The 69,322-nt window shown below is 55.4% G+C and overlaps 2 protein-coding genes across 13 annotated transcripts; both read right to left on the reverse strand.

The window, feature by feature from the left end:
- Positions 1–17,548: 17,548 nt before the first annotated feature.
- SEMA3B (semaphorin 3B) lies at positions 17,549–31,642 on the reverse strand. Of its 12 annotated transcripts, none has more exons than XM_082346747.1 (20): positions 31,569–31,640; positions 30,391–30,476; positions 28,952–29,110; positions 27,250–27,436; positions 26,387–26,544; positions 26,181–26,243; positions 25,654–25,773; positions 25,481–25,574; positions 25,158–25,277; positions 24,078–24,223; positions 23,871–23,982; positions 23,698–23,767; positions 23,474–23,618; positions 22,898–23,117; positions 22,546–22,637; positions 22,428–22,469; positions 22,033–22,190; positions 21,881–21,936; positions 21,649–21,788; positions 17,549–21,288 (listed from the first exon to the last, which is right to left on the reverse strand). In XM_082346747.1, exons 4-20 carry the CDS (start codon positions 27,356–27,358, stop codon positions 20,887–20,889), a joined length of 2,247 nt encoding a protein of 748 aa, XP_082202873.1. In that variant the 5' UTR covers positions 27,359–27,436; positions 28,952–29,110; positions 30,391–30,476; positions 31,569–31,640; the 3' UTR covers positions 17,549–20,886. The 12 variants fall into 12 exon arrangements, 11 of the variants coding, with proteins under 11 accessions (XP_082202873.1, XP_082202871.1, XP_082202868.1 ...); XM_082346745.1 differs by having other exon boundaries at positions 28,952–29,852; XM_082346742.1 differs by adding an exon at positions 27,700–27,786 and having other exon boundaries at positions 28,952–30,476.
- A 5,000-nt stretch (positions 31,643–36,642) lies between these two features.
- GNAI2 (G protein subunit alpha i2) lies at positions 36,643–57,141 on the reverse strand. Its single transcript, XM_082346768.1, has 9 exons — positions 56,883–57,141; positions 42,703–42,745; positions 41,925–42,066; positions 41,592–41,752; positions 39,721–39,849; positions 39,180–39,309; positions 38,942–39,095; positions 38,356–38,570; positions 36,643–37,668 (listed from the first exon to the last, which is right to left on the reverse strand). The coding sequence occupies exons 1-8, from the start codon at positions 56,998–57,000 to the stop codon at positions 38,380–38,382; spliced, it is 1,068 nt and encodes a 355-aa protein (XP_082202894.1). The 5' UTR covers positions 57,001–57,141; the 3' UTR covers positions 36,643–37,668; positions 38,356–38,379.
- Between the last annotated feature and the right edge of the window lie 12,181 nt (positions 57,142–69,322).

A 69,322-nucleotide genomic window follows, 5' to 3' on the forward strand; every position in this document is an offset into this window, starting at 1 on the left:
AAAAAAATAACACCTGCGCTCAAGAAATGTCCTAGGATACGTAATTGAAAAGACTTCAGAACAGGCCGGATTTGTCAGAAGACAATTTCAAGAGGTACATTTCACTCACACTGTTGGGAAAGAAGGAAAAAAAACACATGAAAAGATGCTGAAGATCACCAATTACTTGAGAATTGCAAATCAAAAGAGCAAAGAGGTATCATCTGACACCAGTCACAATGTCCATCATGAAAATGTCTCCAAACAATTAATTCCAGAGAGGGCATGGAGAAATCAAACCCTCCTCCACTGCTGGGGGGAATGTAACTGGTACAGCCACTGGGAAGTACACTTGGGAGGTTCCTTGAAAAACGAAACATAGAACTACCATCTGATCCCCAATCACACTTCTGGGCAAACACCCAGAGAAAACCATAGTTCAGAAACCTACACGCACCCCAACGTGCATGACAGCACTATATACGATAACCAAGACACCAAAGCAAGCAAAATGTCCCCCGACAGATGACTGGATACAGAAGAAGTGGTACATATCTATGATGGAAGACTACTCAGCCATACAAAAGAAGGAAATACTGCCATTTGCAGCAACATGGAAGGACCTCGAGACGATCTAACTAAGTGAAGTAAAGTCGGAAGGAGGCTGACATATATCATGGGATATGACTTATATGTGGAATCTAAAAATTGATACAAATGAACTGATTCACCAAACAGTGACAGACTCACAGAGATCGACAAATATCATAGGATATCACTTAAGTGTGGCTTAAGAAAAAAAGCACGATACAAATGAACTTATTTGCAGAACACAAACAGAAGCACAGATGTGAAAGCCAACTTGTGGGATTTCCCTGGTGATCCAGTAGTTAAGAATCCGCCTTCCAATGCAGGGGACGTTGTTTTCATCCCTAGACAGGGATCTAAGTTTCCACATCCGAGGGGCCACTAAGCCCCCGAGCCGCAACTAAGACCCAACGCAGCCATAAAATAAATAATTAATTAATTAAAAATAAAAAAAGAAAGCCAACTTATGCTTGCTGGGGATGAGTCAGGAAGAAACATGCAGGTGAGGGATAAATTTGGAGTTTGGGATTTAAGTATACACCCTACTTTTTATCAAAAAGATGATCTATGCGTTTGATTTCTACCCAGAGTTGAAATGTTGAGAGATGATTTTAAAAAAATAATAAAGTGTCTTCCATTGTTAAAAAAAATAATCTACAGAGACCTACTAATATATAGCACAAGGAACTCTACTCAATATTCTGTAATTATTCACTTATATGGCAAAAGAATCTGAAAAAGAATGGATACTTATATATATATATATATATATATATATAACTGAATCACTTAACTGTACAACTGAAACTAACACAACATTATACATCAACTATACTCCAGTACAAAATTTTTTAAAATTAAGGAAAAAAAAAGGAATAAGCTGATTTTTTCTTGCAACACAGCCTGGCCCCAAAATGCTTTGGATGACCATCAGAAGTGGTCAGAGAATGAATCCCTTATCTTTAACACCATTTTACTACTGGACTTGTTTTGTTAACAGTCCCCCAAATGGGGAGAAGTCCCATATGTACAGGCCTTTATAAAACTTTATCAAGATTAAGGTCTGAGGGATTCTTGTCATGTGTGTTTAGTCTCTATTTCCAGGTTTCCCCCAAAAGGTGTGAAGCCAGACCTTCTCACGGATCCCCTCTTTCAACCGCCAAGTAGCCGTCAGCACACCGAGCCTCATTGTCAGGCCCCCATTTCTTCCCCTTCACCATCTCCCTCAGCCCCCAGCCCCACACCTTACCCTGTCAAATCAGAAACCTCAAAATCAGTACCCGCGGTGCTTTCCCCAACGGGGCTCTGATCAGGTTCAAAGTTGCCCGCACTTTTGCCCCACCAGGCTTTTACCCGCTCCAGGAAAACAGAGGAATTACTAGAGTGTGTGATCCCTTCTCACTGGGGGACCTAGAAATCTGTAAGGAGTGATTTGGCAGGTTCTCAGAGAACCCTGAAAAGCTTAGGGACAGGGGCTTCCCTGGTGGCGCAGTGGTCGCGAGTCTGCCTGCTAATGCAGGGGACACGGGTTTGGGCCCTGGTGTGGGAAGATCCCGCATGACGCGGAGCGGTTGGGCCCGTGAGCCACAACTGCTGAGCCTGCGCGTTTGGAGCCTGTGCCCCGCAACGGGAGGGCCCGCGATAGTGAGAGGCCCGCGCACAGTGATTAAGAGTGGCCCCCGCTTGCCGCAACTAGAAAAAACCCACGCACGAAACGAAGACCCAACACAGCTAAAAATAAATAAATAAATAAATAGAGTAGCTATTAATTTAAAAATAAAAAAAAACCTACACACACCCCAACGTGCATGACAGCACTATATACAACAACCGAGACACCGAAGCAGGCAAAATTTCCCCCGACAGATGACTGGATACAGAAGATGCGGTACATATCTACGATGGAATACTACTCAGCCATACAAAAGACGGAAATACTGCCATTTGCAGCAACACGGAAGGACCTCGAGATGATCTAACTAAGTGAAGTAAATCCGGTGGAGGTCGATAAATAGCATGGGATATGACTTACATGTGGAATCTAAAAACTGATACAAATCAACTGATTCACAAAACAGCGACAGACTCAGAGACTTAGAAAACAAACTTATGCTTACCAAAGGGGAAAGATGGGGGAGAGGGATACATTAGGAGGTTGGCATTAACATGTATACATGAACATATATACAATACATACTCCACAAAGACCTACTCTACAACACAGGGGACTCTGTTCAACACTTTGTCACAACCTATATAAGAAAAGGATCCTAAAAAAATAGACATATGCATATGTACGACTAAATCACAACGCTTTACACCTGCAAGAGACACAACATGGTCCATCAAGTTGCTTGACAATGAAAGAAAAATGCAGTTAAAGAAAAAGAAAGAAAGAAAATTCGAGACGTGTACTCGATTTTTGGCAGCCTCGGGGACCTGGGCTGGTGTCACATCCCTGGAGCCTCAGCAGGCTGTGTCTCAAGGCTGGTTGTCGTGGGGCTGAGGGGACTGGGGAGGATGTGCCAGCAAATGAGTCCCCCTGGGACCTGCAGTGTCTGGCCAATCGAAATGGGACCACAATCTCCAGATCCAGGCAGGCCCTCCTATAGCTCAACCAAGCCTAGTGCACCCAAAGGAGGGTGGATCCTCTGGGCTGCAAGAGCTTTGAAACGTCACCTGATCTCCACATCTCCTGCTGCTGGGGTTCCCACCTCCAGCCTCCTGCCTTCCTGTCGTACCAACTACAGTACCCTCGGCACCCTCCCTCAGTGTAGCACTTTGGCAAGGGTTGCGACTTGTGTGGGGGTGAAGGGTAACAGGCAGAAAGGAAGGAGACACAAGCCCTTGGGTGCTGGTTCTGGCACGTGCCCCTCCAAGTTACAACCCGGGAACACCGCTTTCTTTCACTAAGGCTCTGGTTGCCAGAGGGACCAGAGATGGGCACAAAGAAGCCTGCCGCCTTGTGGACGATTCCTGGAACAACAACTTGGAAAACGGTGCTTCGGGGCACTACCATTCACAAGGCCTGCAGGGCTTTAAAAAAATAACACCTGCGCTCAAGAAATGTCCTAGGATACGTAATTGAAAAGACTTCAGAACAGGCCGGATTTGTCAGAAGACAATTTCAAGAGGTACATTTCACTCACACTGTTGGGAAAGAAGAAAAAGAAAAAACACATGAAAAGATGCTGAAGATCACCAATTACTTGAGAACTGCAAATCAAAGGAGCAACGAGGTATCATCTGACACCAGTCAGAATGGCCATCATGAAAATGTCTCCAAACAATAAATTCCAGAGAGGGCATGGAGAAATCAAACTCTCCTCCACTGCAGGGGGGAATGTAACTGGTACAGCCACTGGGGAGTACACTTGGGAGGTTCCTTCGAAACTGAAACATAGAACTACCATCTGATCCCCAATCACACTTCTGGGCAAACACCCAGAGGAAACCATAGCTCAAAAACCTACACGCAGGGCTTCCCTGGTGGCGCAGTGGTCGCGAGTCTGCCTGCTAATGCAGGGGACACGGGTTTGGGCCCTGGTGTGGGAAGATCCCGCATGACGCGGAGCGGTTGGGCCCGTGAGCCACAACTGCTGAGCCTGCGCGTTTGGAGCCTGTGCCCCGCAACGGGAGGGCCCGCGATAGTGAGAGGCCCGCGCACCGCGATGAAGAGTGGCCCCCGCTTGCCGCAACTAGAAAAAACCCACGCACGAAACGAAGACCCAACACAGCTAAAAATAAATAAATAAATAAATAGAGTAGCTATTAATTTAAAAATAAAAAAAAACCTACACACACCCCAACGTGCATGACAGCACTATATACAACAACCAACACACCGAAGCAGGCAAAATTTCCCCCGACAGATGACTGGAAACAGAAGATGCGGTACATATCTACGATGGAATACTACTCAGCCATACAAAAGACGGAAATACTGCCATTTGCAGCAACACGGAAGGACCTCGAGATGATCTAACTAAGTGAAGTAAATCCGGTGGAGGTCGATAAATAGCATGGGATATGTCTTACATGTGGAATCTAAAAACTGATACAAATCAACTGATTCACAAAACAGCGACAGACTCAGAGACTTAGAAAACAAACTTATGCTTACCAAAGGGGAAACATGGGGGAGAGGGATACATTAGGAGGTTGGCATTAACATGTATACATGAACATATATACAATACATACTCCACAAAGACCTACTCTACAACACAGGGGACTCTGTTCAACACTTTGTCACAACCTATATAAGAAAAGGATCCTAAACAAATAGACATATGCATATGTACGACTAAATCACAACGCTTTACACCTGCAAGAGACACAACATGGTCCATCAAGTTGCTTGACAATGAAAGAAAAATGCAGTTAAAGAAAAAGAAAGAAAGAAAATTCGAGACGTGTACTCGATTTTTGGCAGCCTCGGGGACCTGGGCTGGTGTCACATCCCTGGAGCCTCAGCAGGCTGTGTCTCAAGGCTGGTTGTCGTGGGGCTGAGGGGACTGGGGAGGATGTGCCAGCAAATGAGTCCCCCTGGGACCTGCAGTGTCTGGCCAATCGAAATGGGACCACAATCTCCAGATCCAGGCAGGCCCTCCTATAGCTCAACCAAGCCTAGTGCACCCAAAGGAGGGTGGATCCTCTGGGCTGCAAGAGCTTTGAAACGTCACCTGATCTCCACATCTCCTGCTGCTGGGGTTCCCACCTCCAGCCTCCTGCCTTCGTGTCGTACCAACTACAGTAACCTCGGCACCCTCCCTCAGTGTAGCACTTTGGCAAGGGTTGCGACTTGTGTGGGGGTGAAGGGTAACAGGCAGAAAGGAAGGAGACACAAGCCCTTGGGTGCTGGTTCTGGCACGTGCCCCTCCAAGTTACAACCCGGGAACACCGCTTTCTTTCACTAAGGCTCTGGTTGCCAGAGGGACCAGAGATGGGCACAAAGAAGCCTGCCGCCTTGTGGACGATTCCTGGAACAACAACTTGGAAAACGGTGCTTCGGGGCACTACCATTCACAAGGCCTGCAGGGCTTTAAAAAAATAACACCTGCGCTCAAGAAATGTCCTAGGATACGTAATTGAAAAGACTTCAGAACAGGCCGGATTTGTCAGAAGACAATTTCAAGAGGTACATTTCACTCACACTGTTGGGAAAGAAGAAAAAGAAAAAACACATGAAAAGATGCTGAAGATCACCAATTACTTGAGAACTGCAAATCAAAGGAGCAACGAGGTATCATCTGACACCAGTCAGAATGGCCATCATGAAAATGTCTCCAAACAATAAATTCCAGAGAGGGCATGGAGAAATCAAACCCTCCTCCACTGCAGGGGGGAATGTAACTGGTACAGCCACTGGGGAGTACACTTGGGAGGTTCCTTCGAAACTGAAACATAGAACTACCATCTGATCCCCAATCACACTTCTGGGCAAACACCCAGAGGAAACCATAGCTCAAAAACCTACACGCAGGGCTTCCCTGGTGGCGCAGTGGTCGCGAGTCTGCCTGCTAATGCAGGGGACACGGGTTTGGGCCCTGGTGTGGGAAGATCCCGCATGACGCGGAGCGGTTGGGCCCGTGAGCCACAACTGCTGAGCCTGCGCGTTTGGAGCCTGTGCCCCGCAACGGGAGGGCCCGCGATAGTGAGAGGCCCGCGCACCGCGATGAAGAGTGGCCCCCGCTTGCCGCAACTAGAAAAAACCCACGCACGAAACGAAGACCCAACACAGCTAAAAATAAATAAATAAATAAATAGAGTAGCTATTAATTTAAAAATAAAAAAAAACCTACACACACCCCAACGTGCATGACAGCACTATATACAACAACCAACACACCGAAGCAGGCAAAATTTCCCCCGACAGATGACTGGAAACAGAAGATGCGGTACATATCTACGATGGAATACTACTCAGCCATACAAAAGACGGAAATACTGCCATTTGCAGCAACACGGAAGGACCTCGAGATGATCTAACTAAGTGAAGTAAATCCGGTGGAGGTCGATAAATAGCATGGGATATGTCTTACATGTGGAATCTAAAAACTGATACAAATCAACTGATTCACAAAACAGCGACAGACTCAGAGACTTAGAAAACAAACTTATGCTTACCAAAGGGGAAAGATGGGGGAGAGGGATACATTAGGAGGTTGGCATTAACATATATACATGAACATATATACAATACATACTCCACAAAGACCTACTCTACAACACAGGGGACTCTGTTCAACACTTTGTCACAACCTATATAAGAAAAGGATCCTAAAAAAATAGACATATGCATATGTACGACTAAATCACAACGCTTTACACCTGCAAGAGACACAACATGGTCCATCAAGTTGCTTGACAATGAAAGAAAAATGCAGTTAAAGAAAAAGAAAGAAAGAAAATTCGAGACGTGTACTCGATTTTTGGCAGCCTCGGGGACCTGGGCTGGTGTCACATCCCTGGAGCCTCAGCAGGCTGTGTCTCAAGGCTGGTTGTCGTGGGGCTGAGGGGACTGGGGAGGATGTGCCAGCAAATGAGTCCCCCTGGGACCTGCAGTGTCTGGTCCACTCGAAATGGGACCACAATCTCCAGATCCAGGCAGGCCCTCCTATAGCTCAACCAAGCCTAGTGCACCCAAAGGAGGGTGGATCCTCTGGGCTGCAAGAGCTTTGAAACGTCACCTGATCTCCACATCTCCTGCTGCTGGGGTTCCCACCTCCAGCCTCCTGCCTTCGTGGCGTATCAACTACAGTACCCTCGGCACCCTCCCTCAGTGTAGCACTTTGGCAAGGGTTGCGACTTGTGTGGGGGTGAAGGGTAACAGGCAGAAAGGAAGGAGACACAAGCCCTTGGGTGCTGGTTCTGGCACGTGCCCCTCCAAGTTACAACCCGGGAACACCGCTTTCTTTCGCTAAGGCTCTGGTTGCCAGAGGGACCAGAGATGGGCACGAAGAAGCCTGCCGCCTTGTGGACGATTCCTGGAATAACAACTTGGAAACAGGTGTTTTTGGGCACTATGATTCACAAGGCCTGCAGGGCTTTAAAAAAATAACACCTGCGCTCAAGAAATGTCCTAGGATACGTAATTGAAAAGACTTCAGAACAGGCCGGATTTGTCAGAAGACAATTTCAAGAGGTACATTTCACTCACACTGTTGGGAAAGAAGGAAAAAAAACACATGAAAAGATGCTGAAGATCACCAATTACTTGAGAATTGCAAATCAAAAGAGCAAAGAGGTATCATCTGACACCAGTCACAATGTCCATCATGAAAATGTCTCCAAACAATTAATTCCAGAGAGGGCATGGAGAAATCAAACCCTCCTCCACTGCTGGGGGGAATGTAACTGGTACAGCCACTGGGAAGTACACTTGGGAGGTTCCTTGAAAAACGAAACATAGAACTACCACCTGATCCCCAATCACACTTCTGGGCAAACACCCAGAGAAAACCATAGTTCAGAAACCTACACGCACCCCAACGTGCATGACAGCACTATATACGATAACCAAGACACCAAAGCAAGCAAAATGTCCCCCGACAGATGACTGGATACAGAAGAAGTGGTACATATCTATGATGGAAGACTACTCAGCCATACAAAAGAAGGAAATACTGCCATTTGCAGCAACATGGAAGGACCTCGAGACGATCTAACTAAGTGAAGTAAAGTCGGAAGGAGGCTGACATATATCATGGGATATGACTTATATGTGGAATCTAAAAATTGATACAAATGAACTGATTCACCAAACAGTGACAGACTCACAGAGATCGACAAATATCATAGGATATCACTTAAGTGTGGCTTAAGAAAAAAAGCACGATACAAATGAACTTATTTGCAGAACACAAACAGAAGCACAGATGTGAAAGCCAACTTGTGGGATTTCCCTGGTGATCCAGTAGTTAAGAATCCGCCTTCCAATGCAGGGGACGTTGTTTTCATCCCTAGACAGGGATCTAAGTTTCCACATCCGAGGGGCCACTAAGCCCCCGAGCCGCAACTAAGACCCAACGCAGCCATAAAATAAATAATTAATTAATTAAAAATAAAAAAAGAAAGCCAACTTATGCTTGCTGGGGATGAGTCAGGAAGAAACATGCAGGTGAGGGATAAATTTGGAGTTTGGGATTTAAGTATACACCCTACTTTTTATCAAAAAGATGATCTATGCGTTTGATTTCTACCCAGAGTTGAAATGTTGAGAGATGATTTTAAAAAAATAATAAAGTGTCTTCCATTGTTAAAAAAAATAATCTACAGAGACCTACTAATATATAGCACAAGGAACTCTACTCAATATTCTGTAATTATTCACTTATATGGCAAAAGAATCTGAAAAAGAATGGATACTTATATATATATATATATATATATATATAACTGAATCACTTAACTGTACAACTGAAACTAACACAACATTATACATCAACTATACTCCAGTACAAAATTTTTTAAAATTAAGGAAAAAAAAAGGAATAAGCTGATTTTTTCTTGCAACACAGCCTGGCCCCAAAATGCTTTGGATGACCATCAGAAGTGGTCAGAGAATGAATCCCTTATCTTTAACACCATTTTACTACTGGACTTGTTTTGTTAACAGTCCCCCAAATGGGGAGAAGTCCCATATGTACAGGCCTTTATAAAACTTTATCAAGATTAAGGTCTGAGGGATTCTTGTCATGTGTGTTTAGTCTCTATTTCCAGGTTTCCCCCAAAAGGTGTGAAGCCAGACCTTCTCACGGATCCCCTCTTTCAACCGCCAAGTAGCCGTCAGCACACCGAGCCTCATTGTCAGGCCCCCATTTCTTCCCCTTCACCATCTCCCTCAGCCCCCAGCCCCACACCTTACCCTGTCAAATCAGAAACCTCAAAATCAGTACCCGCGGTGCTTTCCCCAACGGGGCTCTGATCAGGTTCAAAGTTGCCCGCACTTTTGCCCCACCAGGCTTTTACCCGCTCCAGGAAAACAGAGGAATTACTAGAGTGTGTGATCCCTTCTCACTGGGGGACCTAGAAATCTGTAAGGAGTGATTTGGCAGGTTCTCAGAGAACCCTGAAAAGCTTAGGGACAGGGGCTTCCCTGGTGGCGCAGTGGTCGCGAGTCTGCCTGCTAATGCAGGGGACACGGGTTTGGGCCCTGGTGTGGGAAGATCCCGCATGACGCGGAGCGGTTGGGCCCGTGAGCCACAACTGCTGAGCCTGCGCGTTTGGAGCCTGTGCCCCGCAACGGGAGGGCCCGCGATAGTGAGAGGCCCGCGCACAGTGATTAAGAGTGGCCCCCGCTTGCCGCAACTAGAAAAAACCCACGCACGAAACGAAGACCCAACACAGCTAAAAATAAATAAATAAATAAATAGAGTAGCTATTAATTTAAAAATAAAAAAAAACCTACACACACCCCAACGTGCATGACAGCACTATATACAACAACCGAGACACCGAAGCAGGCAAAATTTCCCCCGACAGATGACTGGATACAGAAGATGCGGTACATATCTACGATGGAATACTACTCAGCCATACAAAAGACGGAAATACTGCCATTTGCAGCAACACGGAAGGACCTCGAGATGATCTAACTAAGTGAAGTAAATCCGGTGGAGGTCGATAAATAGCATGGGATATGACTTACATGTGGAATCTAAAAACTGATACAAATCAACTGATTCACAAAACAGCGACAGACTCAGAGACTTAGAAAACAAACTTATGCTTACCAAAGGGGAAAGATGGGGGAGAGGGATACATTAGGAGGTTGGCATTAACATGTATACATGAACATATATACAATACATACTCCACAAAGACCTACTCTACAACACAGGGGACTCTGTTCAACACTTTGTCACAACCTATATAAGAAAAGGATCCTAAAAAAATAGACATATGCATATGTACGACTAAATCACAACGCTTTACACCTGCAAGAGACACAACATGGTCCATCAAGTTGCTTGACAATGAAAGAAAAATGCAGTTAAAGAAAAAGAAAGAAAGAAAATTCGAGACGTGTACTCGATTTTTGGCAGCCTCGGGGACCTGGGCTGGTGTCACATCCCTGGAGCCTCAGCAGGCTGTGTCTCAAGGCTGGTTGTCGTGGGGCTGAGGGGACTGGGGAGGATGTGCCAGCAAATGAGTCCCCCTGGGACCTGCAGTGTCTGGCCAATCGAAATGGGACCACAATCTCCAGATCCAGGCAGGCCCTCCTATAGCTCAACCAAGCCTAGTGCACCCAAAGGAGGGTGGATCCTCTGGGCTGCAAGAGCTTTGAAACGTCACCTGATCTCCACATCTCCTGCTGCTGGGGTTCCCACCTCCAGCCTCCTGCCTTCCTGTCGTACCAACTACAGTACCCTCGGCACCCTCCCTCAGTGTAGCACTTTGGCAAGGGTTGCGACTTGTGTGGGGGTGAAGGGTAACAGGCAGAAAGGAAGGAGACACAAGCCCTTGGGTGCTGGTTCTGGCACGTGCCCCTCCAAGTTACAACCCGGGAACACCGCTTTCTTTCGCTAAGGCTCTGGTTGCCAGAGGGACCAGAGATGGGCACAAAGAAGCCTGCCGCCTTGTGGACGATTCCTGGAACAACAACTTGGAAAACGGTGCTTCGGGGCACTACCATTCACAAGGCCTGCAGGGCTTTAAAAAAATAACACCTGCGCTCAAGAAATGTCCTAGGATACGTAATTGAAAAGACTTCAGAACAGGCCGGATTTGTCAGAAGACAATTTCAAGAGGTACATTTCACTCACACTGTTGGGAAAGAAGAAAAAGAAAAAACACATGAAAAGATGCTGAAGATCACCAATTACTTGAGAACTGCAAATCAAAGGAGCAACGAGGTATCATCTGACACCAGTCAGAATGGCCATCATGAAAATGTCTCCAAACAATAAATTCCAGAGAGGGCATGGAGAAATCAAACCCTCCTCCACTGCAGGGGGGAATGTAACTGGTACAGCCACTGGGGAGTACACTTGGGAGGTTCCTTCGAAACTGAAACATAGAACTACCATCTGATCCCCAATCACACTTCTGGGCAAACACCCAGAGGAAACCATAGCTCAAAAACCTACACGCAGGGCTTCCCTGGTGGCGCAGTGGTCGCGAGTCTGCCTGCTAATGCAGGGGACACGGGTTTGGGCCCTGGTGTGGGAAGATCCCGCATGACGCGGAGCGGTTGGGCCCGTGAGCCACAACTGCTGAGCCTGCGCGTTTGGAGCCTGTGCCCCGCAACGGGAGGGCCCGCGATAGTGAGAGGCCCGCGCACCGCGATGAAGAGTGGCCCCCGCTTGCCGCAACTAGAAAAAACCCACGCACGAAACGAAGACCCAACACAGCTAAAAATAAATAAATAAATAAATAGAGTAGCTATTAATTTAAAAATAAAAAAAAACCTACACACACCCCAACGTGCATGACAGCACTATATACAACAACCAACACACCGAAGCAGGCAAAATTTCCCCCGACAGATGACTGGAAACAGAAGATGCGGTACATATCTACGATGGAATACTACTCAGCCATACAAAAGACGGAAATACTGCCATTTGCAGCAACACGGAAGGACCTCGAGATGATCTAACTAAGTGAAGTAAATCCGGTGGAGGTCGATAAATAGCATGGGATATGTCTTACATGTGGAATCTAAAAACTGATACAAATCAACTGATTCACAAAACAGCGACAGACTCAGAGACTTAGAAAACAAACTTATGCTTACCAAAGGGGAAACATGGGGGAGAGGGATACATTAGGAGGTTGGCATTAACATATATACATGAACATATATACAATACATACTCCACAAAGACCTACTCTACAACACAGGGGACTCTGTTCAACACTTTGTCACAACCTATATAAGAAAAGGATCCTAAAAAAATAGACATATGCATATGTACGACTAAATCACAACGCTTTACACCTGCAAGAGACACAACATGGTCCATCAAGTTGCTTGACAATGAAAGAAAAATGCAGTTAAAGAAAAAGAAAGAAAGAAAATACAAGACGTGTACTCGATTTTTGGCAGCCTCGGGGACCTGGGCTGGTGTCACATCCCTGGAGCCTCAGCAAGCTGTGTCTCAAGGCTGGTTGTCGTGGGGCTGAGGGGACTGGGGAGGATGTGCCAGCAAATGAGTCCCCCTGGGACCTGCAGTGTCTGGTCCACTCGAAATGGGACCACAATCTCCAGATCCAGGCAGGCCCTCCTATAGCTCAACCAAGCCTAGTGCACCCAAAGGAGGGTGGATCCTCTGGGCTGCAAGAGCTTTGAAACGTCACCTGATCTCCACATCTCCTGCTGCTGGGGTTCCCACCTCCAGCCTCCTGCCTTCCTGTCGTACCAACTACAGTACCCTCGGCACCCTCCCTCAGTGTAGCACTTTGGCAAGGGTTGCGACTTGTGTGGGGGTGAAGGGTAACAGGCAGAAAGGAAGGAGACACAAGCCCTTGGGTGCTGGTTCTGGCACGTGCCCCTCCAAGTTACAACCCGGGAACACCGCTTTCTTTCACTAAGGCTCTGGTTGCCAGAGGGACCAGAGATGGGCACAAAGAAGCCTGCCGCCTTGTGGACGATTCCTGGAACAACAACTTGGAAAACGGTGCTTCGGGGCACTACCATTCACAAGGCCTGCAGGGCTTTAAAAAAATAACACCTGCGCTCAAGAAATGTCCTAGGATACGTAATTGAAAAGACTTCAGAACAGGCCGGATTTGTCAGAAGACAATTTCAAGAGGTACATTTCACTCACACTGTTGGGAAAGAAGAAAAAGAAAAAACACATGAAAAGATGCTGAAGATCACCAATTACTTGAGAACTGCAAATCAAAGGAGCAACGAGGTATCATCTGACACCAGTCAGAATGGCCATCATGAAAATGTCTCCAAACAATAAATTCCAGAGAGGGCATGGAGAAATCAAACCCTCCTCCACTGCAGGGGGGAATGTAACTGGTACAGCCACTGGGGAGTACACTTGGGAGGTTCCTTCGAAACTGAAACATAGAACTACCATCTGATCCCCAATCACACTTCTGGGCAAACACCCAGAGGAAACCATAGCTCAAAAACCTACACGCAGGGCTTCCCTGGTGGCGCAGTGGTCGCGAGTCTGCCTGCTAATGCAGGGGACACGGGTTTGGGCCCTGGTGTGGGAAGATCCCGCATGACGCGGAGCGGTTGGGCCCGTGAGCCACAACTGCTGAGCCTGCGCGTTTGGAGCCTGTGCCCCGCAACGGGAGGGCCCGCGATAGTGAGAGGCCCGCGCACCGCGATGAAGAGTGGCCCCCGCTTGCCGCAACTAGAAAAAACCCACGCACGAAACGAAGACCCAACACAGCTAAAAATAAATAAATAAATAAATAGAGTAGCTATTAATTTAAAAATAAAAAAAAACCTACACACACCCCAACGTGCATGACAGCACTATATACAACAACCAACACACCGAAGCAGGCAAAATTTCCCCCGACAGATGACTGGAAACAGAAGATGCGGTACATATCTACGATGGAATACTACTCAGCCATACAAAAGACGGAAATACTGCCATTTGCAGCAACACGGAAGGACCTCGAGATGATCTAACTAAGTGAAGTAAATCCGGTGGAGGTCGATAAATAGCATGGGATATGTCTTACATGTGGAATCTAAAAACTGATGCAAATCAACTGATTCACAAAACAGCGACAGACTCAGAGACTTAGAAAACAAACTTATGCTTACCAAAGGGGAAAGATGGGGGAGAGGGATACATTAGGAGGTTGGCATTAACATATATACATGAACATATATACAATACATACTCCACAAAGACCTACTCTACAACACAGGGGACTCTGTTCAACACTTTGTCACAACCTATATAAGAAAAGGATCCTAAAAAAATAGACATATGCATATGTACGACTAAATCACAACGCTTTACACCTGCAAGAGACACAACATGGTCCATCAAGTTGCTTGACAATGAAAGAAAAATGCAGTTAAAGAAAAAGAAAGAAAGAAAATTCGAGACGTGTACTCGATTTTTGGCAGCCTCGGGGACCTGGGCTGGTGTCACATCCCTGGAGCCTCAGCAGGCTGTGTCTCAAGGCTGGTTGTCGTGGGGCTGAGGGGACTGGGGAGGATGTGCCAGCAAATGAGTCCCCCTGGGACCTGCAGTGTCTGGTCCACTCGAAATGGGACCACAATCTCCAGATCCAGGCAGGCCCTCCTATAGCTCAACCAAGCCTAGTGCACCCAAAGGAGGGTGGATCCTCTGGGCTGCAAGAGCTTTGAAACGTCACCTGATCTCCACATCTCCTGCTGCTGGGGTTCCCACCTCCAGCCTCCTGCCTTCGTGGCGTATCAACTACAGTACCCTCGGCACCCTCCCTCAGTGTAGCACTTTGGCAAGGGTTGCGACTTGTGTGGGGGTGAAGGGTAACAGGCAGAAAGGAAGGAGACACAAGCCCTTGGGTGCTGGTTCTGGCACGTGCCCCTCCAAGTTACAACCCGGGAACACCGCTTTCTTTCGCTAAGGCTCTGGTTGCCAGAGGGACCAGAGATGGGCACGAAGAAGTCTGCCGCCTTGTGGACGATTCCTGGAATAACAACTTGGAAACAGGTGTTTTTGGGCACTATGATTCACAAGGCCTGCAGGGCTTTAAAAAAATAACACCTGCGCTCAAGAAATGTCCTAGGATACGTAATTGAAAAGACTTCAGAACAGGCCGGATTTGTCAGAAGACAATTTCAAGAGGTACATTTCACTCACACTGTTGGGAAAGAAGGAAAAAAAACACATGAAAAGATGCTGAAGATCACCAATTACTTGAGAATTGCAAATCAAAAGAGCAAAGAGGTATCATCTGACACCAGTCACAATGTCCATCATGAAAATGTCTCCAAACAATTAATTCCAGAGAGGGCATGGAGAAATCAAACCCTCCTCCACTGCTGGGGGGAATGTAACTGGTACAGCCACTGGGAAGTACACTTGGGAGGTTCCTTGAAAAACGAAACATAGAACTACCATCTGATCCCCAATCACACTTCTGGGCAAACACCCAGAGAAAACCATAGTTCAGAAACCTACACGCACCCCAACGTGCATGACAGCACTATATACGATAACCAAGACACCAAAGCAAGCAAAATGTCCCCCGACAGATGACTGGATACAGAAGAAGTGGTACATATCTATGATGGAAGACTACTCAGCCATACAAAAGAAGGAAATACTGCCATTTGCAGCAACATGGAAGGACCTCGAGACGATCTAACTAAGTGAAGTAAAGTCGGAAGGAGGCTGACATATATCATGGGATATGACTTATATGTGGAATCTAAAAATTGATACAAATGAACTGATTCACCAAACAGTGACAGACTCACAGAGATCGACAAATATCATAGGATATCACTTAAGTGTGGCTTAAGAAAAAAAGCACGATACAAATGAACTTATTTGCAGAACACAAACAGAAGCACAGATGTGAAAGCCAACTTGTGGGATTTCCCTGGTGATCCAGTAGTTAAGAATCCGCCTTCCAATGCAGGGGACGTTGTTTTCATCCCTAGACAGGGATCTAAGTTTCCACATCCGAGGGGCCACTAAGCCCCCGAGCCGCAACTAAGACCCAACGCAGCCATAAAATAAATAATTAATTAATTAAAAATAAAAAAAGAAAGCCAACTTATGCTTGCTGGGGATGAGTCAGGAAGAAACATGCAGGTGAGGGATAAATTTGGAGTTTGGGATTTAAGTATACACCCTACTTTTTATCAAAAAGATGATCTATGCGTTTGATTTCTACCCAGAGTTGAAATGTTGAGAGATGATTTTAAAAAAATAATAAAGTGTCTTCCATTGTTAAAAAAAATAATCTACAGAGACCTACTAATATATAGCACAAGGAACTCTACTCAATATTCTGTAATTATTCACTTATATGGCAAAAGAATCTGAAAAAGAATGGATACTTATATATATATATATATATATATATATATATAACTGAATCACTTAACTGTACAACTGAAACTAACACAACATTATACATCAACTATACTCCAGTACAAAATTTTTTAAAATTAAGGAAAAAAAAAGGAATAAGCTGATTTTTTCTTGCAACACAGCCTGGCCCCAAAATGCTTTGGATGACCATCAGAAGTGGTCAGAGAATGAATCCCTTATCTTTAACACCATTTTACTACTGGACTTGTTTTGTTAACAGTCCCCCAAATGGGGAGAAGTCCCATATGTACAGGCCTTTATAAAACTTTATCAAGATTAAGGTCTGAGGGATTCTTGTCATGTGTGTTTAGTCTCTATTTCCAGGTTTCCCCCAAAAGGTGTGAAGCCAGACCTTCTCACGGATCCCCTCTTTCAACCGCCAAGTAGCCGTCAGCACACCGAGCCTCATTGTCAGGCCCCCATTTCTTCCCCTTCACCATCTCCCTCAGCCCCCAGCCCCACACCTTACCCTGTCAAATCAGAAACCTCAAAATCAGTACCCGCGGTGCTTTCCCCAACGGGGCTCTGATCAGGTTCAAAGTTGCCCGCACTTTTGCCCCACCAGGCTTTTACCCGCTCCAGGAAAACAGAGGAATTACTAGAGTGTGTGATCCCTTCTCACTGGGGGACCTAGAAATCTGTAAGGAGTGATTTGGCAGGTTCTCAGAGAACCCTGAAAAGCTTAGGGACAGGGGCTTCCCTGGTGGCGCAGTGGTTGAGAATCTGCCTGCCAATGCAGGGGACACGGGTTCAAGCCCTGGTCTGGGAAGATCCCACATGTCGCGGAGCAACTAGGCCCGTGAGCCACAACTACTGAGCCTGCACGTCTGGAGCCTGTGCTCCGCAACAAGAGAGGCCACGATAGTGAAAGGCCCGTGCACCGCGATGAAGAGTGGCCCCCGCTTGCCACAACTAGAGAAAGCCCTCGCACAGAAACAAAGACCCAACACAGCCATAAATAAATAAAAATAAATAAATTTTTTTAAAAAAAGAATAGCAATTAGTGCATTACCATCTCCAACCACATAGAGGCAACTCCAAGGCTTTCTCAGGATGGCTGGGTTCTGTCATATCTGAATTCCAAATTATGGCATTATAGCCAAACCCCTATATAAGGCTCTAGATAATTGTTTTTGTGTTTTGTGTGTGTGTGTGTTTTGGCCTCACCGCAGAGCATGTGGGATCTTAGTTCCCTAACCAGGGATAGAACCGTACCCCCTGCAGTGGAAGCACAGAGTCTTAACTACTGGACCACCAGCAAAGTCCCTATAAGGCTCTAAAGGGAAAAGAAAGGGAACTCCTTCACCAGAATAGGGACCACCAATGGGACTTTGAGACTCTAAAGGCTGAGTTAAACAGAACACTAGCACTGGGACTTCCAAATTTGGACAAGCCAAATATGCTCAACAACCAATATGCTCATGAGAAGTCAGGGATAGCGCTAGGAGTCCTGACCCAAAAGCTGGGATCAGATGTGGGACCAGATCAGAGACCAGTGGCTTACTTTTCAAAACAACTGGACTCAATAACCCTGGGATGGCCCAGCAACCTGGATGTGCCCCTACTCTCACTCCATTTAAGGGACCAGCTCGGAGCCACCCTCCCCCAAACCCTTGTTCCCCCAGCAAGCAAGCAAGGGCACCTGTTGCTTGTTGGGCACCTGTTTCTTATTTTCACGGGCAATACCAGCCACAGGTCTCTTAGTTAATGAGGCTTCCAAGCTCAACCTGGGACAACACTTAGATGTATTAATCCGTCATCAAGTACAATCTGTACTGGACGTCAAAGGACATCATTGGTTGACTGGAGGAAGACTGACAAGATATCAGGCTCTCCTCATGGACACCCTTGACATAAAGGTGTGCCAAACCCTGAACCCGGCAACCCTCCTTCCAGTTGTCGGGAGTAGAGATTTACTTCATCACTGTATAGAGATCATAGAACAAACTTACTCCAGCAGGTCTGATCTTCTACATGAACCTCTTGACAGCCCTGAGGTCAAATGGTTTACTGACGGGAGCAGTGTTATAGAGATGGGAACTCGGAAGGCAGGGTATGCCATAGTTGGTCTAGATGAAGTCAGAGAAACCAAGGCCCTGCCACCACAGACATTGGCCCAGAATGCTGAGCTAACTGCATTAACAAGAGCTTTGCAGGAGTTCTCTGGTGGCCTAGTGGTTAGGATTCCAGGCTTTCACTGCTGTGGCCCGGGTTCAATATCTGGTCGGGGAACTGAGATCCCACACAGCCAAAGATAAAAATAAAAGAGAGAGAGAGATTCTTATAACATCATATGATCTAAATTACCAACAACAGTTTGCTGTCCCCCCCTAGTCGAACAGGTAGTAGCAACAGCTATGTCCTTCAAGGACTATCAAATCTTAACCCCTGTGAGACAGACGTTCAGGCCTGCACCCCTGAAGGGTTTGTTTTCCTCTGTGGACATCCAAACCATCATATGTTAGAAAATTTATGGCCAGACCCTGTCCTTCTCCAACCAAGCTCTGGCCTGTAAGTGCACTGATAATGTCCACTTCATAGGAGAGTGCCCTCTAGGAACTACAGGGCTAAGAGGGATTGTGATCTATAACAGGACCACTCTAGCTCACCACCAAACCCGGAGAGCACTAGGAATGATCTTAGCAGGGGCAGCGCTGGCCACAGGACTGGCAGCTCCATGGGGAGGCTTCCCTTATCATGAAGCAACACTGAGAAATCTCACCAGACAGCTTGGCTATGTGATAACACAGACAGGGCAAGTCTTAACAGGACTTAAGACCTCCCGTTACTTTGGTTAATGCAGCTCTTGATAATCATCTAGCTCTTGATTACCTTCTGACAGAACAAGGCACAATCTGTGGGATAACTATTACTTCCTGCTGCACCTAAATCAGTGTCACAGGACAGACAGAAGTTAATATTAAAGAAATATACACCCAAGCAGAATGGCTTCATAATTTTGGCAGGGGTGATATCGCCTCCGTTGTCTGGTCAGCAGTTAGGGAAGCCCTCCCAAAGTTAACATGATTCCTTCCCTTCCTAGGCTCTCTTGTGGCTATTATTGTTCTTCTCCTTTTTGGCCCTTGTCTGTTTAAGCTTTTGGTTGTTTGTGTTTTCTAGGCTCCAACAGTTTCAAGGAAGGCTCATGATGGCTCAAGGATTTCAACCCATTCCAGACAAGGGTAACCCAGGTCCCTAAAACAGTCAGCAAGGGACTTCTATACCTCTAGGGCACGTTAGGATCTGCAGCCCCTGTCCAGCAGGAAGACATTTCAGAAGAAGAGACCTTCGGTCCCTTAATCCTTAAAAATAAAGGGTGTAGAATCCCTCAGGGGGGAATGAGACAGGCTGGGACCTGGGTCCCTTTGCTGCAGTGCTTACACCTGGACAAACATCTCCTGGAGCAACAGAATACAAGAAACTATAAGGGACTAAAAATAACCCCACACACCTGCAACTGGGGCAAATTATGAGCAAGACGCAAAAAAACCAAAAACCCAACTGCCACTTCTGAGGTGTTGGGAGAAAAGCAGGGGACTACTCATGTTTCCTGCACACGACACCACCAAGACGGTGGGTAGACAACCTAAGCCACCCCTCTGGCCTGACCCATGGATGTGCCCCTACTCTCACTCAAGGAACCAGCTCGGAGCCACCCTCCCCCAAACCCTTGTTCCCCCAGCAAGCAAGCAAGGGCACCTGTTGCTTGTTGGGCACCTGTTTCTTATTTTCACTCCCTTGTGCTGCAGCATGAGCCCCAATAAAGCCTTGCCCGAATTTCTCATCTGACCTCTTACCAACTTCTATTGATTAAAGAGTCCAAGAACCTGGGTCAGTAACACTAAGACCAGCGGCTGTCTGATGGGGCCGTTCCAGCTTCAGCTGATAACATGTTTATTGCATTAGTACAGTCGGCCTGCCCCACCCCCACCCCCCCCCAGCCTGTTCACAGCTTTCTGCTCACTGCCCAAAGAGGTGGCCCTTACCCCAGGGTGGGCATTCTGGGCACCTCCCCCACCCAGGTCGTTGCTCGGGGACCCTGATTCTCTGCCTCCTCCTGACCAGCTGGACCCTGTGCGCAGCCTGGGCCGCCCCTATCGGGGTTACATTCAAGGATTATTCTCTGTTAATAAATAAGCCGGCATGGCTGCCTCTTGGCCAGGGCCTGTCGGGTCGGTGTCTTCCCTCCACCAGGAACCGCTGTGTGCCGGGCCCCTAGCTGCTTCCCAGGGTCTGACCGCCCCCTCTCCCTGCTGCTGCCACCTCTCCAGTCCCCAGCGTGAGGACGGCCGAGTCACCAGTGCGCTGCGCTGCGCGGCCCCCGCTCAGCACGCGGTTCTGCGGCGTGTGTCCTCCGGTTGCGGCCCTTCCTCCGCGACTCGGGAGGCGGTGGGCGCAGCGCGGGCTGCGGACGACACATTCGCAGGGAGTTCGTACCACCGCCGCCCGGCTCCACCAGCTGCAGGAAGTCCCGGTACCAGAGCTTGGGGCCCGGCGGCGCGACGGGCGCAGCGTCCTCGGTACGGGCCAGCCTTTCAGCCTGAGCAGCACTCAGCACGTGCAGCGCCAGGCGACGCATTGGCTGCGAAAAGCCCTGCTCCACGGCTGCGCACAGGTACACGCCTGAGTCCCCACGCCGCAACCAGCGAAGCAGCAAGCCTCGCGTCGTGCGTTCTGCTCGCTCCTCTACGGGTACCTGCGGGCCGGATCAGCGTGAGGCGGGGCGTTAGGAAACGGGGCGGGGCTCGCCTTATCGTGGGGGCGCGTCAGAGACCCCCCCAGTGGGCGGGGCAAGGGCGGGGCTTCCTTCAGACTGGGCTGGGGCGCGGGCGTCAGGAGCCTAGTTAGAGGAATGGGGCCTCACCAGGATGCGGAGTGCAGGCAAGGGGCCAAACTAGGCGTTAGGGGTCTGGTTGGGCGGAGACTCACTGGGCGGAGCTGGATCGCATCTAGATGTGCGGAGCAGGCCAAGGGCCTCATTAATCAGGGCGGGCACTTCCTGGACGTAGGCGTCGGAACAAGGGCCTGGTTGGGAGGGGAGTGACGGGAGGCTCACCTGAGTGTAGGCCGCCTCCCCCGCGCGCTGGAAGGTCCACTCCACGCGCGCCTGCAGCGAGCGGGGCTCACACTCCAGGAAGGCGCTACCTCCCTCCACACCGAACACCTTCCGCTCCAGCAGCGCAGGATGGGATGAGTCTGGGGGCAAAGGGAATGTCAGATTCAGACAAGGCAGGGCAGGGTGGGGCAATCTTTAAGGGTTGGGGGGTGGGAGCAGCTGGGACACTCACCCCCGGTGCACAGTGTGCTGGGGTCGCCGTTCCTTACATCCTGCCGTCGGAACCTCCTGGGGAGGGGGGACATTAGAGCCTCCGTGAGCCCTTCTTTTAGCCAGGGGCGGATAAAGACTCCCTCCAGGCAGCCCGACCCTGATCCTACCCACCTCTTGCCACTGGCCTGGAAGCGCGTGCACGCGGCCCCATCCCAGGCACAGTAAGGGTCACGTGCCAGACAGCATTCGGCACAGGCGCGGCCGTGGGCAGCGCAGCGGTGCAACGGGATCTGGGCCACCCCGCTCCGAGAGGCTACGTACAGTTGGTGCTAGGGGTACAAGGGGCTCCAGGCTGACCGAGGGTGGCCCCGTGCCCGCCTCCCATAGGTCAGGGATCCCTTCCCCCATTTGACAAAAGGGAACACTGAGGTCTCAGGTCCCACAGTCTAGTGAGGGCAGAGCCTGTACTGGAAACTGGGGCTTGTAATTACCAAGAGAAGAATGGGGGTGGGGGCACCTGGGAACAGGCTGGGTCCATTCCACCCCCAAGCCTTCTGGTCACTTACCCTCTTGGAGGAGATTTGCATGCTGGTGACAGCAGCTGAGTCCTGAGAGGGAGGAGGGGTGCTGGGGTCAGGGCTCCGTGGGGTGGGGGTACCCCAGGCAACGGGGGCTAGGCCTCACCTCAAACATGTGCAGCTCCTCCAGGAGCAGCCCCTCAGCATTAGGCCGGCCACCCTTGGGGACGGAGATCACCTTCAGCACGGTGCCAGCATCTGCAGGGATGAGAAGGGTGAGTGACTCCTTGTGTTCCCTGAGAGCCAGGGCCAGGGGTCTCCTCACCTCTGAGGCCTCCACCCTCTGCATGGTTGGGATGGTGAAGAATGTGGGTTGGAGCAATCAGAGCAGCATCCAGAAGGAGATGGGGGCATAGCCCCCGGAAAAATATGGAGATGGGACTGAACAGGGGGAGCTTCCACTAACAGGCCAAAGAGCCTGGGCTGGGTCTTGTGGGTGGTCATGGCAGGACACTGACCTGTGCCAATGAAGAGGACGTCGTAGTATCCGTCAACAGCTGCTACACGGTCCGCGGTGATCTGGGTGAAGGTGTACCCGGCACCCACTTGTTGGAAGAGGGGGCGCCCCCCCATGGGCAGGACCGAATTGTACATGAGGGGGTGGTTCCGGGCAAACTGGATGACATCATCAGGAAAGTCCTTGGTGGAACTGAAGGTGCCAAAGGTCTTGCTGGGGCACTGGGGGGTGGGAAGGAGGCATGACAAGGATGTGGATGTGAAGGCCTGGTGGGCAGCCGTCCACAGGACACCTCCCGGAACCTGGAGCATGTGTGAGTGTGTGTGTGCGCACGTGCGCACAGGGGGCGGGTGTTGGACAGAACCCTGCCCTGGGAATCTGAAGAGGAACTCCAGCCTTGCCTTTGGGGGTCTGAGGGGAAAACATGGCCTTCCCCTGAGGAGCCCTGTCTAATGAAGATGATGTTTTCCCACCCATAAAAAAAAGAAGACACAACATTCACCAAGAAAACCCCAGGCCAAGTTCTCCACCCCTGAAGCTTTAAGTGGGTTGTGGTGGGAGTCCCTGGGCTACGCACCATGCCAGGTCGGGGGTAGGGGACACGGCCCTGGTAGGACACCCACTGGTGCATGGGCCCCTCCTTGTGTGCAAAGGGTCCCAGGAAGGCCCGGCGCACATCATTCATGCTGTACACGCACACTGCGGAGCCCTGGAAGATGCTGCTGCAGGTGAAGATGTAAGTGGAGTAAGGGGCTCAAGTGGGGCCTAGCCAGCCTTGCCCCACTACCTCCCACACCTCACCTGGTCGTGGAGAAGACAGCATAGAGCAGCGGGGTCCAGCGATCCCGCGAGGACAGCAGGAACACGTCCTCTGCAGGGAAGGGACCGAGTTGGGGGAGGGTGCACAGCCAGGCTCAGGGTCTGCGCCCCTGCATCCCCTCCCCACACCCCCATCCTCCACTCCTGGCACTTACGGAGCTGGTCAAAGTTCGTATCGCCCTCAGCACCGGGCACTGAGCACACCAGCCGCGCCTTCAGGAACGTAGTCCACTTGTTGACCAGGCTGCGCTGGCCACCCACGTCGTTCTGCGGGGTCAGTAGGAGGGGATGAGGGCGAGGCCCCGACAGACAGGCAAAGGGGCGGTGGCAAGATCACCAAATGTGGCCCAGGGACTCCTCACCCTGCAGATCTGGCCAACGCGGGACACAGACAGGCGTCCCAGGGCCGGCGTGGCCTCCACTGCCGACTCACGGAAGAAGAAGTAGATCTTGTCGTCGTCCGGGTTCTCACTCTCCGGGATCCAAAAGACCTTGACAAACTTGGGCTCTGGCCACAGCAGGAGGCGTGGGGTCAGCAAGGTCCTGGCCCTGCCCCCTGCTAGGAGGCCCAGGCACTGCCTCCCCTTCCTTTCGTGCCGGCAGAAGCCCTCAGGGCAGCAGCTGACCACCCAGCCTCTAGGACCAAGTTCAGATGGTACTCCCGGAGGACACAATCGAAAGGAAGAGGGCCTGCGAGTCAAGAAGAAGCCACGAGAGGGCAGCAGAGACCATGGCTACCTGGCCCCACAGGCAGGCCGACCCTGGCCAGTGGTGGGCCTCTCGCCTCTCCCCTGGCAGTTCTCTATGCCAGTGGGCCAAGAAAGGAGGGATATGGGGTATCTGGTTTTACCTTCACTCATGAATCTTCCTCTCTGCAGGAAGTAGATGCCCCCACTCCTGCTTCAAATACTCTGCTGGGTCTCATCACTCTTAGAATAATCTACCCTGGCCCTACCCTGTGCTGACAGTCCGGACCCCTTATCATTGCTCCCTTCTTGAGTCTGTTCCTTGGCTTGTTCCTGCCCCCAGGGTCTTTGCACTAATTATTCCCTCTGCTTGGAATAGTCTTATGCTCTTCCCGCAATCCTGCTGTGTTTTGGGCATTAGCGCATACCTTTTCTCAGCAGGGTGGCTTCCTTTCCCCAACCCTCCCACCACCACCACAGCTGCCTAGTCTCCTTTTCCCTTCCTCTCCATTCTGTCATTATATCTCCTGGCCATTGGAACTGATCTCATTGTGTATTCATTCTGAGGTCTGTGAACTCAAAGAGGGCACGGGCCATACCTATCTTGTCCGCCCTGCGACCCAGTGCCTAGTGCAGGGCTTGACCCAGGGTAGCTACCTGGTGAGCACTCATTGCTCACTCCCTTTATGAGCCTTACTCAGCACCTGCTCTGTTGGAGATGAGGGCCCCCTCCCAACAGTCCCACCAGCCTTTCACCGTTGAGCCAGCGGGAATCGTGTGGTTCTGTTCGGAGACTTGGACGCTGACCCAAGCTGCGGAAGATGGTAAAATCCCGGCCCATGAGGTCTGCGGCTACTCCCGAGTACAACTCTTCCCCTGTAGACATGGCAAGGCTGCTTAGTGAAACCAAAGGCTCTTGTGGTGGGTTGGGGGCACTATGGAGCTCTGGGGGCTCTTGGGGAGCCAGTGAGGCTATGGGGGATCCCTGGGGCTCTAGGGAGGGTCTTGGGACTTTGTGAGATACTAGAGTCTCTGAGGGGTTCCAGGAGCTCTCTTGGGGCCCCAGCCTTTGGACTCACCCACCAGCACGGAGGCAGCCCGATGCCTGGGGTCATAAGGACTCTTGCCCTTGCCATCCTCTAGCCTTTGAAGGTCCAGCCGAAGCATGGGCTCCTGGGAGGCAGGGGGCAGTTGTTACTGCAGGCCCTTCCTTACCCTCCCAACCTCCCTCCCTGACCAGACCTGGCCTTACCTCCAGCCGCTGGCCCACCTCCACAAATGCACAGGTTGGGTGGAAGGCCCCTGTGCCACAGGCCAGCAAGTGGGTGCGGTTGTAGGCGTGCAGCAACTTCACGAAGTTCATGCACTCAGTCTAGCGTGCACGCGGGCAGGGGCAGGAACAATGAGGCCTCCCCCAGGGAGGTGGCCTTAAGGGCTCCCAGCTCACCAGTGGCACTCCCACCCCTTCTTCTTTTCTGCATTAGTCCAGGCAAGTACTAACATGGGCTCTAGGGACTCAGGTGCCCTTGGTGACCAGCCCGGCTCACCTCTCACCAGAATGGGTTCATTGGGAAGCATGCCTGCATTGCCCCCCATGACGCAGAGGCCTCCAAGAAGAATCACATAGCCCCCACCCTGACTCACTACCTCTGGACCTCAGCCACCTCAACCCTCCTGCCCCCATCATAGCCAGAACAGGCAGGCCTCTGTTTTAGCACTGCCCATCTCTAGAGTGAGGGGCTGACCCTCCCCACTCCCACCCAGGCAGCCAACACTCACGCCAATGTCCTTCCCTGCCCAGTTGCACTCCTCTCGCCATTCCACAGGGGCCGGCCAGGCCAGCTATGGGGAGGGTGGGGGAGGGAGAACACAGGTCAGGGACTCGGGATGTTCTCTATGCTGAGGGTGTCCACTCAGGGGGCCCTTCCTCCAGGAAGCCTGGAGTGGGGTCCCGGGGCAGTGCTGAGGCTGGGGGTCCCTGGCACCTTCTTGGCCCGCTTGCTAATGTTGTCCAGGCTGAGGGAGGCCACATGGTTCTCGGCGCCCACAAACAGGCGCCCACGCTCCTCATCCAGCAGCAAAGCTTCATAGCAGCACGTCCTCTCCAGCCTGAAGGTCCGGAGACCGTGCTGGGCCTGGAGCTCTGTGGGGTGGGGACACCACTGAGGATTCGCCAGTCATGCTAGAAGCTTCTCCCAGGCCCTGCCTGTTGTCTCTCTCACAGGCCAAGGTTGTACATGTGACCTGGCCCACACACATGTGAATTTACACGCATGTGAGTTTACACTCAGGGGGACAGGCCCACCCAGGGGCAGAGCTTCCAGGGTGGGCAGTGCAGCCCACCCCTGCCCCCAGGGGGGAAGCAGGTGGAGCTTCTAGGGCAACCTCAGACAAGTAGTGTCTCCAGGCGAGCGCACGAGGAGGCAAGGGTTCTGGGGTAGGCCTGCATGTTGGGACAGCCAGAACCCCAACCCCAAAGTCAGGCTGAGGGTTCTCTGCCACCAGCCTAGGTTCAGTATGATGCCACTGCCTAGTAACCACCCTGTGTAGGGGGTGTGGGAAGGGGGCTCTAATGGTCCCCACATCTCAACTTCCCTGGGAGCAGGAGATGGAACAGAGGCAGGATCTGTTGCCATGCTTCCTGGGAAAGCATGAGGAGAATGTGGGCAGAGAGCTTGGGGACTGAGGCCAGGAAAGGGTTAATTGGAGATGGCCTGAGCGTGCCCCCAATCCAACCCAGCCGGTGGCACACACACAGTGCAACAGCAAACACAATGCCCCCTACCCACACTGGGCCCCTTTCCTGCCCACGCTGAGGTGGGCCCTCCCGCCTGCCAGGTGCACCTACCTTGGAAGGAGAGGCGAAGGCGTGGCATGCTGGGGGCAGCACCCCCCAGCACTGCCACCCAGAGCAGGGCCAGGCCTGGGATCATGGCGGCGGCCTCAGCCCGCCCCATCCCTGCAGCTCAGGGAGCTCAGGGTTCAGCGGGCGTGTGTGGAGGAGCCTTGAGCCACCCTGGACTCTGCCCCGGGATCTGGAAGAGAAGGAGCTGCAGCGAGGGCGAGGGAGGGAGGCTGGGGGGAGTCCCCAGGGATCAGATTACAGCCCCTAGGGGAAAGAGGCTGGGGGGTCGCATTCCACTTGCAAGCCCTCCTCTCCCTTGGAGGGTGCCCTGCCTGGCCATAATCACAGACACACCCACGCTGGGCACACCCTCGGGGTCAACCCCACACTGGCAGGCGCCTGCCCCACCACGTCACCCTCCCCAGTAACCCGCCCTCCTGTACACACACTCACAGACATTAATTCACAAACTCTGCGTGCCTACGTCATGCCAGCCTGGGACTGGGGCTGGGGGCAGTGGGGCACACAGACAAGGTCCTCCTGCAGGAGGGGGCAGAGTACCAACAAGGACTCAGATTGGTGTAGTCATTGCAGTGGTGCCAAGTGTAATGAGCAAAACAAGACAGTCATGGGCGTGAGGGTAACAGGAGGGGGGTCAGGCCTCTGGAGGTAGCTGTGCACCCACGGGCCCACAGAGGAACAGAAGCACATTTGGAGCTGGAGCCAATGGTGTGGGCGTCTTTGAGTGTGAATGTGCTTCTAAGGATCCCTTTGTGTATCTGTATTCCGCAGTGTGTATGTATGTGTGTGTGTAGTGTGTATGCAGTCATATGTGTACATATCTATGTGAAACCATGTGGCGTGTGCGTTGTATTACACACGTAGGTGTGGCATGCATGTGTGCACACACGGCATTGTATGCATGTCTACACAGTGTGTATATGTCTGGGGGTGTGTACACTTTGTAAGAATATACGTGTTTGTGTTGCACATGTGTGTATGTGTTTGTGCACAAGTGTACAAGTCTCTCTGGACATGCAGGTGAGCAAATTATAACTGCAGTGTCAATCACTGCCTTCAACTCTGAGACACCCCAGAAACCCACTTCTCAGAGGGAGAAGTGCAGCCGGGAGACCCAGGGCTGGGCAGACGCCTCAGTTTCTGATTTGGGAGCTGCTCCCACTTGGATCCAGCAGCCCCAGCTTTGTGCTTGACCTCTCTCTCCCCACCCCAGAGGGTGGGAGGGGCTGGTCACACACAGAAATTCTGTGAGCTCAGACTTCAGACCCAAGAGGAATCAAGTGGGGAGAGCCAAGGTCCTGAAGCAGATTCTCACCCCCAGCTCGGGTGAGCTGCCCTTCCCTCTCCAGCCTCCAGAGTCTCCCTGAGCCTCTCCATCCCGTCTTCGCCCTCAGGGTTTCCCCATCTTTGAGACCCTCCACTTCTCTGAGCCAGATCCCTTCCCTGGACCTCTCAGATGGGGCCAGGCTCTGGCTGCAATGCCCACCCTCCTTCCCAGAAGTTAGCTGGGCAGGTGCCGGGCACAGTAGCCCTGGCGTGGGGCTAGGTCCTGGGGTGCATTCAAGCAAGGGGCACAGCTGCCGGGGCACGTTCCAGACTGCTCTCCCCAAACCCCCGCCTAGCTCCGCCGCTTCCAGACCCCTCCCACCCTAGGACTCCCACCTCCCTCCTTCCTTCCACTGACACTTGCCGCTGCCTCTTCTAGGCCCGTGAGGTCTGCGACGTCACAAAACACCAGATTGCCTTCCCACACTCCACCGAGAGCTCCGGCAGCAGCGGCTCCTCACCCTGGCCCCTTCTCACCCTGCAGAAGGGGAGAAGCCGAGGGGCCCCAGGGCACCCTCTGACGGCTCCTTTAAGGAGCAGCCCCCGCCCCCACCAAGCCAGCCGCGCCCCGCCGTCAAGTTTACGGGGCGGATCGGGTGACTGGGCAGGCAGCCGGACCGGCTGGAGTTGGTGGCCAGAGCGGAGCGGGCACAAGGGAGGGGCGGGTAGGGCTGACCCCTCCCCCGTAGGGCTTCAGAGCAGGATGCCCCACGCAGCGGTCCTGGAAGTGGGGCCGGCAGTCAAGGCAAATAAGGAAGAAGCAATAGAGACCCCCTAGCCCCAGGCAGCTCCGGCAGAGGGATTGGTCAGACGGGGCACCCCCAGGGACTCGTTTCTTCACTTGTCCCTCCATAGCTGGGGAGCTGGATGTGGGTAATGAGGGGCTCAGCTGCCACCTCAGTCCCCAGGAGCCAGCTGGGAAGGGCCGGTCAGAGGTCGGAGAGGGGGTTCTCAAGTGGAGGTTTGATGGGCCCCCAAGACCCTGCCCCAGTCCTTCCTTAGGGCTTGGGCCACTTAGTACTTCTGTCACCTGGCTGGCAGTGGCTTTGATGACAGCCAGTCTGGGGCGGGAGAAGAGGGCCAGAGGGGCAGGCAGGGCAGGGAGGCAGGCGGCAAGTCTCACTTCTGCACTGCAGGGTGTGGGACCATCCAGAGACCCGTCCTGACCGGTGGTCCCATGTCTCTGCTGGGAGGTGAGGGGCATTCTATGCCATCTCCATGAACTCCAGTCGTTCTTCCAAGGTTGAAGGTGGGAGGAACTGCCCCACCAAATACAGAGTGAGGTACCCAAGGGGGCTTCAAAGATAGGATGGGGCTCCTACACCTCAGCGCCTCATTTGGGAAGGGTCTGGGGTCTTGGCCTAAAGGTGAGTCTGGTGGACACACCCTGTTTGTACTGCCAGGGCTACTTCCTTGGAGGGATTGAATGTTGACAATGGTCAAGGGGGGCCCTCAGGTCCACCTGGGTGAACATACCAGGGCTTGAAGGTGGGCTTCCACCCCTCAATCCCCCCAAAATGCATCCTCCTACATCCTCCCCAAGGCTATCAGCAGCTCCTCAGGGGTCTGTTAGGGAGGCCATGTGGGCACTTCAAGTGTGCGTGGTTCTGCTGCCCATCTCCTGCCAAGTCCCTGGAGTAGAAGTGTCTGTGCCCATCCAGGGTGGGGCCATGCCCCTCTTTCCTGAACTTCAGGCCTGGTGTTTCTGGCCCTGCCTGGCTGGCTGATGGGCAGGTGAAGGGTGGGGGTTAGTGGGAGGACCAGGGGCCTTCAGGAGGGGGAGTGGGGGTGACATACCCCTGCCTGAGCTCCTGGGCTTCCAGGATGCGGCCTCTCCCTCCTCCCAGGCTCTTTTGCCTTGGACCTGGGCAGCGTCCCCTGGCCTCATGCAAGCAAACAAAATTCTTTGGCTGTTTACAATTTTCCACCCAAGCAGCCAAGATCAGCAAGTGCTTTTGAGGTCCCTACCCAACTGCACGGTACCCCCTACTTGCCCCCACTGCTTTTAGTTCTTCAGGCCCAGGGTCCCAGCCTCTGTTTCATCCCCACCCCCAACCCAGTGTCCATACTGGAAAATGGGACCAGGACCCCCCCCCCCCATCTGTCCAACACCCTGGGACTCAACCCCCAGCCGAAGGGACTGGGCTGTTCCTGGCCCACCTGAGCCCTTGGCATTGCCTTCCCACTTCCAGATGTGTCCCCCTCCCTGGAGCAGGAAGGGAGATCCCCAGGAGTGGGAGCTCAAGTTGTCCCCATCCCACAAGGTCTCCTTTCTGCTCCTCAGCCCCAGGTCCCAGCGTATGCAGACCCTGGGTAGGAAACTTATGGAGGCAGCCCTCTAGGGGCAGGGTCACTGGCTGTGGGTCACACTGGGCTCTGGAAGTCCCCAAGGATTCTGGAATCATGCAGCCTGGGCCTGGGTCTCGACAGAATGGAACAAACCAGGGGAGGCAGCTTGGGTCTCTGGTGCTGCCTATCAGTGGCACAGCCTGCCAAGGCCTTGGTTTTTCCTTCTGGAAATAAGTGGATTGTGCCAAGTCCCAGCACCTGCCTCCCCAGGCCTCATCGCCAGCTGGGCCTGCCCCTTGCACCCTGCCTGGACTCTGGGTGGTGCGACTGGGCTGGGGTGAGACATCCATTTGAGGAAGGCTACAGCCAACACTCCCAGTGCCCAGCCTGGGCTGGGTTGGGCCTTGGCTCCCCACTCACACCTGCTTTAGCCATCAGGGCTGGTGGCTCCAAAGTCTCGACCTTTCCCTCTTCCGGTCACGTGGGTACTAGGACGTGCTACCCTGAGGACTTAGGCATGGGGGGAGGGAAGCGGTGGAAAGTGGGCCCTGGAAAGCCCAGCTGAGGCCTAACTTCCCTGACAATCTGCTACCCACTCCAGGGGATCTCCCGGGAAGGGTCTTTCTGGCATTTCCCCCATCCACCCCCCACCTGGTTTCCAGGCTCCCCGAGGACCCCCAGCCCACCTTTTCGGAAAGATGAGCTCCTCCCCTCCTTCCTTGCCTGTTCCCTTCTGAGGAGGGCCAAGTCAGAGCTGAGGTGGAGGGGCTGAGGGAGGGGCCACCCAGAACCCTGGGCCTCTAGCTGGGGCCCTACCCCCACCCGCTCCGCCCCTGCCCTCCGCCTCCTGCACATTCCTCCCTGGCTGAGGTCAGCCCCTCCGGGATGGGGGAGCCCCCCCCACCAGCCACATCACAGCTCTTCACTCACTTCTGTTTTCTTCGTTGCCCAGCGGGGCGGGGGGAAGAGGGGCCTGGGGGTGGGGCCTCCCTCTCCCCTCCTTCTCCATTGCCTGGGGGAGGGGGGGAGGAGGTGTCAGGAATGCGGCAAAGTAGACTCCGGAGGCACCCTGTACTCATTAACATACATTAACATAAATGCTACAATCCCTTACTAGTCAGGGGGAGAGACTCCCAGGAGTACTGGCTGGGGGCTCGGGATGCTCTGGGAGGGCAGACCAGAGCCCGCCCCAAGAATCCTCTCCCCAATAGCCAGAAAGGGGTGGGGTTGAATCCTGACTCTGCTGCTCACCAGCTGTGTGTCCCTAGGGGGAGACTGAACCTCTCAGATCACTCTCCTCACTTGCCCCGCCGTTGAAAATGGTGGGCCAGGCAGGTCTGGCACACCGTGGGGTACACAGGTGTGCACTCCAGTTGCCATCTCAGTGCTGGGCATCCTGTGGCATGCAGGCCTGGAGGCCTCGAGGGAGTCACTGCTGCCTCTTCCAGCCCAGCTTCATGGGGCCCTTTCTCAGGCTTGACTCCCCTCCTGCCCCCTTCCCTCCCCCCCCCCCGCCCCCCCAACCCCGGCCACAAGTCCAGCCCCCAGCACAACACCCTGACCTTCCACCTGAACCTCCTTCTCTCCCCAGCTGCTGGGGATTCCTCAGTCTTCTTACTCCACAGGTCTCCAACCCACCCCCAGCAGTGCCCAAGCCCACACCCTCCTCCCTCCAGAGAGCCCCCAACTCAGGGAGGACTTCTGTCTCCTTTAAGATAGAACAAGTCCCCAGCTCCTTTCCCTGCAGCTTGAAGCCTGACCCCTTCCCCAGGTACCCAGCCTGGGGGTCCCCGTGGTCCTTCTGCCAGTTCTCCTCCCAGTGCCTCCCCACTGCAGTACCCTGCCTCCCCAGCTCCTCACTCAGAGAACCTGCTGAAGCCCGGGGACATCCCAGGCTCTTAGCCAGGCATTCACACACCCCTCCCTGGCTCGGCCCTGGCTAACCCTGCCAGCGCTCCAGCTACCCCATCTCTGGGAGGTGGCATCTGTTCCTTTGCTAGGACTTAGCTTGGGCTGTGCCCTCTGCCCTTTTGCCACCTGCTGGACTTTTCCTCATCACCCACTACCCACTTTTCTCTGTGAAGCCCCAGGTGCTTATAACACCAGGTCCAAGCCTCTCTGCAGGGCTCTGGGTTCCCCAGCAGCCACCATCCCTTGGGGGCCCCAGGCACACGGAAGCAAGAGATAGAGTGCCCGCAGGAAGCCCTGCCACCTTCCTGGGCCTGCTGAACCTGGGTGAGGATGGGGGGTTGACGGAGAAGAGAGACTTCAGGCCCCTTCAGGCTTCAGTCACTCAGGCCTTGACTCCCTCCACCCACAATGAGGTCAGAAAACAGAGTAAATGCCAAAGAATGTCAAACCGATTTTTCTCCTAAATAAGATCACCTGTGAGGTCAAGTCTCCTGTAAGGGGGGAAACCAAAGCAGGGAAAAGAAAGAGATCCATGGCCTTGACCCCTGCCCCCTTGGATACCAGTGCCCGTCGTCGCTGTGTGGTTAACTGAGGAGCTGATTGGCTGGCAGGCATGGACATACTTGGGGTCACACAGCTGCACGCAGACCTCAGCTGGCTTGAGGCTCTCCTTGGGGGTGTGCTGGGAGCTGGCTTCCACTTTGGGGGTTCAAGGGGGACTTGGGGGGCTTCCCTGGTGGTGCAGTGGTTAAGAATCCGCCTGCAAATGCAGGGGACACAGGTTCGAGCCCTGGTCCGGGAAGATCCCACATGCCGTAGAACAACTAAGCCCGTGTGCCACAGCTACTGAGCCTGCGCTCTAGAGCCCGCGAACCACAACTACGGAAGCCTGCGTGCCTAGAGCCCATGCTCCGCAACAAGAGAAGCCACCGCAATGAGAAGCCCGCGCACAGCAACTAAGACCCAACGCAGCCAAAAATAAATAAATAAAATTAATCTTTTTAAAAGGCGGGGGGGGACGGACTTGGGGGAATGCACAGCCTCACGGCAGGGATGAGGTCGCCTGGGATCTCTTTTAGGGAAACAGACCCAAGGATTGGGGTCAGTGGTTTGGGAGTGGGCCTGGACCCAGAACTCAGCCAAGAGAAGCTGCAGTCCCGTCCCTGACTCCCAGGGCAAGTAGGACCTGGCTGGCCATGCCACAGGCCAGGTGGCTGGAGTCAGGACCTGTATTCTACAGCCTTCATGGCTGGCTTGGCACTCTGGGGTAGGGGGGGATGATTCTGAGGGGCTCTGAGGGGAGTGGGAGGATTTCCTGACCTCAGGAGGAGCTATGGGGCTGCCCTGAAACATGGTAAGGGGTTATTCTAGGTCTTGGAATCTCCCGCAGCCTCAGAGGCTCCAGTCCTAATGGGGCCCCCTCCCCTTTCTGCACCTGGCATCTGGGCCTCCACCCCCCTGCTGGGGGTGGGAGGTCTGGCCCAGGGGAGCTGGCAAGTGGCTGCAGGCCAGGACTGGCTTCTCCCCACAGGGTCTCCCTACATCCTTCCCTCTTCAGAACTCTCTCTCAGAGCTTGTCTCTTTCTCTCTTCCCAGCCATTTCCCCACCCACCCCACCCTCCCAAATGGGTTAAAAATAGCAAGGCTGCTACCACATCAGTAGCCTGAGCAACTATTTGGAGTGGGGCGGGCCCTCTGGGAGATGGATCAGCCTTGTGGTGGTCCCCACTGGCTGGAGACAGCCTACCTCAAACTGGGATCCACGGCTTGGTCTGGGAGCAGGAGCCTGGGTCCTTTGCCTGGCTCTGCCTGTCTAAGGGTCCTGAGCCTCGTAGTTGCAGCTACCCATGGGTGGGGCCAGGAAGATGGGCCTTCTTAGGCTGGGAGAACGCTGGGGGACACACAGCCAAGGAGCACTGAATCTCTGGCTCTCCTCACCCAGGGATGCGGGATGGCTGAGGTACAGCCCTGAACAGTTCTAGGCAATGGGGGGATCCCCAGGTGTCACTTTCATTGAGTCCCTCCTGTTGGGGTGCAGGACACCTGGGATGCACCCCCCTGCCTACCGCCCCCCATGGCTGGGAATTTCCCAACCAAGAAAGACAAGGATGAATTGAGAGGCCGCCCCAGCCAGTGCTGGGACAATGAAGCTTTATGCTCTCAAAATCAGAGCACGGGTAGGAAGGCCAAGGGCAGGTGGGGGCCTAGCTGTCTGCCCGCAGGGAAGTACTGCTTGCCAGGACCCCACCCAGACCCACTGCCAAGCCGGGTACAAGGGGATCCTGGCCAGAATCCTGCGTGGCCCACTCAGGGAGGGAGACACTGGGTTCATCAGGCAGACAATGCCAGCTCCTCAATGGTCCCTCTGTGCGGCGGGGTTCTCCCTCAGGACGGAAGGAAGGAACCATCTCTGTCTCCCGCTTCCTGCTGGGCGGATATCAGGGCACCGGAGCTCCCACCCCGCCCGCATATCTGGGGTTCAGCGCGATCCAGGGCTGACCGCTGAGGGCAGGAAGGGATCCTGGCTTGGGCGTGGGATTCTGTTCTCCTTGTCAGTCGGCGATCCTCAGCCCTCAGTGGCAGGGGTAGCAGGAAAGGCCCGAGGGACTGGGGCGGGGACGGGGGGTGGGGACCGTTGAACTCCTTCCGAGGGGGCGGCCACAGCCTCTCATCTCTCGCCAGGACTCGGGGCCCCGAGGCCGAAGGGGGACTGGCAGGTGTGCGGAGGAGGGGTCCCAGGTCCCCGGCCCTACCCTCCCACCCGCCCCGCCCTCTCCGCCTCCGCGGCGCCGACCCCGGCCCAGGCCGCTTTGTCCCGCCGAGGGCGCGGGGCCGCCGCCGCCCTACAAAGCTGCCTTTGTGCCCGGCGGCCTCCGCAGGACTCGATGACGTCAGCCTCCGCGACCGGCCCGGCGGGGCCCAGCACGGGCTGCTGCGCCCTCTGGCGGCCGAAGGCGGAAGAGCTCGCCTAGGGGCCCCGCCCAGCAGAGGAGGGCCTTTTACCGAGCCCTTCCCACAGGCTCAGAGGGCTGCAGATCCCTAGGTCCAGGTGCCTTGCCTGGAGCTAGGGGCTCACCCCACAGGCACCTCGGCCCTGTCATCTGCTGCTCCCTCCTCCAGCAATGCACGAGCACTTCCCATAGCCTCATGGAAGGCTCTGCACTCTGAGAGCCCTGGTCCCAACATAGCCATAGCCCTGCAGCTATCCAGCTGCCCTGCCGGTGGCTACAGTCACACTGAAGTGTAGCCACCTGCCTGTCCCTGCCCTCCTCAGGTTTGGAGGGGGACCTCTGGGTCAGAGACCTTTCTGAACATGTCTCAAGGCCCCTGCTGTCCTCAACTTTCTGTTTAGTCAAGCCCAAGGGGCCTCAGTTCTGGGCAGGGCTCTGGGCAATGTCTCAGAGAGGAAGAAGGGAGGGTATGCAGGGGGCTGCAGCCCACCTGGCTGTGTGGCCTCAGCAACACACACTGTCCCTGGGCCCTGGGCCTGGGAGGTCAGAAGTCACATTTCCTTCTGCACTAGACTCACTGGACACTCCTCCTGCTCCCAATGTGGAAGAATCCCTTAGGAGAAGAGCTCCTTAAGAAATCTGCCCCACTGTTCCAGAAGGCTGCCCCAGACCCAAGACTGCAGAGGTGCTGAGGGAAGAGGGGGAGACACAGAGGCCCCAACATGTAAGATGACTAGTCCAAGGGGGAAAACTAAAGTGATGAGTACTGGGCCTGAGTATGACTTGCGAGCTGAGTGCCCAGGGCCCTGCCACAAGTGAGGATCCAGGTCCAGACTACCATCACCTTGGCACATCTTAGCCTGGGTCTCTGCCCCCTGGAGAGAAGAATGCCGAGCAGTTCTTGGTATTTTTTCTTTCTACATTTTATTATTTCAAACCAGGTGAACAATTCCATAAAACATGTGAAAAAAGCAAGGAAGTGTTCAACGCTGAAGGACCCGGGCCTGGGGTGAGGGCATGAGGGGCATGGCCCCTCAGCAGGCAGCGGCGGTTCCTAGGTTAGCGCTAAGGAGCTACATTTAGGTTAATGGAGCCAGGGCCCAGGGCCGCTGGGGCGGGGCCCTCAGTGACGTTGGCAGTTGTCTGGAACAGCCCTTGAAACCCAATTCTGTAGAGGGCAGGGCAGGGGCGCCGCCCGCACAGGGGGCAACCAGCAGAGGGATGGGTGTAAACACGCAGACACACTCAAGGCACGGAATCACGGGAAGGGTGTTGGGTGGGTGCTGGTCAGGACCTGACAGTTTTAAATAGTTTTTTTTCTAAAAAGTGTTCTAGGTTTGCAGTTTTCTCTCTTTTTTTTTTTTTTCCCTTTGCCTTTCTTTTTTTTAAAAAAAAGCTACGAGAATGAGCCAGTGGACTGTGGTCTCCAGGAATGGTGGCGTCTCACGCTTCTTGTGCTTTTTCCTTTGGGGCCTCCGAGTGTCTTGGGGGCGGGGGGGCGGGGGGGTTGGTGGGGGCAGGAGGCTCCCTGTAAACATTTGGACTTGGGTTGGGCCATGGGCTGGTGCTGGGCGAAGCCAGGGGTCCCAGGCTGGAGAAGTGGGTGCCCCTCCAAACACAGGCCTTGGGAGACTCAGCATGTGCTCCCCTCCCCCATCACAGAACAAGACAACAGTTAAAACCAGAACAGATGCCAGGAGGGGGTACGGCGGCCATTCCCTGCACCTGGGATAAGGGCAGGCTTCAAACAGGGAGGCCTGTGGCAACCCTTCCCCCAAGTCTCTGGAGCTGAGGGAGGGGAGAGGGGGAGCCAAGAACAGAGAGAGGAGAGAAGGGGAAAAGCGGCCAGGGGGACAGGCGGGGAGCGTGGTCCTCTTGCCCCCATCTTCCTCAGGGGCTGGGGGGAGCAGAGTCGGCGGTGGCCCTGGAGGTGGGGGACAGTCAGGGCATGGGTCGGGAGGGAGGGAGGTAGCCAGTGTGTGTCTCTCCTCCCGCCTCCCTAGACAATGACCCTTCTCCTTTTTCCCCACCCACTCGTTACCAGGGACACAGTGGCCGCCCAGAAGCCAGTATGTGTTGCTGGGTTACGTGGGGGCGGGGAGTCTGTAGCACTGGCAGAATCCTCCCCACCTCTCCCAGGGCTGGTGGGGCCAGCCTCAGACCAGGGCCCTCAGATAGGTCCGAGGGGAATACAGCAGGGATGAGTGCAGAGCTGGTCATACTGAGTGGCGGGCAGCTGGGGCAGCTGGGCCCCCTCTGTCATCTAGATCCTTCAGGCTAGGCCAGTGGCCTGGTGGGTGAGAAGTGAGTTTTCTCCAAGGAAAATCGGGACAGCTCTCTAGTTCTGTCCTAGGACACAACCAGGCATTTCTGCTGTCTGGACCAATGGGCAGAACGGAGCCCAAGCTTACCTGTGCCACCTCCTCAGTGCCCTGCACTCCATCACCCTCCTGATTCAGCACCCTGTGCCTCCCTCCCCTTGCCCTCTGGTCTCCTAGTGGGTGTCCAAGTTCACCACCCCCACCTGGACCTTCCCCAGCCCCAACCGTGTCCCTTCTCTGGGCTCAGTGGCCCCACTTTGTTCCTCCCTGCCCGGCCCCCTCTGGCTCACCATCCTGCCAGGCCCCGCTGCCCCTCAGAAGAGGCCGCAGTCCTTCAGGTTGTTCTTGATGATGACATCGGTGACAGCATCGAACACGAACTGCACGTTCTTGGTGTCGGTGGCGCACGTGAAGTGCGTGTAGATCTCCTTGGTGTCCTTGCGCTTGTTCAGGTCCTCGAACTTGCTCTGGATGTAGCTGGCTGCCTCATCGTACTTGTTGGCCCCTGTGGGAGACAAAATGGTGAGGACTCGTGCTGCATGTGCGGCAGGCAGGCCTGTCCCACAGGTACAGCGAGGTACTATGCGTGTGAACTGACAAGCATATAACGTGTGACAATCGTGAGAGGGCACAGGCACGTCTGAGTGTGCAAAGAGGGGCACCTGATTGTGTGAAGGAGGATGCTCAGTGACGTACAGAGTACATGCCTGAGTGTGTTAAAAAGGGCCCTGGGGTGTACAGACACAAGTATCGATATATAAGCCTGTGAGGCACCAGCCCTTGAGTGTGTCCCACAGTTACCCTTCTGTCCAGCAGGGGGCGCCCGTGGGCCACCTGGTCACCACCAGCTCCTCCCCAGAGGCCCAGACCCCACACCTGTATACTCAGGGAAGCAGATGGTCAGGGGGCTGTGTGTGATCTTCTCCTCGAACAGGTCCTTCTTGTTGAGGAAGAGGATGATGGACGTGTCCGTGAACCACTTGTTGTTGCAGATACTGTCAAACAGCTTCATGCTCTCGTGCATGCGGTTCTGGGGGCAGGACAGCGCCTTCAGCACCAGCCCCTGCCCCCACCCCGGCCCCCGCCCTCCCCCAGTGGCCTCTGGGCCTCTCACCATCTCCTCGTCCTCGGCTAGCACCAGGTCATAGGCGCTTAAAGCTACGCAGAAGATGATGGCTGTGACGCCCTCAAAGCAGTGGATCCACTTCTTCCGCTCAGACCGCTGACCGCCCACATCAAACATCCTGCAGACACAGCACCTTAGCTCCAGAGAAGGGAGTTCTGGGAGAAGGTCCCTGCCCCATTTCACAGGTTGACCGACTGAGGACAGAGGCCTGCCCAGAGTATGGCAGCTGCCTCCATGGAATCATCCACACTGGCCCACCTAACCCCTGGGGTTCTAGGCCAGGGCATGTCTGGCCCAGCAGGGTCAGGCTGGTCAGCAGGGTAGGCTGCCTCCACATGGGGCAGGGTCAGCAGAGGCTGTGAGCTGCTGGCAACCACAAAGCCTTGAGAAACTTCAGAGTGGGGCTGCAGATCCTGGACCAGCCCTCTTTCCCAACAGCCATTGGCAGGCCCTGGAGTGAGGATCTCTACCCTGTCACCTGCAAGGCTGGCAGCTCCTGCCCCATTACCCTGCCCACATGCTCGCTCACTTGAAGTGTAGGTCTTTGAAGGTGAAGTGCGTCTCCACGATGCCCGTGGTCTTCACGCGAGTCCGCAGCACATCCTGCTGCGTGGGGATGTAGTCACTCTGTGCGATGCGCTCCAGGTCATTCAGGTAGCTGGGATCGGGGGTGGGGGATCAGTGGGGGCCACCGGGCCCCTTTCCCTCCCATCCCCTCATTTCCCAGGCATAGCCCTTGCCTCTTTAACACTTGCCTGCACTGCATTCGCTGCTCAGATGAGGAAACCTGCACTAGAACCCCTGCCTCCCGCCTGTGGAATGGGCCTGGGAGGAGGGGCAGCTCTGTGGCTAGCCAGCCAAGCCCCAGCACCCAGGTCTGAGGCAGGCCTGAGTCAGACAAGATCCAGGGTGGTGGAACTACAGGCAAGGGCGGTGGGAGGGGGCAAATTAGTCCTTCAGTGAGAGATTCAGGATGCTAATCGGCGTAATTACGGCACCCGCCACAGAGCAGCCTGGCGTGCCCTTCGATGCAGGGCTGGACAGGTTGGGGCCTGCCAGGCCCAGTGGGCTCTGTGCCCAGTAAAATTTGGGCTCCTCAGGGGGAAGGCATCAACACTCGCTTGGCAGGGGTCCCAGGGGCTCTTCATTTCCAGCTCTCTTAATTAGAATCCAAGCCGCCCCGGCCAAGCCCTGAGACCAGCTCTGCTGCCTGCCTCAATATCCTTGCTGCGTCCTGGGGGATGGGTCCAGGCCTCCCAGCCACTGCCCAGTACCAGTGTCTTGCTCTTGGGGCAGGGCTGCTGGGGCCAGCCCTTGGCTCCCACCAGCAGCTAGGCCAGAGGGAAATGACCTCAGAGATGCAGAGACAGAACAGAAAAACAGGAAGGGCTATGGGGGACCATGACGCATGTGCTGTGACCTGCAAACTGTACCCTGCCCCCTACTGAGAGCCTCCAGCCCAGAGGCCTCATGGTGGGTTCCACACTAGTTTTTCCCTTGTCCCCAACAGGTGGGCTCACCCCAGGGACCCACTGCCCCACAGCAGCCTTGGAGGATTGCTGTGAGGAGGGGCTGGAGTATGCCTGGTCCCTGGAGTGTTCCAATCTGCTCCCCACCTCTGGGTGATCTTGTCATGGCATAAACCTGCCTGGGAGGGCAGGGCCCACATTCACGGCTGAATCCCCACACCCAGAACGGTGCTGGGCACAAGGTGGGTACTTAATGTCTGGTGAATGAAGAATAGGGATGAGGATGATGGAGGAGTGGGAAGCAGCCGGAAGGTGGCCCTAACCCTGCCCTCCTTGAGTATCCTGGGCACTGAGATGGCAGTGGTTGATAGGACCCACCCCTCCTTGCCTCCAGGACCCAAAAGCTCTGCTGGCACTGAGCCTGTGACCTCTGGGGAGTTCCCCCGCAGTGTTTGGCTGTGACTCTGCAGCTCCTGCGGGGGGCGTGCACTCACAAGGGCATTCAGGCCCCTGCAGGGAGAGTGGGGCGGCTGTCCATGTGACGGGCAGGGCTCAGGCGCCATGGCCAGGCAAGACCAGCCTCCCACCCACTTTCACAGAGGTCCAGCCCCTCTCTGGGTGGGCTCAGGATGGGATGGGCAGTGGGACTGGGAAAGCTGTTCAGACAGAGGGACTGGCTTAAGCTGAGGTAGGAGAGGAGAGATGAGAGTACAGGGCCAGCAGCCTATCTGGGTGGCACCATCTGTTTGGATGTCCCTCCACAGCCCTGCACCAGGCCAAACCCAAGATCACCAAGACCTTGGCTGACAGTCAGCAGCTTCACGAACAGAGGCTGGCAGTATCTTTTTAAGGGTGCTCAGGCCCTCTGGTTCAGGCTATAGTCCAGGTTTCCCCACACTGCACCCCCAGCCCAGCCCCTTGGAGTACTCACTAGGCGGCAGAGTCGTTGAGCTGGTACTCGCGCGAGCGGCCAAAGCAGGCCTGCACACCATGGTCAGCCCAGAGCCTCCGGATGACACCGGACAGATCCTCAGGGAGCACGCCCTGCTCCTCAGCCGTGCACGACAGTGCAAACAGCTGCCTGGCGTCGTCCTGGGCACAGCAGTGAGTGGTCAGCTAGTCGCAGGAGCACACCCCCACCCCACCTGTCAGAGGCAGGGAGGCCTCCGGAATGAGGCCCATATTGGGGTGTTCTCAGCTTCCCCAGGACAAGACTTGCGCTGAAGCCTTATGGGAGGGAGGCAGGGTTGGGGAGTCCACATACCGCGCGGGAGGGGTCGGCAAAGTCAATCTGCAGATTGCCCATGGCTTTAACAATGGCCATGATGGACTGGATGGTGTTGCTGTAGACGACTGCCCGGTACTGCCGGCATTCCTCCTCTGAGTAGCCATCCTCATGGATGATCCTGGCAGCCAGGAGTCAGGAGTTAGGGTGTACAGGGCACAGGGACCTCACATGGCTGCCTGGGGCTGCTGGGGCCTGGAGAGACCTACTTCAGAAAGGAGGAAACTGGACTTCCCTGGTAGCGCAGTGGTTAAGAATCCGCCTGCCAATGCAGGGGACACGAGTTCAAGCCCTGGTCCGGGAAGATCCCACATGCCGCGGAGCAACTAAGCCCGTACGCCACAACTACTGAGCCTGCGTGCCGCAACTACTGAAGCCCGCATCGCCTAGAGCCTGTGCTCCGCAACAAGAGAAGCCACCGCGATGAGTAGCCCGCGCACCGCAATGAAGAGCGGCCCCCACTCGCTGCAACTAGAGAAAGCCCGTGTGCAGCAACGGAGACCCAATGCAGCCAAAAATAAAATATAATATTTTATATATATAATATAATATAATAAATTTAAAAAAAAAAAAGAAAGGAGGAAACTGCCTCTAAACCACTGGGACCTGAGGATGGATGCTGCCTCTGGGAAGGTCCTGGACCTGGCTGACACGGCTGGGCCTATACTTGGGCTGGGTATACTGGACCCAGTACAGGCCCAGAGGAAGAAGAGGGGAAATCAAGGTTTGGAGGCTGCCTCCCGCACACAGCACTTACTTCATCTGCTTGACAATGGTGCTCTTCCCTGACTCCCCAGCACCTGGAACAAAGGGCACAGTTGGTCAGGGGGCAGGCCCAGTGGGGTTACAGAGGTAAGCCAGCCACACGGCCTGGAGGCAGAACTCACCCTCCCCATCAATTGCACAGTGAGATGGAGGCAGTCGGGCCTGGTGGGCAGCAGAGCTACCAGGGGTGCAGCTGGCAGGGCCACAGGGGTGAAGGCAACCTCGGCCACCTGGACCCCATGGTGGACTCACTCCAGGCTTTCGCTTCCCACAAGGTCCATTGCCCACCATGGCTCCCCACTGCCCTGGTTGAATTCAGGGGCTTCGGCTGGAGACTTGAGGCTCAGGAGTCACCCTGCCATCCTCACACATGCAGGCTTGCCACTCTGCGGCTAACGCTCCCCAACATGGCGCCTAGGCACAGCTAGCAGAGGAGCCCTGCTCACTCCAGCAGGGCAGCAGCCCTCTCTCCCTCCACTCTGAGCCGCAGCTGCCAAGGGGCCTGGATCCGGGCACGGCGTCATACCCCTGCCTCCCAGACATGGCCCAAGGCCCAGCGCCCTGCTCACTGGGCCCAGGTCTGCTCTGAGCAGATAGAGACCAGGACTTGGGAAACATGCAGTGTCACTCACACAAACACACACACCCACACACACACCCCTACCTGTACTGACTCAAGATGCTTCCCTGGCAGAGCCCCATCCTGTATTTCTCTTTGGCCATTGCTGAGGGATTTGCTGGCACTCTCTTGTGACTGTCATAGCAGCCCCAGAGATAGGTACTGTTTCTCCCATTTTACAGACAAGGACACTGAGGCTCAGAAAATTAAAGTCTTGGCCCAAGATCATGTAGCCAGGATTCAGAAAGGCAGGGAGACATGTACGACGATGATGCCTGGCCTGCCCAGCCCTTCTCAAAATGTGGCTCAGATGCTGCAGGACGATGCCTCGGGAGGGTGTTTTTTTTTTTTTTTTTGTCTTTTTAAAAGCAGATTCCCAGGCCCCATCCCAGGCACACAGCCAGATCTCGAGGGGTGCAGCCCAGAAATCTGCATTCCCCAGGGAGTCTGCAGGGAAGTGTGAGACCAGAAAGGCCACTCAACTCCTGGCTGGGGGATGGAGGGGTTGGAGGCAGGGTCTCACCTCTTCCCTTTGCGGCTCGCTCCCTGTCCTGAGCTCCAAGTAGAGTGCACCTCAGCTGGGCCTGGCTTTCCCTCCCAGCCTTTGCCCAGACTGTTTGCTCTGCCCCATCACCGCCAGGCATCTCCTCTTGCCAACTCCAGGCCTTTGCCCATGCAGTTCTCTTTGCTGGGCACACCTGCCCCATGCTCCACCTACGTGTGTCCCAACCCTCCTGATCACTGTGGCGGGTCTGTCCCTCTGAGCAGCTCAGCAGGGTGTGTGGTGGGGTCTGTGGGGAAGTCACACTTGAGGACTCTGGCCCCCATATCCCTCAGGGTTGGTTAAGACAACCTCAGAGGATGAAGGTGCTAACACACAAACTACCATGAGCAGCAAGCAATAACATCAGCAATGATGATCACGGCCGAGCTGTGAATGGTGCTCCCTACGTGTCAGATGCTATTCTATGCCTATCACGCCCACTAAGTAACCTCACAACAAGCCCCGGGGGTAGCTCTACTCTCACCACCACCTCGAAAATGAGGAAACTGAGGGACTTCCCTGGTAGGCCAGTGGTTAAGACCCGCGCTTCCAATGTAGGGGCACAGGTTCGATCCCTGGTCGGAGAACTAAGATCCCGCAAGCCGCAGGGCATGGCCAAAAAGTAAAATTAAAAAATTAAAAAAAAAAAAAAAAAGGAAACTGAGAGAGGCTGCTGTCACACGGTTATAGCCCCTCTGCAGGTGGCCCACCCTGCAATGTTGCATGCCTGGTACTGTGGCTGGGCCACACAGTCCTTGCCACTGGGTTTATTTCCCAGGCAGACACAGGTCTGAGTCTCTGCAGTGCCCTCCGAGAAGCAGCAGACCCTGCTGAGGCCCTGCCTGCATCCCCCCTACCTCCCACCCCAGATCCACATTGACCAGGAGGAACCTGAGGTGCAGCTGCGGCCCTCACAGCTGTGAGCCTGGGCATGTCCACAACCCAGGGGCCTCCCTGAGGAGGCCTCACAAACACCACCAGCTGCCTGGAATCACTGGGCTTGACTGTCCCAGGCCTGCTTCCCAGGATAGGGGAGCACTGGGGGTGGCACAAATGGGAAGGCTCTGGGCAGGCTGGGGCACGAGCCCCTCTATCGGTCCGGCCCCTGGGCACTAGTGGCCCCAGTCCCAGTGCATTCCCCTGGGTGTGGGCTCTGGTCAATGGCAACATCCCTCCCTTTCCCTTGGGCTGTGCATGGCAGGGGAACAGCTAGGACCCCTCACACTAACACTTCCCACCTGCAGAGTGCGGACATGGGGAGAGGGCCTGGGAAGGCCTGATGGTGATGCCTAATCACTGAGGCCCTTTTCCCAGGGCCCAGAATATCCACGGGGCAGGGAGGACAGCACTGGACTGGCTAACCACGAGGGCCAGGTGACCGCCTGGCTGTCCTTCCCACCTAGTCACTTGCTCCCACAGAGCAGGAGGGAGGGAACACATCCTGGAGCAAAGGAAGACCCCGGAGCCACAAATCTCAGCCAGGACTGGGGGCCCAGTGCAAGAGTGGAGGCCAAGGATACAAAGTGATGGGTCATATCGATCATGCCGTCCCCAGCCAGGCGAACTGAGATTCAGAGCGGGTAGATCTCCAGGGCGTAGGGGACCACAGGTGAGGGTGATTTTGGGACCACCGTCCACGTGAGGCACCAGTCTCCTTGTCTGGCCCTTTGATTACTCTCTTGGTAAAGGGTGTGGGCCACTCCATGACCCTGCCCAGAGATGGGGATGACAGCACAAACTTGCTTTGCATCTGATTTTCCTAGCCGCGGCAGACCTGGCAGACACTGAGGTTCCCTTCCCTGTCCCCTTCGAGCCTCAGTCTCCCTTCCTCTCCCTTTAAAGAGTCAGGAGGACATTCTCTGCCCCCAGCAGGGGTCATTGCAGAACAACTCCCATTTGACAGGTGGACAAACCGAGGTCATGGAGCCCCCATCCCTGGACTCAAAGCAGTCCCGTTGTCCTTCCAGCAGCTGTGACTCAAGAGGGAAGGAGTTAATTGGCAGGACAAGGGTGTGGTGCTGGCAGCCAAGCAGAAAGCAGGGGAGAACACCAGGACAGAATCAGAGGCGTGGCCCAGGGGCAGCTACAGCAAGCAGATCAGGGGACAGAGGTGGGTGGGGCCACAGCATGATATCCAGGTGGACACTCTGGTTCTCGGGCAGCCCACAAGCTAGATGCCCCAGGAACTCCTTTTCCATCGGGGCCTGATGATGTCCCCCTGTTAGATAGGCTGGTACCTGGAGCAGAGTTTGCTTGTACCTTGCTAATCCTAGGCACCCAGTTCTCCCCACCCAGCCCTGCACCTTCCCTTCAGAGAAGGGGTCTTCACTAGCTGGATCCGGATTGCTGCAAAGGTGCTGGGTGGGGGGAACTCAGCCAGTAGAAGGTGCCAGGAGTCTCCTACCCACAGCGGGCCCACCAGGCGTTCCTTCTCCAGCTGAGACCAGAGGGACCCACAGAGGATCCCTGGGGTGCCCTCAGTGTTCCCACTGGGCCATACCTCTTCCCACCAAGGAAGAAGCCTCTGCAGCCCTTGCCCCGGGGCGCAGCTGCTGGGCCCCCAGCGGGCAGGCAGTAATTGCCGAGATGTGCTGGGCGACAGCGGCTGCTCTGCATTAGAACATCTGCTTCCACTCTGGGAGCGCTGGGCCCCAACAGAGGAGGGAACAGATGGGGGAAGGGAGAAAGAACGGCTCCACCTGCCTGAACAAGGCCAGCAGGGCCTCTGCAGCAGAGACAGGGCCACTGGTCCAATGGCTTGATGCTGATCCCAAGCCCCAACATCAGGTCTCTGCTGTGGTCTATCTTGAACCCTCTACCTCCCAGACAAGCCTTTGTCCTGCAGGGAGGCCCTGACATGCCACTTCCCTCTCTGGCCCCACTTTCCCTTCTGCAGAAGCTGTGAAGCCTCGAGTGACCAGCAGGCCCATCTCTCACTTTCAGATCCTCTCCCAGAGGGAGGTCCAGACCTGCCAGAGCCCTGGTGTCCACCCCAATTCTCCCTGAGATCTCCAAGAGCTGCAGCCCTATCCTGCCCTTCCTCTGGCACCTCATCTGTGAAACAGGATACCACCATTATCTCGTCCGAGGAGACGGGTGAGTGCCCGGCACACGGTGAGCATTCAGATCAAAGTTATTATCACTATTTCTTTTACCCTTTGGAAGATGACAGATTTCCCCAAACCTCTCATTTCCTACAACCCACAGTGACCACGCTGCATAGGTCACTACAACCGCAGCCTGCAGAGGGGCCTGCTGTGACCATCTCATTTTGAAGGCGAGTTTCTGAGGCTTTCAGACAAAGCACAGCACAGGGCAATGACCAGTGGCTAAGAGGCTGACTCAGCAGCGGTGGTTCCCTGGCGGGACTTGTGTAACCTGGGACCAGAGTCAGAGCCACTCACTCCTTTGCTGGCTTTTTGCTCTTAGTTGTCACTTCCCTTCACAACCCGGCACTTCTCCACAGCGGGGTACTCCTTCCCGCCCAGCAGCCTCACGGCAGACACTGCTCACTGGCTCTCCTCACCCAGAAGGCTGGGCAGGCTGGGTAACAGGCCTCCCTGCAGAGGCTTTTGTGCTGGTGGGCTCCCCTGGAACATGTGGGGCTTGGGAGAGCAGCCAACTGACGTGGCAGGCCTGAGGGCAGAGATTCTCAGAAGCGGCAGTGGCTGGGACCACAGGGTAGACTTGGGCAGCAGCCCAGCTCAAACCCACAGCACGGGCCCGCCCCCTCGCCCCCACCGCCCCCCTCCCAACCCCCTCCACTGGCCTACCCTGGGGGGAGGGCACTGGGGGAAGGTAGGGGTGAGCCCTGGGAAGCCCACCCCTAAGGCAGCCCTGGCAGCACCTCCCACGGTCATCCCAGTTAGGTGCCACGTCTCCAGCGCAGCCTGCGGTTCTGGGGCCCCATAGCTCCCGCCCCTCCCCTGCAGCCTTAGGGTCCCGCCCCGCCACCACCAGGGGGAGCCCGTCAGCCAGAGGCCCGGTGGAGGAGGTGGGGGCTGGGCGGCGCAGAGGAGCGTTGGTTTCTGGAAAGCAGCCGCGGCTAGGGGCAGCTGGGGGAGGTGCCGCAGCCACGGCCCCCTCCGGAGCCTGGGAAGCCCTCGGCCCGCAGAGACGCGGCACGCCAGGGAACAATGGAGACGGCAGGGAGGGGGAGAAGGCCCCGCCAGACAAAGGCCCTCCAAGCCCCGCCCCTGGCGTCTCTTCCTTCCTCCAGGTGCTGCTCTTTGGCCCCCTCACTCCCGCCAAGGAGGCTCAGCTGGGGTCTGGCACTGTGAGGGGCTGGGCAGTGGGTCTTGGATGGACCCTGTGACACCCCCACCCACGTGCGTGGCCTTGGCTTCCTCCAGGTGCCCCAACAAACCCGGAACCTCCCTCCCTCCAGTCTCTGCCACTTGGGAAGCCTCCAGCGGCTTCCACGCCTTCATGATGCCCATCAGGGAAGCACCAACAACCAGGGCCTGGCCTGCTACTGCCAAGTCAGAGCTCTCTGTGCAAGGGAAACAGGCCTCGGGTTCTGCCAGACATGGAGAGGGCTTTCCAGGGCAGGGCTGTGTCTCCCTCAGTGGGGCCCTGCCCACTGTACAGAGGGAAACTGAGGCACCGTGTAAGGAAGGCCACCCTGGAGGAGAGGAGGCCCTGAGACCTGTGCACTGTTGGCCACTCAGGCTACAGTCTCACCCTCCACAGGAGCCAGGCGGTGCTGGACAGGGCCCAGGTCATACAAGGAGCCAGGCCACTGGCACACCCCTCTTCTTGAGGCTTCTTCATTTAAGGAATCGCTTTGCTGTTTTCAAAGAATCTGAATAACCCCTACCTTTCTTCCTGATTCACTGTGGTAGACCCTGGGTGAGATGCCCATGCCTGGGCCTCAGTGTCCCCATCTATGAAATGTACCCCTCAGGGGAGTGTGCCAAGCCCAACGCCTGCCCTGAGCAGCCTCCCTTGGGTCCTCACACCCACCCCAAACTGTCCAGCCCAAGCGGGCAGTTTGCCTATGTGCTCACAAGCCATGGACCATGCTGAGAATCAAGACATCACAGGTCCCAGCACTGGGCACAGAGAGAGGAGAGGACAGCCTGAGGTCACACAGTGAGGAAGACGGGGGAGTGGGCGCTCTGGGCCCCGAAGTCTTAACTGGCCATGAGGATGCATGTTCTCAGCTTTGTGTGTGGCCTCACGGCCCACTGACACCTTGATGCTTCTGCTGCTTCTGCTCTAGCTCTCCTAAGTCTTTTTAGGCTCCTCAGTTCCCTAGGGCCTGGCCTGACAACCCAGAGCAAAACCCTGGGAACCTCCGTGGGGGAAGGCAAGGCAAGAAAACTTGGATTTTGGAGGCCAAGTAGCATGAGGACCGGCCTCACCACGTCTCATGCTGTAGCCAGCCCACACCACAGACATATCAGTCGCCACACAGTACCGTACACGGGCTTTGCTCTTAGTGGGGACCCTCTGCTGAAACACTCTTCCCTGCTCCTCATCTGGACAACTCCCAGTCTTCAGACCAGGCTCAGGGGCCCCCATGCTGGACTCTGACAGCCTCTGAGCTTTCCTCAGGCCTGGTCTCAGTCCAAGCCTGGGGGTTGTGGGAAGCACAAGCGTAATGTTAGGGGAAGAGCGAAGCGCTAAGCTGCCTGACTGTGATCTAAGTATTCCTGTGAGGGGACACGGGCCAGATATATTAGGACGAGGTCACCCCATGGCCACACAGCAGATTTCTGGCTTTAAGCAGGAGAAAGATTCACGCACAGAGTCTTGGGTCCCATCCTCCTGGGCAGATGGTCCCCTTTCAATCTCCTAAAAGAAGAATTGAGGTCCCCCCTCCAGGCATATGCAGAACACACGAGCACCCAGAGCATCTGCCTGTCATCCTGACTGAGCAGTTCTTGCCAACTGGGCACAGGCTCCTGAGGGGTGACAATAGTTGGGGGCAGGTGCTCAGGGTCACTACCTGGGTCGCATTTTGGTGTCTCCACTTATTGGGTAAGTCACATGATGTCCCAGACCCTCCGTTTCTGCATCAGTGAAATGGATGTAATGTCAGTCCCAGCCTTGCAGGGTTAAATACGATGAGACCAGCCCTACACGATAGTCATCAATCAGAGGCAGCTGCTGTTATCACCAGAGGGGAAACTGAGGCCCAGTGAAGGCACCCCCAGGCCCAGTGAGTAGTGGGGTGGGGGGAATCCTTAGGCTGGATCAAGGGCCCCTCTGTCTACCCCCAGGCAGGGGAAACCCAGAGTGAGCTAATCCCCGGGCTGCTGCTCCATTTCCGGGTATTCATCTGGGCCTGCAGCCGGCCTTCCGGCTTTGGAGGGCAATGGCTGCTCGGGAACACAGGAGCAGCCCTCTGCTTTCCTGCTAGCCCCCCTGCCGGCATCCCTCTCCCATCCACCACTTCCTGTGGTCAAAGGAGGGGCCTGGAATCCTTCTCAGAGGCGCCACCTTCTCTGAGATCTTGGGCCCAGTGGTTGCTGGGACAGGACGAGGGACAGAGCTGTCTAGATTGACTCCAACCCAGTGACTACCAGTAGCGTCGACCATAGGGATATGCAGATGAGCCTGCACAGGTGGGGCTCACCTTCTAAATCCCCCAGTTGACCTGGCTCACACTCCGCACCCCAGTGCAGAGTGTGAGCGGCTCTCTAGCCTCTTCCCCTTTTGGGCTCCTCCTCCTCCAGCTGCTTCCTCCTTTTCCTCTGGTGTGGACACCACTTCCCTGAAAGGCCCAGCCCTGCCATGCAGACTTCACTGCCCCTCCTCCAGCCTGGGGCACAGTAGGTGCTGCCATCAACACCCCCTCTGGATATTCTGAGGCTGTAGCAGCCTTGGCACCCCGGAATCCTCCGAGCCATAAGGACACCTTCTCAACAAGCCTTATATGATCCCACCTCTAGGCTTTGGCTCAAACTGGCCTGGCATTTACTGCCAAACCTTGGAAGTGTACCCAGAAGGCCAACACTGAAGGTCCAGCCCAGTTTAGGGAATGTGTGGTTATTCCAGGGAGATTATTCCTCCAACCACCAAGATGATCATAGCCCCAAAAGCAGCATCGGGGTGAGGGTGGAGTGTTTGGGGTTTAGTAAGAACAAGAGCTACAGGCTAGAGAGGCTGGGTGGGGCTGGGCAGAGGGGGCCCCACCCTGCACCTGTGGCTGAGGGAGGGGCTGCCTGAGAGCAGCAGGTAGTAGGGCCACCATCAAAGGGCCTAGTCCTTGCCCTCCCCAGGGCATTCTTAGGCAGGCCCATCAGCTGTGGCCTGGCCAGAACGTGTTAACTCCTTTCCCTCACTGAACTTTTAGGTTAGGACTCCTGCCCTGAGATACTGGGAAGGTGAGACAGAAGCTGGCCTGCACCCTGCCCCCATCCTACTGGGGAGACAGCACTTAGGCTCTGGGTCGGACTGTCTCGTCCTCTGCTGGGGATGTGGTGAGGCAAGTCCCTGGTCCCTCAGAGGCTAAGGGCTTATGTGGACAAAGCTTCCTCCATCCTGTTCCTGCCAAAAGAATGGGTGGCTTCTAGTGATAGAGACCGAGAGAGACACATCTAGGGACTTAGATCGAGCGCAGGGTGTACAGGACCAGTGTGCCTGCCTCTGGCCCAAGCTGTCCCAACTGCCAGTCCCTGCTCTGCTGGAGCCTAGGGACCTCACTGGGATCCCATCAGGCCCCACCCCCAGTGCTACCTGCTGTCACTTGCTGGGCAACTGGGCAACGTTTGCAGGCCTGGGTATCGATGATGCTACCCAGGGTATCGATGATGCTACCCAGGGATCCTGCAGCTCAGGCCAGCCCAGGGCCAACCCTGGGCCAACCCAAAGAGGTCCTTGACCATGCCAGTCCCCATCTGGCAGCCTAGGCTCCAACTCAAGCACAGTGGGTGGCTTAACGCTGCCTCAGGGCCTGGCATGGAAGCCTGAGCTCCCCAACTGGCTTGACTTCCACCTCCGGCCACAGTGGCAGGCATTCCCTCTGTCCTTACCACCCGCTCTGACCTCTGTCTGGGGTTCTCCAACCCCCAACCCTCCTGGGATACCCTCAGCTGAGCTCCAGTGTCACTTCATTTGCAAAACTGCCCTTATTCACCCAGTCTCCCAGCTCAGGGGTATCACTTGAAGGACCCAGTTTCACTCCTATCCTAGAGGTACAACTTTTCATGTTGGCTGCACCAACACTGGAGTCATGGGCAGGGGCTGAGCCCAGGAGGCCTGAGCAGGACCCAGGCAGAGGGGGTCAGAAATGGCTTAGACCCCTACTCACTCCCTAACTTGGGAGCCCCAGCACTGCACTACCGACTCAGGAAGACAAAGCCTGGCTTAGCCTGGGGGAGGGGTGGGAAGAAGAGACTCAGAGGCCCAAGCTGCCCCGCCCCCCATTCAAGTGCTAATGAGCTCCAGCCCAACGGCGGGATAGCGGGATAGCGGGATGGTGGGATGGTGAAGGCTATGGGGAGAATAGGGAGGCTGGAGGCTGGCCTGGGTACCAGCCCACGTGGTACCCAGGGTCCTGCCACACCCCCAACCCTAGACCCCCAGGAAGGTGGCTCAGTCCCCAGAGGTTGGGCCTAAGGTCCCCAGGACAGTGTGTCACTCCAGATGGCACCCAATGTCTGCAAGCCTCAGTCTCCCACTTGCTGTGAGCAGCTGCCTAAGGGAAAGGGAGGGGGTTCCCAGGGGCTCCATATTGTGGCCAGGCAGCCTCCAGGCTGGGGAGATCCCTCCCCACCAAACTCTCAGCTCTGCGTGAGTCAGCAGAGGGTCCCCCACCTGTTTTCACACCCCCAGACTTTGGTGTACTGTCCCCACAACACCTGTGGCTATAGGCAGGCACCACGTCCCAGGTTATGGATGGAGAGCAGGTCACCTACTAGGATTTCACCTGTCACTGGGTTTCTCAGCCAGTACACTAGGTGGAGCTGGGATTTGAACCTAGGTCTGTGTGACCCCAAGAGCCAGTCTAAGGAGGGTGAGCCCTCCTCGCCACAGGCCAGGAAACACCCACCCAAAGGCTTGGGAACCGAGTTGGTCCCTCTGCCCCCAATGCCTGAGCCTGGCAAATGTTGCTAATTTTTCAAGGCTACCCAGAGGACCCCTTCTCCAGGAAGCAACCCCCCTGCACTCATAGGCATCATTAGCCTCTACCCATTACCCAGCCAGCCAGGATCCTGGGCTAGCCCTTCCCACTAACTCCAGCTACACCAAGCTCCAAGCAGCAGCCCCAGAATTATTTATCCCTGTTCACGGATGTTCGCAATAGTTTCACTCTTTTCATACACACTGAACAGGCACCTACAGTGTGCCAGGCCCCTTGTGAGAGACACAGACAGGACAAAGGTCACAAAACTCCCCTCCTTTTCATTTGATAAACCTAATTGAGCCCCTGTATGTGCAGTCTCCGCACTGGCCAGGCCAAGAACTCCTGCAGCATTACTCTGGTCTGAGCCACATGACTATGGGGCAGCTCCAGCCCTAAGAGCTAGACAGGCTCTATTGGAGTGGCAGAGATGGCGGGCCTGCAACAGTCCCCAAACAGCCTGAGCTGAAAGGAAGAATGTAAAGCCAGTCTCCCATATGAACAGTTGAAGTCCCTACTGTGTGCTGCGTCCTGTGACAGGCTGCACACTCGTCAGCAAGAGATCTGCATGGAGTGGGATAAGGGCTGTCTCCGAGGTGCCAGCATAGCCTGATGAGACCAGGAGGAAACAGCCTGAAGAACTTTTCCCTCAGTCTCCCCCCCACCCAGTCCTGGTCATTGGCCCTACACTGAGCCCTTGCCACCTGCCCATGATATGGCAGGCGATGGCTCAGTGACCGCCATCTTGCTCCTCCATCTACCCATCCCCAAGACCAAGTTCACACCAGTAGCACTTCTTTCATTCAACAAACAGACAAGAAGCACCCAACAGGTACCAGGCTCCATGCTGGCACAGAAGGCTCAGAAATGAACACGACGCAGCCCTGCCCCTGTCGCAAGGGAGGGCAGCTGTGACACGGACAAATACCACGCTCTGATGGGGGTAGCGCTGGGGGTGGTGGTGGCGGGGGGCAGAGGAGCCTTGGAGAAGGGGGTCTGTCAAAGAAGGATCCTGGGAGGCGATCCCTGAGCAGAGTCTTGAAGAACAATCAAGTAGGAGTGAAAAGGTGGAAAAGTACATCAAGTGAAGGGAACAGATACAAAGTCCCAGGGGCAAGAGAGAACTGCTGTATTTATACCCTGAAGCCTTCCTGGGGCCAGCGATGGGCACTGTCTCTCCTTTCTCTGTAGACTGCCCACACGAGCCCAAACAAATCAGAGTCACTCCCTAAACACACACACTCTGGTTTACTTTCCCCTAAGTGCCCAGCCTGAGTCCCCAAATTCTACCTGGGGATAGCTGGTCAGTCAAGTTGAACTGGGTAGAGGCGGGGGTATCGCTGAAGTAGGGGTGGTATCAGCAACTCTGCTCCCCCTACCAAGCTGCCAGAAAAAACCCTCTCACCAGTTAGTGTGTACCACATCTGCCTTTGCCTTGGTGACGGTGACAGTGACTATGCCTGCTTGCTGGCGGGGCAACCCAGGACGGGAAGGAGCCAGTATGCGGGTGGGGCAGCAGGCGTGGTTCTGGCTGGGAGGCAAGGCTGGCAATTGCCCAGCCTGAGTTCCGTTGCCTGGACAGAGTCTTTCCGCTACGTGGGACAGGCACCCAGCTCTCTGAAGCTGCCTCAGCTAGGCTCCCATCACCTCCTTGTACCTGGATAGGAAAGGGATGGCCAGCCAGGATCCTCCTCCAGGCAGTCCTGGCAGATTGAGTCCTCAATTTCAGGCAAAGTTTGGTCTCCCAGCCCCTTACAGTGCATCCTCTGCAGGGTTTTAGCCCCCACTTCCCACTCCCAACAGGAACCTCCACGAGGTCCCTGGTCCCCCCATCCTGGGCACAGCACTCCTCTGGCCCAAACCCAGGAAGCCCATTTCACAGAGGAAGCAAAGGCCAGAAGGGCAGAATGCTGAGATGGACTCCCCAGTCTAGAAAATGCTGAGCATTTCTAGGGGACCCTGCACCCCTGGTTGCTGCCGGCCCAGCATGGGAGGGGTGGCCAGGCCTAAAACCTGAGTGGGGCTCCAAGGAGCAAGTCTGGTGGGATGGGGTCAGGACACAGAACAGGCCAGGAGCCCCATGGCCCAGTCCCACATCTTCTCGGGCACTGCCATAACTGCAATCGGCCTGGGAAGGGGCTGGCTAGAGACCCCCTGGCCGGGCACTGGGAGGCAGCAGTACCGAAAGCACCCTCCCCAGGCCCAGCGGGCAGCAGCGATGGGCATTCCGCCGCGTCGACGACACCCACTCGCTGCCGCTGCCGCACTCGCAGCAAAGACAGGAAGAGGCAAGCGCCCAACGCAAAACAGCCCAGGAGGCTGGGCCGCCGCCCCTTCCCGCCCCTTCTCTTCCTCCCCGCAGTGGCAGAGGAGCGGATGCCATTTTGAAACCTCCGGGGCTGTGCCCCTGAGGCCAGGCCCCCAGGGACAGTCAACAGATGGGCCCGGGATGGAAGACACGCTGTCCCTCGGCCAAACGCTCAGCATGAAAAGCCCCTATTTTCACAGCCTGGGGACCCCACGCGGCTCTGGGGCTGAGGGGCCACACCCCCCCCACATACAGGTCCAGCCTCCAACGCTGCCGCGAGGGCCTCCCTCACCCCCATGCCTGAAACCCCCCCAAATCAGGCCGCCACTGGGCACCACACCTGCTCCCAGGGGGAGGCTGGACAGGGACAACTACCAGGCCTGCAGCCTTTGCACAAATCCATTTCAGAAGTCCACCCCCAGCAGGCCCCCAACTACTCAACCAGCAGGTCCACCACTCCCCCCTCACAGGGCCTCAAGATCCGACAGGCCCACCCACCCCCGGAGGCCACGTCCCAGGCCTTTGGGCCCAGAAAGGGTGCAGGAAGACTAGCACCCATCAGCAAATCTCCTTGGCCCGCCCGCCGGGGGCAGCAATATGTCGGCTGTCTCACCACTTCCACTTCCCCCCACCCCTCAAGCAGCCACCATCTTCCCTGGCCTTGGAGGCAACGCAACCCAAACTCCTCCACACTCCCTCCTACTCCCAGACGCCCCCCTCACTGGCCCAGACAGGGTTTAGAAACTGGGAAACAGATAGCCAGCAGAACTCCCTGGGAAGCTTGAGGCCAGGTCCCCTCCCCCAACATGACCAGTGGAGCCTCAGTCCAGCCCCTTAGAGGTCTGGGACCAGTCCTCTCAGCCCGGCCCACCTGGTGTAGGAGGGGTGGGGGAACCTGGAGAAGGCCAGAGTGTGGGAGAGGACTTAAGAGCAAGGGAGCAGAGGGTTTGAGGAGAGATGTGTGCAGAGAGGGAGCTACTGGGCCAGATGCAGGGAGCAGGGGTCTCTAAAGGTTTGGGGGTTCTGGCTGGAGAGAGAGATTATAAGCAGTCATCCCACTTGAGAGGTCCCTTGGGGTCAAGGTGCACAGATGGAGGATATAAGGTCCAGAGTAGGGATGGGGCACAGAGGGGGAAGGAGGGAGTGAGTGGGGGCTTGGGAGGGGCCCTGGAGATACTCATGCCCAATAGGAATAGGGGTAGCAGGTGAGGGAACAGGTGGTGCCTGAAGGTGGGGGCCGAGTGGGATTCTGGGGGGTTGGGTAAAGTCTAGGGAAGTATGGAAGGACAGGCAGGGGCTCTGAGGATCTGTGAGGTTGGTCAGCAAGGGTGGATGGTGAAGCAGAGTTCTGGGCAGCGGGTGTTGGGGCACTGGTGGCTGTATTTGGGGGTTTGGGGTCTGGGATGAGTTGAGGATGTGATCTAAGAGTCTGGGCTATGGATCACAGGTCTAGGCCAACCCAGAGTTTTGATCCATTATTTGTATGTCCTTGCCAGGCGGGTTTGGGGGGATTCAAGTCCAGGTGTGGGGGTCCAGGCCGAGTCTGAGAGTTCGAAGCCCTAGTGCTCAGGTCAAAGTCGGGGATTTGGGCGGGGAATCGGGGGTCCCAGCGCAGGGTGCGGCCTCACCCAACAGCAGCAACTTCACCTCCCGCGCCGCCTTCTCGCCGTCTTCCCGCAGGTTCTTGTCGATCATCTTGGAGCGCTCGGCCGCCGCCTTGTCCTCGGCGCTCACGGTGCAGCCCATCCCGCCGTCCGCCGGCCCGGCCGCTGCCCGGCCCCCACACGGCCCCGGCCCGGCTCGGCCCCGCCCGACCCACTCCGCTCCCGCCGCCGGCCCTCTACGGGTAGCTCCCAGGTCGACAGTTCCGAGCGTCTGCGGGCGGTGCCTTCCAGGCCGCCGCGCACCGACCGCAGGGCGGGCAGGGGGTGGGGCCGGAGCGAGTCAGGCCCGGGACTGGGCCGGGGCGGGGTCGGAGGTGGGGGCCATAGGAGATTCGGGGCCGGTGATTGGCGAAGGCGAAGTTAGGGCGGAGCGAAGGCGAAGTTAGGTGCGGCCCAAGCTCGGCTCGGGCTGGAGGCGGAGCCACGCCAAGGGATAGCGGTAGGGGTAGAGCCTAGCCCAGAAGGATTGAGCGCAGGACGGGCTGTAGGCGGGGCCGGGCTCCGATTGGGTGCAGGGCGTCTGGAGCTCCGCGGCCCGACGGCGGGGGCGGGCTGATCTCGTAGCCTGAGGATGGGGATCCTGTGCACCTCAGGGGCCGAGCAGGAACCAGTCCTCTGAGTTGGGCGAGCAGAGCAGAGGGGGCGTGTCTTCGTCACTTGTTAAAGTTAATGAACCCAATAAACTTGTTTCAGGATCCACAGAGCCCCGGAGACTCTCTGGACTGCGGCTTTCTTAGTCTTAAAGCAGGGTTGGCCCCTTCTTTCTCTAGGTTGCAGTTAAAAAAAAGGTTTACTGCCACCTCAACACCTTTGCCCAGGCTGTCTCCCTCAGCTGGGGTACCTTCTCTAATCATCCAAGCCTTATCCATCCTTCTCTGATCTTCTAGGAGGTATTCTCCTGCAGGTAGTCATCCTGGACTCCATCATGGGACCCAGCAACCATGACCCAAGGGAGAGAAAGAGAGAGAGAGAGAGGTGCCCCCTGACTTCTGGGAACATAAGTGGCCATGATCTTATGGCCTGTCACCCCTGGACAGTGGCTGCAACCCCATGGCTGGACAAAGGTGGGGTGGAGGCAGCAGCATTTTTAGGGGGACATTTCAGTCTTTCTGATCCTGTTCTCCAGGAGGAGGCCACAGCCCTGACCTCCGATGGACATTTAAAAAGTCTGCCAAGGGTTACCCAGGAAGGTGTCCTGTGTGGCCCTAGTGCCATGAGCTGGGGAGGCCCCAGTCGAAAGACAAGGAAGGTCCACAAAGCTGGGAAGGGAGCTGGCCACCAATGCTTGGTCATCAATGCTTAGCCACCCACAGTCCCCTGTTCAGCACAGACTCCCTCCTTACCACCTTGATACACACCTTGTTTCCACTCCCAATCCTCAGTCTGCTCTCCCTGGAATGTCCATGTGTCCCTCTCTGAATGGCTCCCTTGTTGAGGGGGCATTGGCCTGTAAGTCCTCAAATGGTTCCCGCAGGGCTCCCTCCTGCCTGGAGCCAAAGCTCAGGCAGGCCCTGCCATGAGCACTCAGCGCAACTGTTGAAAACACACAATGCCCACCCAGGGACACAGACATTCAGAGATATGCTCTATACATCCATACATAGGCTCAGCCTCCAAAATGCTTCAAATCCACAGAACACACTGTAAAAATGGGTGCACACAGCCAAGAACACAGCCTGTCCACACAGACTACAAACCCAGCTCCAAGGCGGGCCTCTTCCCCTGTCAGCCCTGCCCCTCGCTTGAGAGCTGATCCTCCCTCCTTGGGCCTCCCCAGCCTGCTCCTAGCAACAGGCAACAGCTCTAGCAGTTGCCAGGCAACAGGGAGAACCTGTCCGCCCCTTGGAGGCCAGGCTCACCAGAGGTAGGTAGACACAGACCCCAGTCAATGGAGGCGAGGCAGGACAGGGCCACTGGGAGGCATGGCTTCCCCCAGCCCCAAGCCAGTTCCTGTGGTATTTGCACCCTTCCCACCAGTTAGCCACCCGCTTCCAGTTAAGTGCTCTTCCTACAGAGTCCAGCAACCTCTGCATCCAGTGCTCCTGGCTGCTCCCTCACCATTTTCATGGGGGTCCCCGGGGCTACTGCGAAGTCTCTGCTCCTCCAGTCACACACCTCCCACTCCAGGGGCTCAGAGCCCCACAGGCCCAACTTCTCCCCCGATCACCAGCCCCATGTCCACTGCTGCCCTGAAGCCCAGACACTTCGGGTACCCCCAAATAACCCATGTTCCTGGGCTTTCCACTTTGTGACCTCCCACCAGCCAGAGCCATGACCCTTGCTCCCCACCCCTACATCCTGTTAGTTTCTTCCCCTCCTTAACTCCCCCTCAAATACGTCCCCATTCTCTATCCCCACTGTCCCTTATTCTAGGCCTCCAGCCTCCTCCCTGGCTCTCCTGTTTTTCTACAAGCCATCCTCTACATGGCAGTCAAGGGGATCCTGCTGAAAGAAACCATATCACTCTCTTGCACACAAACCTTCTGTGGCTCCCCAATACCCTGAGGATAAAGCCCACACACACTGCTTTGGACTGTGCAGGGGCAGAGGTGGTACAGTGGTGGTTGACAGCAAGGACTCTGAGGAGCACTCCACAAACTTGCCGGCTGCATATTACTTTGGACAAGTACCAGAAACGCCTTGTGTCTCTGTTTTTTGTTGTTTTGTTTTGTTTAAATTTTTTTTTTTTTATTTGGTTGCACTGGGTCTTAGTTGCAGCACGCAGGATCCAGTTCCCTGACCAGGGATCGAACCCGGTCCCCCTGCATTGGGAGCTCGGAGTCTTTTTTTTTATAAATTTATTATTTATTCTTTTGTTTTATTGTTGGCTGTGTTGGGTCTTTGTTGCTGTGCATGGGGCTTTCTTTAGTTGCAGCCAGCTGGGGCTACTCTTCGTTGCGGTGCGCAGGCTTCTCATTGTCATGGCTTCTCTTGTTGCAGAGCATGGGCTCTAGGCGCATGGGCTTCAGTAGTTGTGGCACACGGGCTTAGTTGCTCCGAGGCATGTGGGATCTTCCCAGACCAGGGATCGAACCTGTGTCCCCTGCATTGGCAGGCGGATTCTTAACCACTGAGCCACCAGGGAAGCCCAGGAGCTCGGAGTCTTAACCACTGGACCACCAGGAAATTCCCGTGTCTCAGTTTTTTTTATCAGTAAAATGGACCTAACAGTAATAGCTATCCACTACACTGGCTGAGGTCACGGCTAAGGGAGGAAATGTAGGTAAATGTTCAGAATGTGCATGGTACACAAAACGCCCTCAGTAGGGGTGAGTTGTTATAACAGTTATTGCTGCCAGGCCCCGTAGGGGCTGTCCCCGACCAAGGCCCACCTCATCTCCCTCCATTTGCAACACACCAGCACTCCAGCCATCTGATTTGCCTTGCTCTCCCCATTCTCTTGCACGTCCCCCATTCCCTTCCCCCACTTCCCTCCTCCCAATCTTTCATTCCCTGGCTGTGAGCTGGGCATCTCTGACTCCCATTGTCCTGGGGCTTCCCCTCCCCAGCCAGATCCCACTATCCCAGTGGTGAGTCTCTCCCACCCACCCAGATCTCTGATTCCAGACCCCTTACAGCATAATCCTTGAGGGTAGCAGGTAAATATTTGTCAAATGAAACGAATGAATCACACAAAGTTTAACCCACCCTTCCAGGGGTTCCCCCTGGAGCGGGGAGAGGTGTAAACACTAATCCTGCCATCACTATAAAAATATTCGCCATAGTTGTTTGTGCAGAGACGGGAGAAACTCATGGTGCCTGGGAAGGTCAGGGAGCCTTCTTGGTGGAGGTGGTGTGGGGAGTATTAGAGGGAGAGGATCACTGAGGGTAGTGGGAACAGGGACTGGGAGGGTGGGTTCGGGAACGGGCTGGGGAGAAAATCAACGGTCAGAGCTAGAGAAACACCTGGCTTTGCAGCTGAGGCCACTGAGACCCAGAAGGGGTCAGGACGCAACCACTGTCATCCAGTGAGGGACATCACAGGCATGCTGCTTCCTTTACACTTGGGAACCCAGGAGTCCTTTCATCCTTTCAAGAGACATTGTTCTGGGGGCAGAGGATGGTTGCCCAGTCAGGGCTTCATGGGCACCAAAGGAGGCATGACTTGTGTCTGTGCATGCTGGTCCAGCAGCACCTGAACTAGACCGTAAAGGACAGTAAAATGACATTCGGCAGAACTGAGGATGGCATCCCAGCTGGAATGGAGAAGTGGCAGCTACTGGCTTACCTGGACAGCTAGGATAACTTCGAGGCTCACCACAGGCCACAGAGCAAGTCCAGCTTGTCCTGAGCTCCTGTCGTGCACCAGGCTGAACAGGGTGAGGAACGGAGACCCTCTCAGTGGGCTGCGACACTCCGGCCCACAGACTCCAGGAAGGGGAAGCTGCCAGAACTTCCCCAAAGGCAGTTTCGGGGTGGGTGTGTCTGCCCCCACCAGAGTCCAGGAACAGGCAGTACCCCACAGGGATGCCAAGTCCAGGATCCTGGCCACTCCACCTCCATGGCTCTCAGATGGCAGGGAGTCCCCAGCTAGACCCTGTACAACCAAATCACAGCTTTGCAGATAGGGCCGTCCCTCCCTACAACCCGGAGCCAGGCTCCACCTCCTAGTATATCCCCTGCACTTCCCCTTTCCTGCTTCTGAGCCCAGCAGCACTTCTGAGATTGGAGTCAGCCACCTTGCACTCTCTGCCCCTTCCTTCCAAACCGCTATTCCCAGGCTTCTCTTACCCCCAGAGAAACAGTCCCAAGCCTGGCAGGCCTTGGGGTCCAGGGTCCACTTTCACAGTCATCCACCTCCTTCAATTGGCTTTGGCCTGGAGAACTCAGGGCCCAGCACTCCATGCTCAAGTTTCTGGGGGCCAGGGGATTCCACCTGACATGGGCAGGAGGCTCTGAGAGGAGGAGTCCTCCGTTCAACTACTGTTTGCTGTGAAACTACTGTGTGCCATTGTGCACTGCCCTTCAGGAGTACACCAAACATGTAAACAGGGAAATGAACTCCACTGTTTTGGAGTAACTCAACAGGGTGACACGAGAGCCACTGGGAGGTGTATGCAGGAGGAACAGTCCAGGGGCTTCCCTGGTGGCACAGTGGTTAAGAATCCACCTGCCAATGCAGGGGACACGGGTTCGAGCCCTGGTCCGGGAAGATCCCACATGCCGTGGAGCAACTAAGCCCGTGCGCCACAACTACTGAGCCTGTGCTCTAGAGCCTGCGAGCCACAACTACTGAGCCCGCGCGCCTAGAGCCTGTGCTCTGCCACAAGAGAAGCCACTGTGATGAGAAGCCCATGCACCGCAACGAAGAGGAGCCCCTGCTCACCGCAACTAGAGAAAGCCCGCGCGCAGCAAAGAGGACCCAACGCAGCCAAAAATAAATAAATTAAATAAATAAATTAAAAAAAAAAAAGGAGGAACAGTCCAAGGAGGGGAACTCTGAATGATGGGAAGGGACCAACCATGTGACAAGCCAAGAGAAGAGAGCGATAGGCAGAGGCAACAGCAAGTGCAAAGACCTTGGGGCGGGAAGGGCCTGAGTGTTCCTGGAACAGAAAGGCCAGCCTGGCCAGAACAGCAGCCAGAGCAAGAGGGACTGTGAGGTGAGGGAGGACAGCCATGAGGCATCAGTGAGGCATAGGGCAGGCAGGGGGCTCCCCAAGTGCCCAAGAGATGCTGAGGTAGGAGTTCATATGAGCCTGCAGAGGACACCAGCATCTCCAAGCCAGTGACCCATGTCTGGCCCTGAAAATCCAACTGATCCTGGCACTCAGGGTGCTGCTGATGTGACTGGGGGAGAACTGTCCAGTGACTTAGCAGGGGACCCAGGGAGCTTTCAAGGCTTTGGGTCTAAGACTGAGCTGAGCCCCCCTCCACGTCCTTGAAAAGCTCTTGTCCAACTTGCCACTGTGTCTGTTACCTACGCAGCCTCTGAAGGCCACCTCCCCTGGGTAACCCAGGGTCCTTAGAGGGCCTGGGAAATGATAATCAGCCCTATCCCTGGGAGCCACTCCTCTGCTCACCTTGTTGCCTAGACTTCCCTGCCATGCTGTCCAAAGGCTGGGGCTGGTAGCTTCTCCTGCAACTCGTTAGGGCCTTCATTAGCACTGCTTCCTGGAATTTAATTTAATGAAGGAGCAAAAACAGCCCTGATGAAGGTAATGCAACAGCAAGCAGCCCATGAGATGCCTCCAAGGCCCAGCCACCAGGGCTCAGGAGCTTCGTGTAGATGGTGACCAGGAGTAGAGGGGGAAGAGAAAGGGGACCTGTTCTGGGAGAGATGCCGGTCACTGAACCCTGGAAGCATGGGACATTGCTCTGCAGTACTGCAGGGAACAAATGCTGCCACTGAAGCCAACTAGACAGAGTTAGAGGAATAAGCCTGGTTGGGGATGGCTTCAGGCTGCTGGAGAAAAGCTTTTGAGATGCCCTGGGCCAGCACCGTCTGTCAGAGCACAGGCCCAGCTATGGGCCAGCGCCAGTGGGTAGTCAGGAGGGGCCAGATCATCAGGGCCAAGGGCAGGGAAGAGTTTAAATTTTATTCCAAATGTGATGGAAACAATTGGAGGGTTTTGGGGAATTCCCTGGAAGTCCAGTGGTTAGGACTTGGAACTTTCACTGCTGGGGCTCAGGTTCAATCCCTGGTCAGGGAACTAAGATTCCACAAGCTGTGCAGCCTAAAAAAAAAAAAAAAAAAAAAAAAAAAAAAATTGGAGGGTTTTTAAGGGCAGGTGACATGATCTACTTTTCTAAAGTTCCCTCTGACTATTATGGAGAGTGTGGCCCCTGTGGACAAGAGGAAAGGCAGGGAAGGAGGCACGGGGTGACCACCATGTGGTGCAGGAGATGAGGGTGATGGAGTGACGCCTATGGGGACAGGGCTGTCCCACATCCTCTAGGAGAGGCTAGCTGGGGACATGTGGGAGGCAGGGCATATATAACTGGACTGAGCTAGCTTCCTTCCAGCAGGTTTGGGCTGACTAGTCCCCTTTCAGCCTTCTCCACAGGCTTGGCCTCTTCTCCAAATAGACATGGCTCAAACATTTAAAGAAAATCTGTTTAAAGGGTTCCCCAGGCCCCTATAGCTGTTTCCCCAGCTCTGTGCACCTCTCTACTCCGCTGCTGGAGTTCCCTTCCCATTTCTCCATCGCTGGGAAGCCTTCCTTGCCCTGCACCCAGGTCTCGGGCAAAGCCAAGCTTCCCAGGAGCTCCAGGACTGTATTTCACAAGGGAAAATGCCGGAGGCTCAGATGTGGGGCGAGCCTCAAAGACCAGAGCCTGTCCCTCAGCTTTCGGCCTCTTGCCACCCTGTTCCCACCCCTGCCCTAGTACCCCTTAACACTGCCTGCCCTCGGCCCACCGCAGGCCCCTCGTTCCCTCCCCGCTCCCTATTCGTGACTTCCCTCCCCAAGTTTACCACCCCCACCTCGCGGCCAAGCTGAAACCGGAAGCGGCCTCTGAGCGCGCCGCCCCGCCTCTTCCGGGGCTTCTTTAGGCGGGAGTGCGGGGTTTGGGTGGCGCTAGAGGCAGGGCACGGCTTCGCGGGGCAGCGGCGCCTCCTAGCGGGTCTTTGGCGCAACGCCGGAGCCGAGGCGGGCCCAGAGTCCGCACCTCCCCGCAGTCCTCTCCTCTCCCGACTGGCGCTCGCCATTACCCCCACCAGGCCTGCCTTCCCGTTTCGTTCTGCCTCCAGCCCTGGCCCCCGCCTCCATCGATCTGCCCACTCGGTGGCCAGCGAGGCCCTCCCTTCATAGGGCAATAGCCGTTCGGTGTCCTCTGGCTCAGAGCCGTCCGTGGCGCCCCATGGCCCTTGCCCTGCTCTGACCCCATCCCTCCTGGCCTTCCTCCAGCCTTAGCCTCCCTCCCGGCCCATCCTCAGAACGTGCCACGACACATGCCTTCCTGCTTCTTCTTGTCCTGGCATCTTCACCGCCTCCGTTCCAGGATGTTCTGTAGCCTCCACCCGCCAAATTCACAGTGGAGATTAGACGCTGATTTGGTTGACTATCCCGGTGGGCACTTCCCCTGCTTCCTGAAGCTGGGGTGGCTCAGTGCCCATAGTCTGCGCTGAGCCTGGGGCCGCGTGCCGGTGCGATTTGGGGGCTCCGGGTGCCTTGCTGAGCTTGACCCCAGAATAGATGTGGGCAGCATAAGGAGAGGAGCTGGGCGATGCTTGGTGGGGCTCCCAGAACGCTTGGTCAAGGGTGGGGCTGGGACTCGGCCCCTTCCTCCGCACCAGGAACCCCTCCAAGGTCAGGCAGCTCATGGGGGGCCCAGGCCTGGCTCCCTGAGGACCCGGCCAAGTGTGGGACTGGCAGTTCCTCACCTGCCCAGGATGCCCAGTGTTGAAGCCCCGGCCCTTCCCTTGGCGACCTCACCCTCCCGCCCCGCCCCGCCCAGAGCCTTCCTGCCTGCCCTCTTCCCATGCGCCAGCCAGGACGCCTTCCTGGACAGCCTTGGAGCCTCAGGGTCCCGCTTCACAGCCATAGCTGACCATCCCCACCACCAGGTCCTGTAACGTGTAGGGTGGGTCACTGCGCCGCCCAGACTCTGACCATTGACCGCCAGGGGGCAGCAGAGGCCGCCTTCTGTGGATCTTCTGGGGCGGGGGTGGGGCGGGGGCGGGGGCGGGGCGGGGGCGGGGGCGGGGCGGGGTGGGGGTGGGGTGTGCGGGTTAAGTCTAATCCTGTCCAGGTCCCGCTGTGCGTGGCAGGGCAGGTTTGCAGCCTTGTATGGTTTTGAAAGCAGTTTTGTTCTTTCCGATTTTTCCCAGGGCTACTTTTTCTTCCTAAGTAGCTTGCAGTCTATTATTACTGTTTCACGTTGTTTGAAAGTTAGTTGCTGGATGACTTTAAACTGAGGTCAAGGTAGAGATCTGAAAGAGTCTTCTGGGTCCCTGCATATGCTCCTTGATGTCCTTGGCTTCATCGTGGACCCATGATGTTCCTAGCTACCAGCAATTGGCTTGGCCAGGCCAGGCTGTGGCCACCCTGCATGCTCCCTGATACGACTGCCCAACCTCCGCGTACTGTCTTCCAGCTCAGTACTTCCAGGGCTCTGGCCCAGAAGTCCTTCACCTGCCTCCAACCTACCACCCTGCCAGCTTCTTCCACTCTCTTACCCTCAATAGCTGCTTCTTCCCAGTCTTCCTTAAATGCCTCTGTTGGCCCTGCTCCTCTCACTTCACACAAACTGTCTACACTTTTTCTTTTCTTTTCTACCTCTCTTTCCTCTACCCTCTCCAGGCAGGCTTGCCCCTCCCTCCACAAAAAAGCCCTGGTCACGGTCCTTAGTGACCTACACGTTGCTGGACCCAGTGGTCTGTGCTCCACCCTCTCCTCCTTGAGCAGCTGATGCTCGTCTGGTTCCCAGGAGCCCGCATTCTCCTGGGTTTCCTCCCACCTCCTGGCTGCTCCCTCCAGCTTTTTTGCTGGTTCCACCTCATCTCTACCTCCTAACAGAGGAATGTTCCAGGGCTCAGTCCCTACTGCTGCCCTCCTCCTTCCAAACCCATCTGCCCCCATCACATCCAGGAGCCTGGCTTTAAGTACCAACCCACACTCTTTACCTCCCAGATCCAAAGCTCCAGCACTGGTCACTCTAATGAACTTGAGTCACACACCTAGCAGCAAACATGGCATTTCCACTTTGATGTCCAGTCAGTGTTTTAAACTTTTCATGGGCAAAACTGATCTCCCTCCCAAGCCTACTCCCCCCCCCGCCTCCCTCAGCAGATACAGTGGCAAGTTGGAGTCACTCTGGACTTGTCTCTGCCCTTCCCGTCATACGTACCCAAGCCATCAGGGAACCCTTCAGGATATGCCCAGCGTCTCACCCCAACTCTGCCGCTACCTGGGCTGAGACACCTGATATGTCTGTCTGGAACAACTGTAGTAGCCCTTGTGTCAGTGTCACCCTTGGCTCCCCATCTCCCACCCCAGAGTCTAGTCTCAATGCAGCAGCCAGAATAATCCATTTAAAACCTAGAGTTGCTACTGAGTCAGATCCTGCCCCATCCTCTGTTCAGGACCTGGCATTGGCTCTTGCCTTTTCCACAGAAAAATCCAAAGTCCTATGGTGGCTGGCATGGTCCCACAACATCCCCTCATTAGCCCCCAATCGCCCCTTCTACCCTCTCCCACTTCTCTCAGCATCAGCCTCCATGGCTTCCTGGCTGCTCCTCTCCCAAGCCCGGCACGTTCTGCCTCAGGGCTTTGCATTGGCTGATCCCTCTGGCTGGATGTTCCCTGCAGACATCTACATGGCTTCCTCCCTCTCCAAGTTCTCATCAAACATCCCTTCCTCAGTGAGGCCCACCCTGACCCACCTCCCAACCCTTGTTCTTTTTTAATTTTATTTGGCTGCACCACGTGGCATGTGGGATCTTAGTTCCCCGACCAGGGATCAAACCCGTGTCCCCTGCATTGGGAGCACGGAGTCTTAACCACTGGACCGCCAGGGAAGTCCTCTAACCCTTATTCTTCATTGCCCTTACCATGCCATTTTTACTCCCTATACTACTGATCATCTGCCAACAAATGATATAACTTACTGATTATGTTTCATGTTTCTGGTCTGAATCCAATCCCCCACCTGTAAGTCCAAGGAAGGCAGGGCTCTTCACTTTGTTCATTGCTGTACATACAGGTGCTAGAAGAGCGCCTGGCACATAGGAAATCTTAATAAATACTTGTCAAATGAATGAACAATGAATTCCTTTTCAGTTGATAGGCGAATGTGTGCATGTGCACACAGGTGAGAAGGGTGCAGGCAGGGGCAACTGCTGGTCAGGGAGACCAAGGCCTATGCTTTGGCCCTTTTTCCTGGTCTGTATTATCTTATTTTTCTGTTACAAGCAGTCATAAGAAAAGCGGTGAAAAGAAATATTGACGACCTCTGTGCTGCTCTAATTTTGGGTTTTTTTTTTTTGGCTGCACCACACGGCTTGTGGGATCTTAGTTCCCCGACCAGGAATTGAACCTGGGCCCTCAGCAGTGAGAGCACAGAGTCCTAACCACTGGACTGCCAGGGAATTCCTGCTCTAATTTGTTAACATTTCAGATTTAAAAAATTTTTTTCAGAGCAAATTAAAAAAAGCAAACCAGAAGAAAAAAGACCTGGGAAATTCTTCAAAACATACAAAAATGCTTAGTGATGACCAAGGGCCTGCAGACCCATCCTCGCGGAGGCCAAATGGCTGGAACTTGACAGCCAGAGATACTCATTTTCAAACAGTCTTGTGGGCACTTGACTTTTTGATATAGTGTAGTGGCCACACTGCCTGCCCCCTTCCCCCTGGAGCCTGCTGACCAGCAATCAGTCTGGAGGAGAACTTGCTTGGCAGGCAGAGATGGCCTCCAGGGGCCAGGGTCCTTCCTCCACCCCAGCTGTGTATATGTGGGTGAGTGTGTAAGTGTGTGGCAGCGGGGACGGGTGGGTGGAGCGACTGTCAGCTCATCCCCCTGGTCTGAGAGGCCTGAAGCCAGGCTTGGGGTCTTAAGAGATTCCAGGCAGTCCTGCTGCTGCTCTGACCTGCAGCCTTCTTTGGATGGAGGGAGGTTGAGAAAAGATACCCGGGGTCTGTCAGCAGGATGGACCCTGCCCTTTATTGCCTCCTACTCCACAGGAGCCAAGGGTCTCAGGCAGGGCCATGGCCTCACCTGACGAGGAAGACGCCAGAGACCCCCAGAGGGCAGCCCTGCATGCCAGGGGCACTCTGGGCTGCGGCCACCTCTAGGCCAGTGTCCAGCTCTTTTCTGGGGCCACGGGGCTCCTGGGTGAGTCCCCAGGCTGGAGTCAGGTGCCTGGGGCTGTTGAGAACCAGACTCAGGAAGCCCCCCTCTGATCAGCTGGCACTGCCATGGGCCTAGCAGCCACCAGCTTGAGGAAGTTCTTTCTTCAGGGTTTTCTCAAGCCGGCAGCTGCCTTGCCAGTTCAAACTGGATTTTTCCTGCTGCCCTTTCCCTGGCCGCCTAGCCGGGTTCGGGGTCTCTCCTAATGAGGGTTTGATGCCAAGGCCTGGGCAGCTCCGTCCTGCTGGGTCCCAGCTGATTCAGGCCTGCCTCGGGCAACGGGCAGCTTCCCAGTCCCACCCAGGCCAGGCCACCTGGGGCTGCCCTGCATGCTTGCAGCTCTTGCCCTGCCTTGGGCTCCCCAGCTCAAAACTCAGGTCCCACATACAGGCACTCACTAACCCACCTTTATTCGTAGCAGGTTTTACTATTAATAAAAGATGAGTCTGACAGGGCACAGGACCCCTGGACTTTTGTCCCCAGACTTAAGGCATTGACAGAGGGTTGACATGGCACCTAGGGAGGGCAGGGGGCCCTTCTGCAGGGCTTCTGCAGGGCTCAGCCGCCCCCAGCTCAGACCCTCCCTGGAAGCTGCTGGGGATGCACCTCACG

This window comes from Balaenoptera borealis (assembly GCF_965194805.1).
Source record: "Balaenoptera borealis genome assembly, chromosome: 12".
Lineage (NCBI taxonomy): Eukaryota > Metazoa > Chordata > Mammalia > Artiodactyla > Balaenopteridae > Balaenoptera > Balaenoptera borealis.

Bases quoted from the DNA above. Each gene is read 5' to 3' on its own strand.
- SEMA3B (XM_082346752.1), bottom strand. From the start codon at position 27,358: ATGGGGCGGGCTGAGGCCGCCGCCATGATCCCAGGCCTGGCCCTGCTC. The intron at 24,224-25,157 runs GTGAAAGGCTGG...TGCTGTGGCCAG, and splicing joins CGATTCCCGCTGGCTCAACG to AGCCCAAGTTTGTCAAGGTC. The intron at 21,937-22,032 runs GTGGGTAGGATC...CCCCCTCCCCAG, and splicing joins TTCCAGGCCAGTGGCAAGAG to GAGGTTCCGACGGCAGGATG.
- GNAI2 (XM_082346768.1), bottom strand. From the start codon at position 57,000: ATGGGCTGCACCGTGAGCGCCGAGGACAAGGCGGCGGCCGAGCGCTCC. The intron at 42,067-42,702 runs GTAAGTGCTGTG...CCTGGCTGCCAG, and splicing joins ACCATTGTCAAGCAGATGAA to GATCATCCATGAGGATGGCT. The intron at 39,096-39,179 runs GTGAGAGGCCCA...TCCTGCCCCCAG, and splicing joins TAGCCGAGGACGAGGAGATG to AACCGCATGCACGAGAGCAT.